The sequence below is a fragment of the Amaranthus tricolor genome, chromosome 13 (assembly GCF_026212465.1).
Source record: "Amaranthus tricolor cultivar Red isolate AtriRed21 chromosome 13, ASM2621246v1, whole genome shotgun sequence".
Lineage (NCBI taxonomy): Eukaryota > Viridiplantae > Streptophyta > Magnoliopsida > Caryophyllales > Amaranthaceae > Amaranthus > Amaranthus tricolor.
Window position 1 is genome coordinate 1,794,480 of NC_080059.1, and position 60,948 is coordinate 1,855,427.

Consider the following 60,948-nt stretch of genomic DNA (forward strand, 5'->3'; position numbering starts at 1 on the left):
TTGTTGGCTTACGTTAATGTTACGTTCAAACAAGTGAATAACGTACTAGTACTTCAGTTTAGTTTAAGTGACACTTCTCAAAGTTCTGAGAAACACAGGGGTAACTTGTTAAGCAAGTAATATACTATTTGTATGTACAAGCTAAGGCAGTGAATTGATGAAACAATAGAGTGAAAAATTATTGCATGAACAAGTAATAAAATTACAAGTCTTTTCACCTGCTTCTTTCTCTTTTTGACAAATTTCCAACAGTACTTCTGTATTTCACACTTCTAATTTTTATGGGTTTTCATCATTTTTCACTAAATTAACTTCAATGAACCAAGATGCTGATGCAATTTAGTTACTGATGATCAGCTAGACATTAGTGACCTTTATGGAAATGAAAAAATTAGGCAAGGATGATGCAATCTAGCTAGCACATTAAAGTATACGCCTAGATATATATGTCCCTTGTTCTGATTAGAATGTTACATATAGTGATATTTTACCTCATATGTTACTAACAATTAGTAAATTATTATAAGTAGAACTAAGTCGAATCAAATTGAAAACAAAATAAAATGAACATGTCAAGAGAAAGTACAGTCAAGAAGTAAAAATTACGAGCTACTCAATGTGTGTAAGCATACAAGTTAAGATCATATACTTTATAATGAACTACGCTCTTTGTTCCTTTGAAATTGTTATTATTTTTATAGTGTGTCTATTTTATGGAAATATCTTTTCTGGTCATTTCTTTAAATCTCATCTCCATATTCTTTTTCTCTTTTTTAATATCTTTCAAACAGTTCAAATGACACATGCCGTACCACGACTTCTTAATCGTTCTGTTTTTCAAACATTGCAATTTAATGGGGATTAAAGGGTAACAATCTACTTCTATCATTTGGCAAAATAATTTGTGGGTTAGTTTTAGCTTATTTAGTTAATACTCCTAAGTCCTAATAAATGGTTAGATTATTATAGATTTGATTTTCACTTAATCTTTCTCGTTTTTTCAGTCTATCCCATAATAAAAACAATTCAGTTCAACAAAAAATCACTTATGCTAAAAAATCAATAAATCGATAAATATTAATTTATTTTGGTATAAAAATAAATTTAGCCGAAGGAAATTACTTTTCCCCTTAATTAAACAGAAGTTTATGGACCAAAAATGATGGCAAATTTAAAAGTGATTTTCAACGCGTGCGAAATGTGTCAGGGACAGGAAGTATGTTCTCCAAGGCTAAATTAAACAAAAACCGAGGCCCAATAAACATGCAAATGCTCTTTCATTATGATTTTGCAGAAACACCCTAAAAAGCCCGTTACTTTGGCCCTTTAACTTTTCTCATTAATTACACTGACATTTTTTTTACTAACCTATATAGTCATTTTTACCCGTATCAAAAAAATTAATCCCACTGATTTTTATTTTTTTAATGATCCATGCCCTTTATTCAATTACTATTGGATATACTTTTTTGGTTCTGAAATATTTGCTACATTACAGTTACTGATATTACTTATTGTTCGTTTATCTTATATATTGAAGCTTATATGTAAAAATAATATAGTCAAGTGAAATCTTGTTTGAATCATTTAATCGCATACTTTCATAATATTAATAGTTTATAATTTTTAAATATACATAGTTCGATATATATATATATATATATATATATATATATATATATATATATATATATATATATATATATATATATAATTTAAATAACACATTAAATTTTGTAAAAAGTCATAAGTATAATAAAACAGAAGAATATTTAAATTATTTTTTCATCTTTTCTAAATTTTTTCACTTTTACAAAAAAATACAAAGGAATACAATTTTTTTTTTTTTTTAATTTTGTTGCCAAATACTACGATTGTGGGAGGGATTATTAAGGTCAGAGATGATGCTTCTGCACTTACCCTACAAAAAAATAAGTCTACTTATAGCAAAGTGGGGAATCAGAAATTAACCTCTTTAGCTATCCTTTATTTGTCAAATAATTGAAAAAGATATATCTACGTTATAGCTAGTATCTTGTTAATTGTCACTTTAAATTAATAATCAAACTTATAAAGTAAAGTTACATAAATATAGTAGATTATAAAAATATATGACTAAGTTTAAACTTTTGCTAACTATACACCAATGTGTATTTCTTCATTGGGAATCACCATATATCAAACATAGTAAAAAGAAGATTTTGTATGTAACTTGATATATAAATTCTAGGCGAGATTCTTTATCCTAAAACATCATTTTCTTCCTATTACGGTGCTTGAGAATATAAATCGGAAATATATTCTGAGATACAAAGAATTTCACTAAATTTCTAGCACAAGGAAATTAGAACGACATGAGAAAAAAACTTAAATGGAAGAAGAAACGTAAATTTACAATTGAGAATTGCAAGTTCTCTATGTAAAATGCTAGAGAGAAAAAGAAATTCAGAAATTACATGTATATTCCATGTATGTCTCATGTAAAAAATAACTTTTACATGCCTTCTATATTTATAGATGAGCATACAACTATTCATGAAGTAATCTGTCACTTCACCAACTGCAACATCGATTCACGAATCAATGTTGATCATGAATCAATCCATTCGAAAATATTCAATTAATATAACCATATTAACCGTACGTAGTTAGCATAACTAACAAAATCGAATAAAATGAACATTGCAAAAACCAACGCGAAACTCGCGACCAGTTAAAATCTTCATGACCCACGAACCCGCGACCAGTGACAAAAGCAACGACCCTCGAATTGTGTTTTTTCCATAACAAAAACTTTGCTTTGAAAACTCGCGACCCGCGAGCCTTTAGGCAATCCGTGAAAAACACTATCCACAAATATTTTGGGATATTTCTAATTAATTATCATTTTTGATAACCATAATACGCTTTAAATGATAACACAGTATACTGACATTCTAGTCTCCAAGGGTTACTAAATTCATGCTTGTTTAGTTGTTAGGCAAATATTAAAAAAAAATGAAGAAAGTAGCATTAAAAAATGAGTGTTTTTGCAAAATACAACTCATTATAATTACTAAGTTGTGCGTACAAAATTTAATTTTACTGATTAAAATTATTTCACATAAACTACAACTATTAGATGCAAATAATAATGTCTAATAGTTTTTTTTTTACTTGATTAGCTTATTTTTTTAGTCTAAACAATTGACGACTACCAAAAATTAAGCATACGATCAAATATGCAGATGTGACACTTTTAAATGATTATTTATAATTAATTGCTTCGTCTCTCTTATGAATTTGATCTATTAATCTTCAAAAAAATTTGAATAATTAGGTGTATTAGGAAATGTATTTTTATTAGCAAGACTAATTGTTGAGATGGATAAATATATATTAAACTATTCCTTTAGTTAATTTATTTAAAATATTTTGACCATAAATTGAATTTTTTAAAATCAAAACGAACAAATAATTATCATAAAGCGATTTTACAAAGTCCAAAGAGCATCATCACTAATGAATAATCACACATCACTCATCAGTAATCACCAATCAGTATAGTACAGTCCCCTTTTTTGGTTCATGACGTCACGTGGCAATCACGTGCATGATAATGAGGCTGAAAATGATCCCTACTCTCTAGCTCCTTATTAGTTATTACCACGTGAATGGTCACACTCATACATGCATGATGCATGCATAAGCACTAATTAAGTATCCACCTTAGCTAGTAGCTACTAATACTAATTACTTAAATTAGAAAATGATACTAGCTCCCATTATAATTTATAACCGGAGTATTATTGTTAATTTAATAAATTTTATGAATTTCTTTATACAAAGCGTACATTGTGATAGATAGTTAGTCTCTAAGTGAAATTACAGTTATTTGAGCGGGATTAAAAATTATTTTAGTAAAGTGTTGTAAAAATTATAATATGATGAAATAGAATATGTTTTTTTGATGTGGTCAAACGAGCACGCCAGTTGTGTGCTCGTTCTAGCTAGGATATAAGACAAAAGTTATAAATTGAAAAACTTAAATCAAAAACTGATTGTACACGCTCGTTTGAGCACAAGTAAGGGGTGCTCTTGAGCGTGCCATGCTCTTTTGAGCATAGGATCATGTACATAGTCTTAGGTCTCTTGTACTTGTGAGATTACCAAATAGCCAAATACTCTACTCGCTCATCCATCAAGACTTCTCAGAGCCATCGTGTCCTTCAACACATTATAAATCATGTATAAAACTGTTATTGAGCGATTAACGTACGACTCAAGGCGCTAATTATATATGTATTTTTAAATCAAAATAAAATAACCGAAATATTTTGATCCCTAATCTCTACCAATAATTATGTGGTATTTAATTGCATATGTAAACATGAACGATGATATCAAAATGATCAAAATAGCATTAGTTTTCATGCTATTTATTTAATAATTTGTACCATGATGTTGATTGGTAACACTAATTAAGTACGACATCTAGCTTGATAGGTAATTAATCGCACGCAAAAAGCTGTTGTAACTGTTGTCCTTATTATCCGATGTTCTCAAGCACTAAAAATAAGCTAATTTTCACTAATATTCTTATATTATATGATCAATTACAGTGAAATTTTACCATGCCTCAAAAATTAATAGGAGTACGTGCTTTTCTCTTAAGTTTTTGCTAACATTTTTAAAGGTTGTACATTAAATTATGCATACACACATAAAGTAATATTTCTAGTTGAGTTAGTTTTATATATATAAAAAGTAATTTATCAACCTATTTTATACCAATAAAAGTATTTAAAATTCAGTCAAAAATATTAAAAACTTCTTCCAGTCCTATTTAAATACAACATTAGAATTTTCACGTAATATATCTAATACTTTATTCTAATTATTAACATAGTTAATTACATAAAAAAAAAAAAAACTTTAAAAAATTGGTATATAAAATTACATCTTAAGACAAATTTTATATCATTTCACTTTATATAATTAGTAGGATAAAGTGAGGAATTGAAGGCCGCAATTTGCATATTGAAAAGATTATTTGAGCATTTTAATAATCCTAAGCCATGTCAAATCCTGGTGGAGCTTACCAGACATTGTAAATTGTTATAGACTCCTTTAGCCTGGAAAATGTCCATGTATGTCGGCTAAACTACTCTAAACCTACCTACGTCTGCCTTAATCTTTTAAGTGTTCTTCACTTTGGTATTTGCACTCTATAGTTTTCTAATTAAAGACACAAAAATGTGTTTTAGAAATTAAAGCTTGAATAAATAGTTATTAGAAAGAATCATAGATTAAATCTCTAAATGAGAATTTATTTTTTATCTTCATTATTGAAGTTTGATTTATATAATTTAATACTATAAAAGATTAACTTTTACCCTCTTTTTACCTTAAAATGATTTTTTATCCTAAAATTTTAAAAAAAAGCTAGTAGAAGTACTTTGTTACTTATAGTGTACCTCACTACCTATCTTTGTCATTCATATTAATTAGATTTGACTTAGTTATTACTTATATATACATTTCTTGATTATTGATTCGATTCGAATACTCAATTGAACAATCTCATTAATTTTTTATATAAGGTAATTTTAAGTCATATGTTGATATTTTTGAGTAATAACCTATTATATTTCTATTAAATATGTTTTAAAGAATTTTTTTTAATATTTGATCATTAAGGTTAATTTAAAATGTCCTTTTTATTTATATTATAAAAAATTAACATTTTAATTTATTTATAAAAAAAATATATTAATGTTTATAAAAAAATTCATAATAAAAATAAAACAATGGCAAAGAAAGTGGTGGTTCAAGTGCAAGACCGGTATGAATACCATGACATACTTTACATAGAATACCAAATCAAAAATACTCTATACTATATAGTATTTTCTCCGTTCCATAATATTTGCTATAGAATGTGATATGTTAATATGTTATATAGAAAAATGTCACTATCAATAGCAAGTATTATGAAACAGAGAAAGTAGCTTTAAGAGTACTAGTAATAGTATATTACATGAAGTACTGTCAACTTTACTTGTACAACTAGAGAGAGTAGGGACGATCTACAAGTGGGCGCTAGGGTGCCAGCTGGAATGGAAATGCGGAGGGCCTGTCAGCTTGTCACCAACAACAATCTTAGGACCCACCTAAATACCTGGTGAGAATGCCACGTGTAGCATCAACATGCTCTATTGATAGCAATAAGAAAATCTTGTAAGTCTTCTTGATCCACAGTCCACACTATTTCAAAATGCTCCAATGTTCAAAGGTACTTCTATAAATATAGAAGTAATACTCCGTCTAATTTAATTTAATTGTCTTATTTGATTTGGACATAAATATTAAAAAAATAATAGAATCACCTAAAATAATAAATTCATGTGTAATATTGAGTATATTTATTATTTAGAATTAGAGGAGACCACTTAAAATAGTAGACCAATGTGCAATATTGGGTACTTTTAATATTAAGAAAATGAGGGAATCACCTATAAATGTATGTCTTAAAATAAAAATGGGACAATTAAGCTGAACTACCCAAATAAGAAAATAAGACAACTAAAAAGAATTAGAAGGAGTATGTTTTCCAATTTATAAGTACAATTACGTACATTTATTAGAAATATTTGTTATTTCTAAGTTGGTACACTCTAAATAATGTAAATCAAGTTCATACAAGACTTATATAATTAGCCATTTGCAAAAAAAATACAACCCGTCTTGTATGAGACCGTCTCACCATGAGACGGGCCCGTATAATTAGCCATTTCTTTAATTGATTACTTTAAGGTCATAAGTAATCGTTTTAAGGTTATAAGTAATCACTTTAAGACTATAAAAAGTTATTATTTTAAAATTATAAGTGATCACTTTAATGTTATAAATGATCACTTTAAGACATAAAGTATATATTTGGATCAGTCAATAGAGATGGTTTCACCGTGAGACCGTCTCATTTAAGAATTAGTGAAAAAAATAATTAAATGTAAATTAAGAAAAGTGAGTAAAAAACAAAATGGTTGTATCATATTATACGAAAAATAGAGAAATTCGTAGATGAGATAAAAATATAATTTTAAAGTGTGCATAAATATTAAAGTAAATATAAATTTTGACTAAAAATAAAATTAAGTAAATTTATCATAATAAACTTAAAAAAATAAATTGTTGATGCAAAAGAAGTAATATCCATGGTGTGCATAGACACATTGGCATATCTTAAATGATTTTTATTGGGAGATCAACTCATATTTCAAATACTTCATTAAAATATAATATTAATTTGGAAAAAAATAGACTATTCGTGTGACATGGCGCTAATGTGAAAAAATACTTATATGACATATCATAATGATGTAGAATATGAATTGAAAAGTAGTATTATTATTTATGGTAATTAATTAAGTTAATTGAAAAGGACTAATGATTTAAATTCTCAAGAACACATAATTATTTTTGTTTCTAACTCTATTTTTATTTTATAATGAAAAAAGAGTAAAAGTTTTTTTTTTTCAATTGAATTTGATGAAGGTGTTAAGCTTTTTAAGTAAAATCACATTCTCACCACCATCTTCACCATGACTTTCCACTTTAACAATCACTTAAAAAGCAGAATTAATAAAACAATAATGAAAAGTATGAAGTTGAGATAAACCCCCAAAATTCATCAGCATCTGGAAACCGCCTCCCCTTCCCCTAAACATCATCACTATCTTTACCTTCACCATCACCATCTTAGTCAGTTTCCCATCCATAAATCAAATCGAATATACTTAAGAAACTAAAACTCAACCCAGAAAAATAAATTAAGGTTTACCCAGAAAAATAAAATTAAGAAAAATAAAAAAATCCCAAATCAATAAAATTAAGATTTACCCACAAAACTAGCCTTCAATTGCACACAAAACAAGTTTCCATGATATATAACATTAGAATCAAAAAATAATTAGGAACTCATTGAAAATCAAGTTCTCAAACAGTCATAAATGGCGGATAAAATCGTCAGCCAAAATAGCCAAATATCGCCGCCGCCACCACGACCAACCACAATCTCTGTGGGCCAAGTTCGGTGGTACTTTTACTTATATTAATGGTGGTCGGGAAGGGGAAGGGGAAAGGGAAGGGGAATGGGTTAATGGTATTGGGATGTGTAACGAGATTTTTAGTGTTTAATTTTAGTTTTTTTTTATTTTTAAATTCTAAATTAAAATAAAAATACAACTCTAAGAATTTGTGATTTTTAAAAGAAACTTGTTTATTACTCCTGATACATAATGTTGTCATATAGTTAATTTATCATATATTTACATTGAGAAAATATAACGAATGAAAATAAATGTTTTTTACAATTTCAATGACATATTCGATGAGGGGTAAAGTTGGCTTATTATTCAAGCGAAATGTTTGTAACTCTTCATCATTTGCTCGTTTTCCAATATGTTGAACAAAGTCTCTCAATGTGGTATTGATGATGAGGTGCACAAAAGCTTTGAAAAATTATTCATACTTTCACTACGTTGTGTGCTCGACATTCCAGCCCAAAAGTCATCCTTGAAATAAACTGGAACTCATCGATGCCTCAAATTAAACATATCATTAAACCAATTCACCTCCTTTTAACTTATATTTTTCACCAATATCTTCCCATCGTTTCTCAAATTCTTCAATATAATACTTAGAGAATCATGAAGAGCTTGTCGCATTTTTTTCGAACCTTATCATTATGAGGGTTGAAATTCAAATGCTTCTTTGCATTTCTCATGATATGCCAGATGCACCATCGATGCTTTGTCTTCGGAAAGACATCCTTAATTGCATTACCTACAAATTAGATTAACATTAAAATAGTTTTACAATGAAAAAATTGACGTTTATAAGTGAAATTAAATATAGTTATCGGTATCCTCACAAGAAATAAGAGCATTCCTAGCAAAGTCCATTGTCCATGCTGATTTACTCCTATGAATGGGCAAAAAGGCATTCTATACCTATTTTTCAAGTATGTGGTATTGAATGTAATTCCAGCCATTTCATTAGTCATGATAATCTCTTTGTAGTGGGGACTAATAATAAATCAGTAATTAGACATGAATTTTTAATTTAAGGGGTCTAAGGAATGATTATGCTCTAAAACCACAGTAGTAAGTTTTCATTGCCCACTTTTCTTATCGAGTGTCGCATTTATCTTAGCTTGACAACCAGCAATCTGAGACCGTGATGGTTTTGTTGGGTCCTTGCCTCTAGCCTCTAGCCTCTAGGAATAAACTTCCTTCTTTTGTACATGCTAGCCTCAACCTTGTGCATTCATTGTTATCTGCACTCTTAACTCCTTTAATTTACCACTCTCTCAACTTCTTATTTTCATTTGAAAGCCATTTTCCTTGGCGAAATTATGATAGAAATCAATCACCATCCCACACGATGCAAATAGCATTCCTTCTCGTGGAGGATTAGAAGGTTGTGACGTTGAATCATGCACACCAAATATGATTGATGGGGTAAAGAAATTATGCAGAGAAAGAAAAGAAGTTAGTAAAAGAGGAAAGAGAGAGAAACATATATAACCTGTATTACACCTACTGTCAATAATCTATTTCATCATGAATTTAATATTTTTCATAAATATACAACAATAATTAAAATTCTTATCATCTCTAATTATATATAAAAATGATAGATTGTGTACCTTTTGTAGATCAATAGCAAGCCGATAAAAGTCACTTTAGTTTGGAGCAGTAACATAAAATCAGAAATAACCAACAATGGAGCATGGAGTAGAAGGAAAAATTAGAATGAAAGTGTAGTTCATATTGGAAAAAAAATTAAAATTTCTGGGTTATTAATTATTATATTGTTATTTTAAATATATTTAAATAATTTAATTAGTTCCAAGACACTATTAATGTAGTTTTATTATTATGTATTTAATGTAGGTTGTTCGGATTAATGCTCTTAACATGGATAATACCAAAATTAGATTTCTACTTTATTGCCACCTATGCTGCCACTAGGTGCCACCTAGGCTGCCACCTCATGCGGGTAGGTAACTCGGTGGGTTGATCTAGCCATCTCCTATTAACGTATATTAAATAGGTCAAATTTAACTTTAGCCATTAAAAATTAGAGAATAGTTATCTTCAAGTTTTGATTATTTTCAAATGCAAAAAATTTTAATTCTTGCTTTGACCAAACTTGAAACCTAATTATGTGAAAATTCATGCTGCAATTAATTTTCTTGAAACTTCCACCCTTTTGTCACATTGTGAAATCTATGAGATATATACTTCATTCATATTTTGATTTACAAAGTAATTGGGTAAAAAAGATATTGTTTCACTATTTACCTTTAAAGTAATTCTTCTATGTCATATATGGATTTGGATAATATGAAAAAAAAAATAGTATATATCATGATGAAATTAAAAGATAATAATATAATATAATTTAAAAGAAGATCTATGATTAAAAATATAGCAAAATCAAAGTAGCATAGAAAATATAATTTTCACTATTATTGACAATTTTATGTTAATGATTAAAATAGGATGTAATAACTACTCACTTTTATCTCTTTGATTTTTCAATATTATACACTAAATTTTACTTTATTTGCATAGTGTTGAAAAGTCAAAGGGCAAAGGATGAAATGAATAATGGTTTTTTAAAAGTTTTTCGACCAAATAGGAGTAATCTCCTACATTTGTACGAATGTAGATAAGTTATTCTAATTCTCTTATTGACTCACATAAAGCCAAGAATTTTTTGCATTTAAGCTAATTAGTAATTTAGAAATAATATATTATCCAAAAAAAAAAAGAATTGATACATTTATTACTTAGTATTTTTCTTAAATACATTATAAAATTTCAGGTGTTTAGTATGGAGAATAATATCATTTGATAATTGTTTTTTTTTTTCCGTGTTTGATTTGACAAAATTTAATTTTTGAAAATGAAAAATTTGAAGTTAAAATATTCAGTTGGTCTTGGACGAAACGGCCTCATAATGAGACCGTCAATTTGGGCCCGCCCAAATCATACGTGTAACAACCTCATATGCTTTCTCTCGTTTAATCCATTTTCTGGGCATTTTTCAATATTAATCTTAAAGGTACCAATTTTGACCTTAAATGTATCAGTTTCAACTTAAAGTAAACTTTAAACAGATCAGCTCAAATAAAACAATTTTCAATTTTGACCTATAAGTGATCAATTTTGACGTTAAACTGATCAAGTTTTACCTAAATATGGTTCTATTTCACAATTTGAGAACGAAGTTAATAAATGGTATTATTTTATCACTCTATGGTTAAATTTCAAACAACAAATGAATGGTCAATAACACTATTATTAATAGTGTTAGAACATTGTACAATACATGTATTCTTATTCAATGCAACATGATGGTTTTAATGGAATATAAGAGTATCCGTACCCTTTAATCATCGATCAATAATATTGATATTACTCAATCCTCAATATGTTTATATATATATATATATATATATATATATATATATATATATATATATATATATATATATATATATATATATATATATATATATATATGTTTGTAAATGGTTCAAATTAAATATGTTAATGGTTAAATTATGACATATAAATTGATAATTGATGTTTTATGATTTAACTCAATTTTGAACGTATAAGCTTCAATTATCATTTTAAAAATAAGTATTCAAAGTCTATAAAGTTATTGTACAGGTTTTAGTTCAAATTACATATGTTAATAGTTAAATTATGACATATAATTTAACAACGGTGTTTTATAATCTAACTCAATTTTGAAGTTCTAACCTTCAATTATCATTTTAAAAATAAGTATTCAAATTGTATAGATATATTGTATAGAATTTAGTTCAAATTTAATATGATAATAGTTTTAACACTATTATTGATAGTTTTATTGACCATTCATTTGTTGTGCGAAATTCATCCATAAAATGATAGTATAATAGTACCATTTTATAAAACTTCGTTCTGAAATGTGAAATAGAATCATATTTAGGTAGAAATTGATCAGTTTAACGTCAAATTGATCACTTATAGGTCCAAATTGAAACCTTTTATTTTAATTGATCTGTTTAAGTATTAATTTACGTTGAAATTGATACATTTAAGATCAAAATTAAAAAAATGCATAGAAAATGAAAAAAACGAAGAAAAGTGTGTCATATTGTTACACGGGCGAATTGTGCCGACCCAAAATGACGGTCTCATAATGAGACTGTCTCGTCCAAGTTTTTGTGTAAAATATTTTCATTTTCTTATAAATATTTTTCCTTAAAATTTAAAAGAAACAATCATTTGTGTCATCTTTTCATCCCCAATATCTATATACTTGAGCATTTTTTAGGGATTTATAGCAAATTAAAAAAACATAATCATCATTTGTTTTTTCACTAAAAGCAAATTTGAAAACTACTTTCAAGAAAAACATTTTCAATTAAATTAATCATAGCTAAAAACTAGGATGTCAATACAATAATGATCCCTTCACAAAAAATTTTCGACTAGAAAAAAACAATAAATACGCAGACTCAACTCAATAAAACAATAATAATAATTAAACTAAATAATGCAACTAAATTAAAATAATTATCTTGTTTTTCGAGGGCAACTTGTGTTCCATTTTCAATTGCCCCTGTACTTTTCTCAAGCTATTCTATAACTAAAATATTTTGTAAATTCAAATCAAATAAAAGTCCTTTTCAAGATTCAAAATTGAAGTAGTACACTAAAGGGTGTCAACCAAAATGTATGAAATGTAGAGTATAAGCAAAGAACAATTTAATATAACCAATGTTGAGCTTTCCAATGAACAAATACAGATATTATCATGTTGCTAGGAGTAGTAATACTAATACAGTTTGAACAGTAACTCTCTTTAGAGACCGTCTTTGTGAGAGACGGTTTCTCAAGTCCAGACCCATTTATTTCTTATGAATTAATATAAAGCAAAAATAAAAATTAAAAAAACAATAGTTTCTGTAGCCAACAACAGTCTCTAAGAATACCTTACATATTTTAAGGCCATGATTACAAAACTTATTGGAAACTAAGGTAAGATAATTACTAACAAAACTTTTTTATTTTTTGATCCATTTAAAGTAAAAATATCAGATTCAAATGAGTATTCTCCCTCAATTTCGTTTTTCTTCATCTTCAAATACATGGATGATTTCATGCAAGAATTCGAAGATTTCGTGACACAGGCTCAATGAGATTCTTCTTTTAATGCCAACTTATGTTATTTATAATCCCAACTTACATCATATTATATGCCAATTTATATAATATATTATTCATATCGACTTTTTAAAGGCTTCTTTATGAATATCTGATAACACATTAAATTTAATAATAAATACCAACTTAAAGCATAATTAATCTCAACTTATATTATGGTCAGTGCAAACTTAAGTTAGACTTAGTGCCAAATTACATCAGAGTTAATTGACATTAGGTATAATGTAAGTTAGCATTAAGTTTGATGTAAGTAGGGCAATAAGTCTGATGTAAATTGACATTAGGTATGTTGTAAATTGGCATTAATTCTGATATAAGTAGATATTAAGTGTGCTGTAAGTTGACATTAAATCTGATGTAAGTTAGTATTCAGTTTAATGTAAGTAGGCAATAAGTGTGTTGTAAATTGGTATTAGATATGATATAAGTTGTATTAAGTATGAAACTTAAATATAATATAAATGTACATTGTGATGATATAAGTAGGTATTAGGTGTACTATAAGTTGGCATTAAGTATGATGTAAGTAGGCATTAAATGTGCTGTAAGTTGGAATTAAATATGATGTACGTGTCCATTAAGTCTGATGTAAGTAGGCAATAAATGTGTAGTAAGTTGACATTAAGTCTGATGTAAGTTGGCATTAAGTCTGATTAATTAGGCATTAAGTATAGTATAAGTAAGTATTAAGGATGATATAAGTATGCATTAAACCACAAAATCCTTAAAATGTAAAAGGATTTAAGATACACAAAATCTTTATCATAACATATACAAATAATAACAATAAACGATCTCTCATAATTTAATACATCATAAATTTTCTTTATATACACAATTAAATTGTTTTTTATTCAAGCCCCTACACACAACTTCTTTGAGATGCATTTTTTCGCTCTGATTTTCTTCGAACCATTAACAACCATTGAAGCCTATTCACAGCAACAATCTGAGCAGATGTAAGCTTGATCTCTTCTTTACCATTACACAAAAAGACATATGATTTGCAATTAGAATAGATGTTTTTGTCAACCCTGTGTATACAAAACAACGCCAATTTATTAGATATATTAAATCTCAATTTGTCAACCTTGTATTATACTAGATCTCAATTTATATTAAACTAATGCCAATTTATTAGTTATATATTGAGAATTTACATTGATCTAATGCCAACTTATATCACGCTAAACATGCATGTACAATATATTTGTAACAATATATATCATACAATTATAGGATACTTAACATGTATTTATAATACAATAAATATCAATTTACATCAAACTAATGCCAATTTATTTTGTATAAAATGCCGATCTAATGCCAACTTACAATAACCTAATCCCAACTTATAATAATGCAACAAAAACCTAATTCCAATAATCTAATGCCGTTTACACTGATAACCTAATCCCAATTTACAATAACTTAATTCCCACTTACAATAACCTAATCCCAACTTACGATAACCCAATTTCAATTTGCACAGATAAAAACATCACTTATAATAATCTAATCCCTACTTACACAGATTAAAACATCACTTAGAATAATATGATCTAATGCCAACTTATATCGTATTAAATGCCAAATAATACATATTAAATGCCAACTTATATAATATTAAGAGCAAACTTTTATCATATTATATTAAATTAAACGCCAACTTACAAACCATTAAAGCCAATTTCTAACATATTAAGTTTTAATTTATGGAAAAAAACAAAAACCCCCAATTTTACAAAATAAAATCCATCATCTTAAACTTCACCATGTATCCCAAAAGTTTTTTTTTTTTTCAGATCCACACAAAACCCCGAATTTTTTAAAAAAAAACTCATTTATAGTAGATCTAATGCCAATTTAGTCAGATCTAAAGTCGATTTAAATATAAAACAAAATTTTACTTACGATCCTTCATTTGTTTTCAATTTGACATAGCATAGTTTAGCCTTCTTCCTTTTTGGTTTTGGGCTGGAACCTTGAAGATCACCATTCGTTTCGGGATTTTTGTCTGGTCTTCTCAAATTTTCCATTGCAGATGCTAGGGTTTATGTCATCATCCATGTCTAAAATAAAAAAAATTTCGAATTTTAGTTCATTAAAGAATAGAATTTGGTTAGTAATGGAATAAAACACTCGAAAAATGGCGAAAAAAAAAATTAACAACAAAAAATAACTAAAAATTGCATGCGAAAAAAAAAGAAAAAAACTATAATTTAACCATACCTGGTTTTAGACGAAGGAACTAGATAATGTCTTTGCTTGAAAAAAATGGCGAAATGCACACAAGAGAAAGAAAACGAGAGGAAGAAAAGAAAGGGAAATGGCGAAGGGAAAATGATAGGTTTCTGAATGAGGAAAGTAGTGTGTGTGTTTTTTTTTTTTATTTTTTTTTAAATGATGTTATAGTTTTGGGTAAGGGAAATGGTGTGTATTACAAGGGACAAAATAATGATGGGTTGCAGTTTCCAATTACACATTATTTGACATAATTAACTCTTAACTGCCATAATTACATGTTTTTAATTTATTTTTTTTAAATGGGCCGGCACATAAAAGGTAGTCTTTCAAAAAGACTCTTTCATAAGAATTTTTAATACTAATATGTCTTGGAATCTATTCAAACAACTAATATTTTACACTTTGTCATACATATTTGTCTTGCAACTTTTGGTCAAGACCCAAGAGATTGGCTTAGTCTTGCATCCTAGTAAATCATATATAAATGTGACCCACTCATTTGTATTGACTCTTTTTATGAGGACTATCATTTTCTCTATGTCACAAATAGAAATAAAGGCAACACTATGAAACTAGCCAAATAAAAAAGAAATTATAGTCTCTAAAAGGGATTTGTCCCTAATTTTATCATAAATTTTTAGCTAACAATATTTTATGAAATGTATCGAATATACTTATAAGCCATAATCAACTTTTATTTATGTATTTAGCAAAATTAAGAGGCATATTTTTTTATTGTCTTAGCTTTGAGTTTATACATTGGACACAAATACTTTCCTCGACTTTAGTTTGATACTACAAATCCAAAATAATAGTGGAAGTAATAAACACCTTCAAATAAATAAACTTTGTGTTCTTTTAATGCTCTTGACTCCTAAGAGCTACAAATGATGTAAGAGCTACAAATAATAATATGCTTAATTAATAAGAGCATTTATAATACTAATATAAGGTGGACTAAACATTTATCTATATAAAAAACTCTTTAGACGGTCATTATTTTATTTTGTATTATATAGAATTCAACATTAATATAATTTTTAATCAAATGACTCGAGTCATAACCTAAATAGACTCACACCTAAATTTCATTTGTACTTGAAGACTTAAAGAAGCTGACATGTTGGTATTTGCATCATTGCATAGAGTATGATGAGTGTATAGATTCTTTTTACCATCAAGGTAACTTTAACACAACCAAAACCAAAAGTACAGTGTTAAAAAGGGTAAATTTACCTTTATTTTGCTTTGTAATTAGTAATAGTGATAAATTTGTTATTGGATTTGTACACAATAAGACCCGCATAAGAGCAGAGTTAGTTGCACTCAAACTCAATAAAGTTCCATCATAAAATGAATTGGTAATAAGATTAGTCTATCAAGCTTATATGTTAGCTAATATCTCTCTAATTTTCTGGTGTGTGATCACGTGTGATTATTTTTTAAAGAAATAATAAAGGTTAAAAATGTAAATAGTACATATAAAATAAAATCTATTCCTTTTGGTTATGTACCTTAACCAGTAAAATGATTAGGAATGGCAAAAAGAAGAAGAAACAGAACAAGTACTGAATAAAGAAGCTTATTGATCAATCAAAACTTGAATGTTTCTTCTTTGTTCTTTTACTTTGTATTACTGTCCAAAAAATGATTGTCATTACATATTGCCATCTCTTAGTCCTACATGTAAGTAGCTTTATACATGGATAGTACAACTCTTGAACAACCTGCAAAGATTATGTTCATCTTTTTGCTCCTTTGTACTTGCAATTGTAAAAATTGTCACCTTACATTCCTATATCTACTTCACATTCGGCTTATTGCCAAATAAGTACGCGATTATACGCAGCTTGGAGGAGGCAAAATCTCGGTGATTGAACACTATTGAGTCTAGCCTTGTATTTTGGGCATTTCACCCTAGTTAACAAATGAACATCTTCAAGTTTTTTACTAGGAAAAATGGTGAATATCTGTCGAAATCTGACTATTTGGCATGTTTGAAGTGTGATAATATTAACCTGCATTTATAAAAGGAACAACTTAGCATAAAAGTTGCACAAAAATGTGAGATTAAAGCTTTTAATTGAAGGACATATTAAAGTAGGACTTCTGTTAGGCCGTGACAATTCATCACATAATGACCCCGTGAGCCCACTCGTGTAGACACACCCAGAGGGCACCTGTGACTCTGTGAACTTCGGTCCACAAACGCACGGGTAATAATAATTGACTTGTATACACATTTGATGAGGTTCATTGTTCCCTAAAACCATATGGTATTTAGAGGATTACCCCCCAAACAATACATACAAGTCTGCAACCCACTATTTTAGTGATTTGGGATCTTCCTCATATGTAAAGTATTTCCAACAACTTCAACCATGACTAAGATATGTTACATACTCAATAAAAGGGGATAAGCAAATGGGAAACGCTTAATTTAGCGCGTTTTCTAACTTACTATTATGGGTTTTGTAGGATTCAAAGAGTCTAGGTTTCTCCAAGAGGTAGATAGAAGTTGAAAAAATGGTAAGTATCAGAGTTGTGGGGTTAGTAGCAAGGAATTGCTCAAGTTTGACCTATTTAGTAAGAGTACTTATTCTGAAGAAGATATAAGAGAAAACAGAGAATTAGCAAAGGGGAAGATTCATAAGGGAATGAAGAATAACAGCAATAACAGAAGGAGTAAAAGAACTAACCTTTTTTGGGGAAGGATGATGGTGGGATGTCACTTTCACCATTATACTCACTTGCATTGTAACAGTGCCACTACCTACATATTAGGGGGACCAAAAACTAAGTGTTACTTGCCTTTAGAAATTTGATGCAATTTGACTTATGGGCTTTGCATAAGATATATAATACAACAGGATGAAAAAATTATTAAATGAATTTGAATTTACTTTCTTTTTTATAGGAGTTTTCATCACAAATTTGACTCGGGAATGTATATGAAAAGAACAAGAAAACCGAAGATGACATGAAGGACATGACTGGAAAAGGGTATGAAGGATTTAGGCTTACATGTTGAGACGGTAGAAATCGTAATGAATGATGGGCAGCTACTAGATCTGATCTATTTGTTTATGTAGTCGATCCCGATATTTTGAGATTAAGGTTTTGGTATTGTTCTTGGACAATGAGATAACGGAGAAAAAGAGCAACTTGTCTTTTTTTTTTTTTTTTTTTTTTTTTTTTTTTTTTTGTAAATGTTGAGAAACAAAAAAAATTGGGTTCTTTGATTGGCACATACCCTCCTAAATTGATGCTAAAAATAAAGATGACCACTAAAACTGATCGAGTGGTTAGTGTATCCGACTCTGTCTTTTGAGATTAAAGCTTTGACATTGTTGTTAAAATGCAAGAGCACAAGGACGAAAACAAAATTAAAGCGCGTAACTAAAGATAAATATAATAGAAAAGTGATTGATTTATTGTTTTGGTAATTTACCTTCCAAAGGTTCTTTTGCAATGTGCACCTAAACAAGGAACATCTGGTCTTTTCTTGTGAATATTACCTGCACAGAAGTTCAGGAACTTCAAAATTTTTGAAAGTGATATTTAGATGCTTGGAAGAAAAGAGGAATAGTATTCTACCAAATTGTTTGATATGAAGAAAATCAATCCTTTTAGTAATAATTGAATCCACCATATCCATGAGCTTGAGGCAGTAGCTCCTCCACTTCAATCCGGGCACTTGAGCAGCTCATACTTTTCTTGATTCTGCCTCGGTTTATAGACTGTACCTCCGCTAAAAACACGCTATAAACTGGCCTATGATCGGAGAATCTGGATTCACCACGAACATAAGATAGTTGACGAAGGCCTTTCCCGAACCATAAAATACGATCACACCTTCATAAGCAACCGATAGCTAAATAAGAAGGTATAACTACTCAAGTATCCGAAGTTTCGATAAAATCGTGACAATTTCGAAAAGCATTAAAATGTGAAACATATACACAAGATTTACCATGCGGGAGTTCTTCGCTTTTCTTTCTGATGTGTATCGGCACCAGCATATCTGTCCGAGTTTTGGGAGTATTTGTACGTAGGAGGGAAGCATATTTTTCCTTCGTTCCATCCCTCGAAAACACGCCCCTGTCTCTGCTGTATGCTTAGCTGCATACAACACAAAACATCATTCAGACCAAGTATTGTTCTGCATAAACAAAAGGGTATAAAGATCAATATATCGGGATCAGATATAGTAGTTCATACGTCAGACGCGTACCTGATCATTCTCAAGCAGTGCTTTCCAGTTTCTCATCTCAACGAGAGCCTTGGCAGACCGGTAAGACAGTGCAATCCGGTAATTCAAATCCCCAAGCCAAATGATTTGACTGCAAAGAAATTTTATATATATCACAAAGTCTAGACAAAGAGCTGCAATTTGTCAACGTTATAAGGAAAAGATTTCTTACTCATGGTCCAAAATTTGCTGAGGAGAATGCTCATCACCGATGCCATGAACACGAGGAAATCTAGTCTTCTTAAGTATCTCCATGACATCGGAGTTCCTTCGTAGCTCATCGCCCTCTTTTTGCCCTGAAGTTAGATGACTACAAACGAAACAAAAACTCGTTTGATGCAAAGACATGCTTATAGAAATCGAACCCTGCAAAAAGAAACATATACCAAGTTCTTATATAAGTTTGAATTCATGCCTCATCGAAGGGTCTCAAAGCACAAAAGTCTATTTTCCTAAATATTCAAGTACCTTGTTTCCGAGATACCCCATTAATCCTCTTCCTACACATGATACTTTCATATTCTGAACATCATTTCTTAGATCACTTCTTACCCAAACAGTGAGAAATATCCCCACCATTTGCTTGCTTGCAACCATACAGTACTTTGACTGACCGCCTTGTCTTTCAGTCTCCTCCATGGGAAAACTTCCATTGTAATAGGACATAGGTGAACAATGTGGTACAACCGGTGATTCATTGGCGTTTTCATCATCCGAGGAGTAGTAATGATAATTAGGATCATAATCAAAAGCCCTTTGTCCCGACATAAAACGATCACAAATACTAAACCTTCTATCAAGCCGTGGTTGGGGCTCCAACATATCATTGTCTACCCTCATGCTCCGACTAAGGGAATGAAACGACCGTCTATGAAAAAACGAAGAGGCCTTTTGTCTTGTTGATCCCTCAAAGTCAGAATCTAATTCTACAATAGGATCAGGGACTGGCGAAGGTGTTCGATAATAATCACTTGAAACAGGAAGACTGTTTAGTGTTCTTCTAATTAGTGATAGCCATTTCTTAGCTGGTGCATTGTCTTCTGTACCCAAAACATTACCAGCATTCAGAGGAACAATTTCCTGAAAGCTGAAAACCAACAATAATCGGGCCAAATTACATTCATCGTCATCATCATCATCATCATTATTATCATACCCAGTATATCCCGCTCATAGAAGCTATGATAAAGCATTAGGGAGAGTTGGATGACAACAGACCCTACCCTTATCAGATGAGATAAGGAGGTTGCAGCCAACGAGACCCTAAGCTCACGGGCAAATTACATTATAAGAATTAAATGCAAACATTTAAAAAAACCTAAATTTGAAGTTTGAAGATCAAAACACACCCAAGAACATAAATGTCAGCAGGAGGTGATGTATGAAGCCAATCTTCAAGATTCAAATGACTAGGAGGAGATTTTCCAGCTACATTCCATGTTGCTACAAAGATCCTAAATGAATAACAATTAATTTTGTCAAAATTATATCTCTTTTCATTTAAATTTGTTAAAGAAATTTAGGCCTAACCTATAATTTTCTACATCAGTGACTTGAGTAGTATCTAAATCAATCTTAACGCGGCGAGGACGATCATAACTCCTTCTATATGGCCTTTCTGATTAACCCAAAAAGATTAGGATTAGGATAAGCATAACAAGATATGTAACAATGAGATTAAAGCACAAGAAAAAAAATGCAAAAAGTAATTCCTGGAAAAATAGCATTTGGTATGGAATTTAAGGAGTAGGGTGGTCCAAAAGCAATATAATGTGACTGATCTGAACCTGTTTTGCTTTTCTTGAGAGTGCATGCCCCTCTCTCAGACAAATTGTTTCTCCAATCTTCATCACAACCTGGAAATAAAACCATAGTAGGAAAAAAGTTGATGAAGCAAAAAAATCACGGGCAATTTCAAAATACTAGTAGAAGTTGGGATAAACTCGTGCATATGTGCTGAATAAACTCAATCTACCGTTCATCTGGATTATATGTTATACAATTCAATATAACGATTTATAGTCAAATGATTTGGCTTAGACAGACCTGAGACTAGATTCTATGTATAGAATTCTTGTACCCAACTCTAAAACTTCTTGAATTACACACCCCATTTCTTAACCCCAAAGGATAGGGAAAAGAAGGGTGTATAAAGAACATGGGATAAATCTTTTACTGTTAACACAAGTTCATATGACAATAAAAACCAAAATAAAGGTGAATAAAACAGTTTTGATCCAAATATTACCCCCCACATAAGGATGAATTTGCACATTTTACAAGAATCAGAAAGTCATCACAAGTTAAAATCACATCAAATATTTAACCAGTAAAAGGTCATGTAGCATAAATTTTGAATCTTGGGAGCTGAAAATTGGTCAGTCCAGAACCCTCATTATTGTTAGTATTGGATTTCTTCTCAATTTTATCGAGAAAGAAAAAAAAGAGAAAATCACCTTCAAAGAAGATATCATCTGCATGAAATTCTTCAGCTTTACTCTTGATATTTAACCATTTCTTCACCAATGTTTTGGGCCATGAAAGCTTCATTTATGCAAATCAACAATTATAAATCTGTCATCCCAAAATTAAAATAATAACAATATTTTATTACCCCAACGCCGTTAAATGGCATTTGTGGTCTGATGTACGCAACCTTACCAACCTTACCCTTGTTAGCGGTAACAAAGAGGTTATTTTTTTTTATAGATTTATGTGCATTTCTCATACAAACACACCTTGCTCTTTTTGTAGCTCCCATCTGTCATTGTTTTCAGTAATTCATATAGAACACTACCCACAAATTTGAGTTCTTTCTTTTTGGTATATACTTGGATTCAAGATCAATTTATACCACAAATTTGAAAAAAAAAAATAAAAAGTGGAGTTATCCCAACAAAAAAATGTTGAAGAGGATCAAGTTTCTCTCAAACCAATCATTAAAAGTTAGAATGAAAAGAAGAAACAAAAGATCCAATCTTTTCTTATATTTCTAATTTTCTCACAAGATGAAGAGAAAGAAATCAAGTTTAACAAAGAAAGAACATATTTTTAAGCAAATTTGGTTGATGGGTATTCGAAATAGTAGTTAAATAAGTAAAAGGAAGTTAGAAAACTTGGTTAACACAAGTCATAATAATACATTTGAAGTAAACAAAAGGATTGGTTGTGAAAAAAAACAGAGGAAAGAAGAGGGGAAAGGCAAATGAGAAGAAACATAGGAAGAGACAAAGGAAGGAGAGGAATTAGGAAAGAAAGGGATGGAGACAGTAAGAAGTATGACAATGAGATTCTGAAAGAAGAGGTAAGAGGAACAATACAATGTGGGGGACATAAAGAAAGAAGACTAATCTCTCTTCTTCTAATGCTGGTTAGTATTCAACATAACAAGGCTAAAGAATCTATATTTGAAGAGAATAAAGTGCAGGGGAAATTGGGTATTTAAATTGAGGTTTGAGACACTAATTTTAAATATATTTGAAATATGATTTGTAATAGTCTCTGAAATATTTTGAAAAATTTATTTATTTTGTAATTTAAATTTATGCACCACGTGTATAGGTTAGATTAACCATTTTTTTATTTGTAAGTTTTTCTTGAACCGAGAGATTCTTTGGTCGCACTCTCTTTTATAGATATAAGTTGCCGCCTTCCTTTCCTCCTCAAACTCTGATCATAGTTTTCTATGAGAGAGATATAATCGGTAAGATGATGATGATGTTTTTGTATGAGATGATTGTTACCGTAAGAAGCGGCTCATACATAACTTAAATGACTTTAACTAATATACATTATGGAAATATTAACTTATTGTTTAGAGGCCTTCCCACTGTGAAACGATATCTCATAAGATTAGCTGAAATTTTTTTCAAGTACTTTTTTTACACTAAATTAAAGGTCATTCTCCAATTATAATTTTCAGACCGACAATCATAAATTAATCCAGTGGATAAAAGGGTATAAATAAGGTCTAAAATCACTAATTATGTTTGATTATTATCACTAGTTATTTCATTCCCCTTTTCTATTACATGTTGGGAATCCTTTTTACCTTGAAATAAAACAAATTGTAGTTTTTGGGTTTATATTGTATTTCTCCTTTTCAAGATTTTTATAATTGAGGGGTGTATGATAAGGAAATTAATGAATTGTACGTTTATAGTACACATGTATTCATTGAATATAAATGGAATATAACTAAGGAATATTTATGTTGATTAGATATCAAATTACAAATTGATATGGTTGTGCTAACATTAAGTATGTGATCAATTAGCATCTATATTTATGGTAACAAATCACATTGTGTATATGTCAAAACTCAAAACAATCAATAGTATACAAAATAAAATTGAATCTAATTTATTAAAATTACTAAAAGGATAAAAAACTAAAAGAAATTGCTTAAATAAATTCTTTCGTTTGGACAAAAGTAAGATGAGAATATATTTAATTAATTTATTACATGTATTAAATATGATGAAAGTGTATTTTGTTTCACTAATGAATTAGGGTTTTATGTGGAGTTACAAAAAGAGTACAATTTCATCTATAGTTCATAGTTTACACTAAGAAGGTTGACTCTCATTGTTAATTAACAAATTGTCAACTTCTCTTAAAAAAAACTTAGCAATCAAAATGCAAACTTACATATGTTGCCAATAACATAATAATAATAAAAATGTTGAGCAACTTGTTATTACCGTATCGTATAGAGAAAATATAAAACGTATATAATGAAATAAAGATATATACTTCCACATTTAATAAAATATCAAAAACAAAAACACCCATAAAGATCAATAATTGTACAATGTAAATAGAAGGTCTATTTGCCTTATAAGTAAAGGGTAGATCATTAATAGCAAAAACATTTATTCTAGGAGTGTCTTCAATGACTCAAATTAGAGTTATCTTCTGGTCAACGAAAAGGAGACTGGGATATAGTAGAATTTGCTCTTAGTTTTCCTATCTATATAGCTACATCAATTTATTTTGACATTTCTGACTTAATCTCTCACATTTTTAACCCTTAATTATCTGATTAGAGTCTGATTATAAATTCCAAGTACCTTAGCACCAATATTCATGAGACGCAATTTTTCATGGCTAAATTTGTACCCCAATACATACTCTTCTATTTGTTTGAATTTATTACATTATGAATTTCTGTAAAATTTTTTCAATCCTAATCCAAAATCAAAGAAGCTGAACAGTAAGCAATACTTATTAGTTGTAATAGTTGTTATAACAAGTAAACATTAGAATAGAATAGTTGATTACTCTTAATTTTATGGATAATCATACTACTTTCCCGTTCCAATATCGTCGCAATGTTGGAAATACAAGCATTATTCACTTATCTTTCTTAATTTGTGATAAATTGTAATATATAAGTTAAAACATAGTCAAGTGAGGTTTTGTTTGATTCGTCTCGATACAAAGATTATTAATATTTATATAATTTTTATTATACATAATTATATATATTAAAAATTGAATTAATACATTGAACCGTGTGAAAAGCAAACGTTGCAAGCATTTTAAAACAGATGAAGTAGTAAGTATGGTTTGGATGCATCTAATTATAATATGCTCTTATTTGATAAATACGGATAAGTTACTAATAATTTACCAAATCTTCACCGGCCTAACCTATCCCACAATCATGAATTCACCAATAGTACACAATTGTACTCATCCTGGGCAGCTGGGTACTCTTATTCCTATCATCTTATGAACATCCTGGCACTGTCCCCCTTCATTTTTGCTTTCCTAATCATCACTTAAAAAGTCAAAAAGTCTATTAAACAAAGATAAAATTTAAATAATCAAAATTAAAAAAATGTTAACTAGCTCAGTTGGTAAGATTTTGTAGAGATAAATACTTTTTAAATCAAAAGTTATATACTTTATATAAAATTGAAATTTAATTAGTTAAAGTATATTCAGTGCAAGGTAGATGTAGGATAATTATTAGGCTTTTTTAATATTCGACTATTTGTTACTTTTGGTTAGTTGTAGCTATATAATTGTAGATGTTAAGATATTTAGATTTTTAATTAACTGTATATGTTGTAGTAAAGATAAAATTTAAAACAATATGTTTGATTTTGAAACAATATAAAATGTGGAAACAACTACAGCACCACTAAAGATTACCTAAACTTTTAATTCACCAAATATCGATATTTTTTTTTATCAATTATGATATTAATTCTGAGCAAAAAAAGAAATTAAAAAGATTTAGGAGAGGTTGGATTTTGATTTTCCACGTTCTTTTATTTGATGAAATTCAGTAAATTCTAACTTATGAATTTTAAGACAGTAAAATGTGATTAATAACTGCTAGTTGTGGTACAGCTTTTGACATATTTGGCCAAGATTTTATGAACCTTCTGTTGTCTTAATTAATTGGTTGGTACCCAATTCTTGAAACATGCCAAGTTTAGTTAAACAACCTTTTTCAACTGAATAAATGTAATTAAAATACTTAAATAAAAGTAAAGGCTTTAATAATTTATTACCTAATGGTTAATTTTTAGAGTATATTCTATTTAAGAATTTTAGAATAGCTTAGTGGTTGAACGCTTTTGTTTTTATTCTCGTGACATGAGTTTTATTTTCACTACCTAAAAAAAATTAATTTTCTCATTCTTCTTGAGTGCAAGAATTTTTCTGTTCAATAAACTGAATAAAAAAATTTCTTATACCAATCTATATAAAAATATATATCGAAATACCAAAATTTTGGTTGAAAAATAAGTATACCATAATTTTCTCATCAAATATAATGTATAAGTATATTTCATGAGCAATCAATTGTCACCCTATATTTCTATATCTTAAAAATGTTGTTACACTTTTTCTTATTTCTTTTACAACAAACATAAACGAAATCAAAATATTATACTCAGGGGTCAAACAGACAATAGACTAGCAAACAATAATATTAAAATGAGTTAAAATATTTCAAAATGGGAAATTTATATTTTAAGACAAAAAATTCATTATATTATTATTTTTAAAAGAAATTTAACAATAAACAATTATATAGCTTATATTAAGATTCAAACACAAAACTTCAATTTTGAATCTATTTTTTTGACCATTAAATTTTATTTAATATTGTGTTATTTAATCGGCCCTTACCTTGTAAATTAGTAAGAAAAGGAGTTAAAAATACATTGGATGATAATTGGAACAAAAGGTCGGGCCTCCCTCAGCCACGCGGCCCGTAGTGTAGCTTATACATTGATTGATTTAATACTATACTATCAATATAGTATTCTGCTATTCAACTACTATCTTCCCTACAAGGGTTTATCATTATTCATTCATAGAAGAGTGAATCATTCACATCATAGAAAGTAGAAACTCACCATTAATCTTGTGCATGTTCTCTATTTTCCCAAATCCATAAACCAAGAACTTCTTGTATTAAGCAAATGTTATAGTTCTGCGTTTAATTAGTTCGGTAATCAAGATGAAACAGTATCAATTTCCCATTTTTCCCTTAAATGTTAATTAAGAAACTCTCAATAAGAATTGAATGTTTGCCTTTTGGGAGTGCTAACAGGCACATTTACTTTTGCACTGGTTCCTTATTTCATCAACACTAATCACTTTCTACTTATATTTTGTGGGTGGGTCTTTAGATTATGTGGAAATTATTGGAGTATTTGGCAAGCGGCTGATAGTGGATAGCTGACCATCTGATTTTATTAATTGATTCGCCAATGTCATTTTGAACCTGCTACTATCACTACAAAAAACTATTAAAATGGCGACAGACGTTTTCGTCGCCATATGATAGCTAAATGGTCAAAAAGAAGGGTTGGCGACCGGCGGGCGACAGCTTACGTGGTCGTCGCTAATCTCTTCGTCGCTAACCCCTAGATGGACGCTCTTTCCTCGCTGATTTTTAAACGAAGACTCAGCGATAAGCGGGCGACGAAAGTTTCCATCGCCCAAAAGGTAATAAGCTAGCGACTAATGGGCGACGAAGTATGCCGTCGCCAATGCAGATCTGACATGGACTAATCTGACATGGACTGGCGACCAACGGGCGACCACCTCTGCCGTCGCCAACGCTGCGTGCATTGATAAGACTAATCTGTTTGACTTTACAGCTTAGCGACCACGTATCCGTCGCTATGCCGTCGCTTGCAATAATTACCTTTATACTGTGTAGGAAATTTTATTACCGTTTCATTATTATTATTACTATTATTATTATTAGTATTATCATTATTAGTATTATTATTATTTTTATTAATATTATTATTATTATTATTATTATTAATATTACTACTGTTATTGTTATAAATATTATTATTATATATATTTTATATTAGTTACAATTATAAAATATAAATATAAACACATAAAACAAATATATTAAAATGAAAAAACTGAAAATATTATATATAAATCTAAAGTTTATTTACAAAGTCACAAAAATTACAAATATTTTTAATCATTCATTGAGGAGGTGGAGGAGGGGGTTGATTTAAATTGAAATGCGACTCAAGGAATTTCATAAATTGTTCTCGTTCTCGTGCTAATTGTTCAGTCATCCTTTGATGATACTCATAGGCTGTCTGAGCATTTCCTCTTCGAATCGCTTCCCATAATTGATTATTAAACTCCATTTGCCGGGCTTCTAAGTCCGCAAACCTTTGTTGTATGATGGCGTCATAATCAGGTTGTGCAGGCTGAGAAGACGAAATTTCCGTTGGCTCGGGAGGATAAATAATCTGAGAGGCGGAACCAACCCCAAAAACCTCTTTGCTTTTTTTGTATTTTTTATTTGACCCGCTTTCTACGTTTTTTATTGCATCCAACCAAACTTTACTTGGGTCGCGAGTTGGATTCTCCTCCATCAAAGAACGATATTCATCCTACAATAAAAAAATAAATCAATTACCAATAAACTAAATATTAATTGATACTAAAAATAAATAAATAAACAAGTTTAATAATTATTACATTAACTTTTTGTGACTTGCTATTTGTCCATTTGCTATTTGTCCATTGGGAACAATCTCCTGTGTCATTGTCAAAGACCCCATGCGTTCGGGTAAATATTTCGTAGGCCGTGGGTCTTTGACCTTGTGATTGTTCCTGAAATAATTAAAAAAAATGACTTAAAACTAAGAAAAGATAAGAAAAAAATTCAATATAAGAATACTTAATTGACAAAATACTTACCAAATCCCGCATTGTTCTGGCGTGCGGGATTGAGCCACCTAAATGGGTGGCTTCAGCTCTGTCTTTTCCTCCACGTCGGTTGGAGGAATTTCTAGCCGAAACGACTTTATTATCTGGGCGTTCCCAATCTGCCTTCCATCGCGCCCAGGTCTCATTATCGATGGAAGGAGGTTTAAATTCGGGCTTGCTTTTCAACGTCTTACGCCATTTGAAAAGCATATCCGAATAGCGCTTTGCCGCTTTTTCTTCCCACGACCTTCGAACAAAATGTTTGAGACGAGGGTCCCATTTGTATTGTTTCTAAATAAATAAATATTCCATCAAATAAATTATTTTAAATAATTTATACATAACAAAGTCTAAAAATAAAGAACAAAATAATAATTTTACCTTAAATTCATTAAAATAAAAATCTTTGGTGTGTTTTGTCACACCCTTCCAAGTACTACCATCGACATCTTGCCTATGATTGAAGGTAGCCCTTATTTTGGATGCAATCGTATTTCCGGATATCGGATTAAATCTTACAATAATTAAGAAAATTAGTAAACATTGAAATTTTAATATTGAATAAATATTAATGATAATAAGATAATTAAAAGATTTACTTGTTTATGACGGGTAGCCATGGAAGATTCGAACGAGGATCGTCTCCATCGTTCTCATCCATATTTTGAACGGAATCACGAGGGAAAAAAGTGATGGTAATTGCCTGGAAACACACTTGCTGCTGCATCATGCACCATCTGTGCGTATGGATTTGGATTGTATGACGATTGCTCTCCGACTTCCGCTGCAACATCAGATGTTGTTCCTATCTCTGTGTTCTGATGATATTCCCACTCATAGTAATTTTCAACAAACCCCCTTCTCATTAGATGTTCCCTTATTTCATCTACTTCCTTAAAACAACAATTTTTACACTTTTTACAAGGACATCTAATCTCAGAACTCATGCTTTGTGTACGAGCAAAATCTAAAAACTCTTCCAACCCTCTAATAAATCTTAAACTAAACTTTTCATTTTTTTCGTCGGTTGTACATCCAACTTCTTTCTTGCCTAGAACTCATTTTTAACACCTAAATATAATATAATAACATAATCATTCAAGTTATCAATAAATTAAGTTAATGACAATAAAAATATATATATGATAATAATAATGTAATTATTCTAATAAAAACTAATAAAGCAAACTAATGTCAATTAAAATAAAATATAAAATAATAAAAAATATAAAAACTCAAGAAAATAACAAAGAAAATAAAATATGTACAAATTAAATAATAAAATTAATGACAATAGAAACAAAATATAAATAATAAAAATAAATAAAATTAACTCATATAAAAAAAAAACAAAAAACTCACTAACCTTTTTAAATTTTTTAGCTTCCAATGCTTCGAAAATATACTACAAATTTTTTAGCTTCCAAAGCTTCAAAAATATACTACGATGGACAACAATCAGTGGGCTATTTGTAGAATAACATAGCGACAAAACGGCGATGAAAAAGCGATAAACAAACCATCGCCATTGTTGAATTCAAATTCAAAAATATGGCGACCAAAGGGCTACGTAACATACCCGTCACCAAATTATTAAATAAAAAACAAACAAGAAAGAGAAAATAGGCGACGCCCAGGCGACCAGGGCACCCGTCGCCCAGAATCTGGAAAAAAATAAAAACCAAATGTTTTATTTGGCGACGGAAGGGCGACAGTGAAGTGCATCGCCATATTGTAAAAGTTTAAAAAAAATGAAAAATTCAGTTTGGCGACCAATGGGCGACGCGCCAAGTGCCGTCGCCATTGCTCTTTTTGCTTTGCGACCCACGTGTTCCTCGCTACGTCGTCGCCAACTTGCCTTTTGCTTTTGCGACCTCATTTTCCCTCGCCTAGTCGTCGCCGTTGGCGACCAGCTTTTCCTGTCGCCATTTTTCCATCGCTAAATCAAGAGTTTTTTGTAGTGTATGAGCAACTTGTTCAAAAACCGCTTGTTCATAATAATAAGTTATTTTAATTAGCTAATTTACCAAACATTAGTATTGTATGGTTTGATCATCTAACCTTCAAATGTATCAAATTAAGCTAAAAATTGCCCTATAAAATGTTTTGTTAAACACCTTTAATTAATTAATTTCATTTTGATGGTTATATAATGTCTTTGAATAGGTTTCAAAGCATAATTCGAATTTTAATATCTATAAATATGCTTCATAAAAAATTATAAAAAGTATGCATGCATTAAAATCATAAACCTAATAAAACTTTAAATCCACGAAAAAATCATATATAAATTTTTCCAAACATAATTAACCAACAAAGAGAAACGTGATGGATTAATTATACTTACAATATATATGTTGATTTTAAATTTTTTTTCATTTTCACATTTTTTAGATAATTATATCCCTTTATAATTGAAAATTTGAAATAATTAACTAGACCATAAACCCACATTTTTATCGGATGAAGAAGTTGAGATATGCATGGAAGTTTATAGGGTTCCCACCTTTTTTGATCATGCTTATCTAAAACCTTTCAATTGTTACTTTACACAAGAACAATATATATGTGCCTACTAATCAAGAATGTTTAGCATAATTTTGATCCTCTTTTGACTAAAATTTAGACTACAATGTCTAGTAAACCCTAAGCAAATCTCCAAACTTCAAGAATTTAGCTCTTTTGAGAGATTTTTAGCTCACTTTCTATAGGATAAATGACCATACATGTATGGATTAGTATAAATTAGTATCCTCTAAGAAGATGGAAATTATAGTTTAATTACATCCATATAGGATCTTGTTTAGCCCATAAAAGCATCCTTAAGCCTAGATTAGTAGCTAATAGGGTCTCCCACATCATCTACAAAACATGATCTCATGGAGTTTTGTGCAACTCATAAAAGTACTCTCTTTTTGAAATTTATTATGTTACTAAAGCAAGTTTAGATCTTGAAGTAAGCCATTAATAAACAAATGCTAATCACCCTTCAAATGTACTTAGAAGTAACAAAGTATATTGCATATATGGGCCCATCAAAGTGAGAAGTATAAGTATTCTATTAATGTGTAATTAAGGAAACCAAAGTGATTTATTGGACTAAGCAAACTAATTAATGGATTAATTGTATATCACATGGTGCTTGTTATTGGGGAATGTGTTCGTAATTTAATTATTCTAGGTTTATGGCAAATGACAATCCAGTATAACTCAGCTTGTGAGTTCTAGTTAGTTAAGCGCATTTATCAATCAAATTTCAGAACTAGCTTGTGATTAACATAGTAAATCTCACCTAATTAGTTAATAAAGTAAAAATGAAACCACCTCAAAATATATTAAAATGGAATTCATCTAAAAACACCATTTTCTCTTTTATAAATTTCAAAAAATTAAATATTAAAATAATATTTATTTTATTTATGGTAAAGATAATTCTCTATAGTCAAAAGGAAGAGAAAAAATAATATAAGTGGTCACTAGTAACTAATTACTAGTAGAGATCGAATTTTTATCCAAAGGATAAAAGAAAAATTACTCAACTAAAAAGCCCATAATTCTAGCGCACTCTTACTGTTACTCGTTCGAGTATCGGCAATCTAAACACTCTAAAATGCATGCAACCATATTACTTTTGTTCGATTGAACCGCCTTACTTGTTCGAGTGCACCCAATGCTCATTCAAACAGCTCCACTTTGCATCACGTGCCACATCTTAGACTTGTATGCTCGTTCAAGCTCCTATGTTTCTCCACTTCGCAACTCATCCCTCATCTCACCCTTTAAGCTACATGCTTATCCGAGCCATCAGACACGACTCAAAGCATCATATTAATTATATTTATGAATGTCAGAAAAACTATAGTCTTACTTAAAAAAAACCCAAATCAACCAATTTAATTTTATAATTTTTATAGGTTGACTTAAAATTCAAACTGATCATCTCCCCCAAATAACAATATCATCATCAATCCAATATATTCCACTCTAAAACAAGGTCCGAGTGACAGAAGATAACAGACAATCTATATCAGTACCCTCTCTAGAGAGAGCAAAGAAATGTAGTCAATTTTATCCATTTAACTGACAAAATAACAATAATTAAATAATAAATGACGGACTAAACTAGCTTTACAAGCAGTCATTTGCCCATCTAAACTCAAAATATTTTCCTCACGAAAGACACCTAACATTTGACCATAATATTCTTTAAAATAAAAGGATAATTTAATTGGCTTCTATTTCTGGAATATACAATGTAGTGCGAGGTACTTGTATTCAGTAGTTGTTCCTTTAATTAGAAGCAAATCACCTTAAACATCATTAGAAAAAAGAGCAACTAGATCTTTAATTGTAAGGGAATCTTATATATCTATTCTTGTTGACTTTTGAACGTAGTTTTGAGTTTTGACCTTTACATTATTCTTTATATGATTTTGAAATGTTCTTGTATTAAGTAGACTAATATTGATAGGGCCAAAATCATAGTGAAAAAAATTATTTGTTGCTTAATGTATGAGCCACATTTTTTATTGTCACCCAAATTTATTTTTCTTGTAATAATTGAAAAACAATTTATATTTATCTTAATAGAAAAAAAATAACAACTCAAGAGTATTAGTACAATTGGATTCAACAATTTCAAGTACAATCATGTGCGATTGGATTCAATGAAGAAGTTATGATGAATTTCGAAATATTCCCGTAAATTGAGTTACTTTATTTCTTTGAAATCAAAGTAAAATAAAAATAAAAATAACTTATTTTTATGAAAAAGTAAGAGAAATGTGTTTATGAGAAGAAAATTTCAGTTAAATGTGTGGATGAAAATTTTTTAAAATGTATAGATTATGATTAAAATAAAACTGAGAAAATATAATAAAAATAATTAAAAAGAAAAGTGAAATAAATTTCATTTTAAGAAAGGAGGTATAACATGACTTGTAGTAGGTTACCCTTGAAGATAGTTAGTTGATTGACACGCAAGAGAGGCATCATATCAAGAATATATTATTTTTGGGGAAGATGATGGAAGTTAGTCATCTCTTAAAGACTTCAACCATAAGAATTGTACCCAAAATGGAGAATTGCAAAACTTAAGTAAAGCAAAACCCATAAAACATGCATGCCCTCAAAATCAGTTCAAGTAAAAGTTTGAGTTCAAAAGTAGAATGAGGAATCATACCATCATAGGAGTAACTCCTTAATATGGGGTTATGTACTTGCTTTTAAATTTTGAATCACTCCAATTCTATGCCACCACTTATAAATTCATCTATGAGACAGTTTTATGTTAAATATGTTTTTTATTATATGCGTTTAATAGTCTAATTAATATAAATTATGAGAATAGAAATTTCTTATTTTGAAATTGTCTCACGTACAAGTTGTCTATTACGTACAAAAATAGCTATTAGTTATATAATTCCATTTATTAATGTAAAATTGTTGTTTGCCAATGCAATAGATTTAACAAGTAGAATTATGTGGTAGTAACAATAGTTTAAGGTTCAGATTTTTTGATTGTCCTTATATTATGTGTCGAAATAAAATGAAAAACATAAAGTTTTGAGTTATGTGGGTCAAATTTGAATTGAATTAACAGACTTGATTAATGTAGAATCAAATAACTTTTAAAATAGGTCAGTTTAAATATATTATATATCAAGTATAAATTGAACTGAGTTAATTTTGAATTTTCTGGGATTCGGATTAGATTCAGATTGAGTCGAACAAACTAGAATTATGTTTTCATTGTTTTTGAGCTAGTTTAGAATTTTGAATTATAAAATAATACATATTTTAGGTTTGACCAATTTAAATTTGGATCCACCAGCATGATTCATACTTTCTTCGTTCCAATTTACTTGCAACGCTAGTTTTTTTATGTAGTTCAATACACTAATTTAATCCTTAATATCTCTAATTATGTATAATAAAAAATTATAAAAATTAAAAATTAATAATTTTTGCAATGAGACGAATAAAACAAAATCTCACATGACTAAATTTTGACTATAGATTAAAAACTAATCACAAATTAAGAGTGATGATAAATAGTGTCATTTTTCTAATATTGAGACTAATTTGAAATGGTGGAGGAAATATAGGTTTGAAAAATGTAAAAAGTAAGGATAGCAGATATCCTGATGATGCCATACATGCGATTTCTAAGAATGTTAATGGTGAAAGCGAGTTGTAACATTCATGTTTGATAATTGTGTAATTTACGTACTATACTAGTAATTATTGAAACATAAAATTTTATATGCAACTATTGCATCTGTGTAATCCTACATTCGTAGGAATGGTCTAATAAAAAAGGAAAATTTCACGTGGTAACTCTGAGATATTGGGTTTTTCATGTGGTAACTAAAATTTTTAAAAAATTCACACGATAACCCTGAGGTTTTACCCAATTCAATCTCCATGACCTTTTTATCCAAAAAACTTTTAGAAACGTTAGTTTACTGCGGATAAATATAGGTGTACACATATTTAACCTTTGTATCAAATCTCATTGCATCAGAAGCTTATATTTCCCCCCAAAATATAAACTCTAACTTTCTCATCTTTCCCCCAAATCACATTTTAGGGTTTATGTTTTGGGGCAATATAAGCTTCTGATGCAACGGGATTTGATAAAAGGGTCAAATACGCGTATAACAATCATTATCATTACTAAATCAACGTTTCTTTTTGGGTAAAAAGGTCATGAAGGATGAATTGGGTAAACGTCAAGGTTACCGCGTGAATTTTTAAAAAACTTTGGTTACCACATGGAAAACCCAATACTTTAGAGTTACCACGTGGAGTTCTCCAAAAAAATTTAAAACTCATTGACTTCAAGCCTTAAAACGCTAATTTTAACACTTAAATGCCAATTTTAACACTTAAAACTGTTACAAATCTTTTTTTTTTTCTCTCCAAAGTCTTATCTTTATTTTTTCACTACCACTCCAACTTTAAAACATTTTTTCCAAGACTTAAAATGCAAATTCCAACTCTTAAAATTCCTACTTTAAAGTCTTAATCTTCATTTTCCAAAGACATAATATTATTTTTTACCTATCTAGTTCAATCATTAAAATGTTTATTCCAAGGTATAAAATATCTACTTCAAAATTTAAAGCCCTTACTTTAAGTCTTAATATTCCTTCACCAATGGTCAAAATAAGTACTAAACCAAGACTTGAATTATTTACTCCAAGGTTTTAAAGTTCTCAATTTTAAGACTTAAAATGTCTATTTTAAATTTTAAAATATTTATTCCAAACTTTAAAATATTCATTTCAAACTTTAAAATAACGACTCAAAAAATTTATATTTTCAAAAAATTATTTCCTAAAACAAAGTATTTTTCAGTTGCTGAATTTACAAAATGAGATGGGCCGCATGTATATGTAACTAGAGATTCAACACTATTGTTATGAATGTTCTATACAATGGTAATACTTGTGCAAAAAAAGTAAGGGCGAAAAATTTTAAAATATAGGTTTGAGATAATAAATAGGAGGTAAAGTTTGAGAAATATAGGTTAGTCTAATAACAGAGAGATTTTCATTCAATCCTAATGACCGTGATTTGATTCTCAAAAATATCTAGATGAGTAATTTTTAGCCTAACTACTCTTGTAAGAGACCGTCTCTCAAAGAAACGACCTTAAATAAAAAGTTCATATTTTTATTTTCTCTTTAATTTGTATAAATTGACTTATTTAGCCATTTATCTAATACGTCTCTCGAAAAAACTGTCTCTCACAATAATTTGTGTTTTTAGCCTACCCTCACACTAAAAAACAGGAAATCTATTATCTCTTCGCTTTTAAAATTTCTGTTGGTACAATTTAATAACGTAATGTTTGCATTCGTCTCAAATTATATTTTCCAATCGTAAAATTGATGTTGGTAAAAAATAATATTGGATTTCCACTAGGGTAGAGGAAGCAGTCAAAGCGATGATCCTTGATTATGTACTTTGCGCAAAGAATCTCCTGTAGTAACTTACTACTCCAGTCTTCATACATAAATCAGAATTTCTGTTTTACTCTTTACCTTTTCAGCTTTATAAAAACACCCTCTTCAGTCTTACCCTCTTGTCTACTTAAGCTCTAACCATCAATTTAAAGCTACTTGCCATTTGTCATTTTTGCCTCCCAGTTTTCTACATCTACTCCAAGCTCGGTTGAGTGGAGATGTAGTCCCAACACAAATCAAAGTAGCTCCAACTTAGACGAGCCACGAGAAATTCGATAAACGCACATTTTCTCTTATAGAGGTGTTTGGAAAAATAATTTATTGTACAATTTTAACTTATTTTGATTTTAAAAGAGAGTTGAGTAGTCAAATCAGTCAATGTTAATGTTTGATAAATTAGCTAGTTGAAATAAATTATTAATATGAATAAGCTGCTTATACCAACGAATTCAAAATCAAATAGTTAAATCTGTTAATAAAAAATTAAAGTCCAAATCTTAGGTTGCATTGTAAATATTAGCCTATAAATATATTAGAGGCATAGCGAACTTCTAGGATTTAATTAAATTTGAGCAGTCATGCTATATTAACAAGCAAGATCAACGTGCATTTAAAATTAAATTGTAAGACAAATATACATATTTTTTAGTACGGAAAATGACCAACTTTCACCCACTATTAGCTCCGCCACAGTCTATAATAAAAAAGAATTAAAAAAAAAAAAAAAAAAGCAAAATTTGCAGCTGCAAAACAAAATGTCTGAGAAATGGAACATTGATGTCTAATATTCTCCAACATGAGAGTTGGATGTATTAACCAATAGCATTTGTATAATGGAACAGAAACTGTCACGGTATGGGAAGAGAAGACAATGCTATCCTCTCAAGTTGAATCCCCTAAAGATTAAACATATGAATGACTAAAACATTCTGGAGATAATCATTAAATAATTTATGTATTGAGTTTATTGTTTGAAAATAATCGAATCAAATCTATGTCCTACAAATTTGCATATGTATCCCATGAACTTTCTGACTTGACATGATTTTTTCTTTTTTATTTTTTAACCAGAGCATCATGTTAGTGTTCCTTAGTTTAAAGATTAGTTTTACATCTAACTAATATTGGTCAATACTCGTTGATGCCTATTTGTCATTTGAGGGTTTTTTTTTTATTTTTTTTTTTTAACAGAATAGGACTCGATTCTACTTGTTTTTTAACAGAATAGGACTCAATTCTCAACATTTAATTTGAGGTTTTAATTGACAAGAAATTTGTTTAATTGTGTGGATTATGTACTTTAATCATAAAAAAATACCATAATTTCATGGACAGTCTACCTTAATCTTTTATTCACAAGTCTACACCCTTCACTCTCTACTCTATGTAATTACATTCTCAGCAAACTTACACTCTTTAAATATGCTTAGTATAAACTAAGTCTATACAAAACCAACTCTACATAATAACACATTAATATGTGAGTTGGAATGCACAACAAAAGCAAGTACGAACTAGTTTATGGAGGTACTACAAAATCAATTCACTTAGTTCCATTTAGATTATAACATTTGATTTTAATTGTTATATGTGACCTTTTAATACAAAATTTTTTTACAAATAAGTGTAACAATCTCGATAAAATAGGGAAGCATAACTTTTTTTTATGAGAATTGAAGTAGTTTTGACACATACTTCCATTATCGTATTCTATATAATGGGTTTTGGTAAAGTCGTTAAAATCAGATTAATATCATGGTATTAATATAGAGTACTATAAATAGGTATTAGCTCATCTAAACAGACTTTCTGTCACATTTATCAAAATTTGAATTCTATTAGATACTACTTCTAAGTTCTAATTATTTGGATTGAGGATTGAAACAATGATTAAGCTTTTACGTATAGTATCATCTAATGTACGTACATTACCCTATACGTCCAATTAATTCAATACTACCCTCTTTTCATTACCTAAATAACATGATTATAGTGTTAATTATTACTCCTATTATAATTCTAATCTCCTAATTCTTTGGTCTTACGATGTATTCAATTAAAAATCTCACAAGTCTTATTAGGTTCTTGGTACTAAAAGACGACAGTGGAAATGATTTATAGTGTAAATTTTTATGAAATATACTTTGTCATTTTCATGGTAATAGATCTTTGATCATAAAAAAAGTTTTTTTTCACAATTTTTCATTACTATTTAATACATTTTCAATTGGTGATGAATTGAAATGAATATTGTAGAGAAAATGAGATGATAAAAAGAGAACAAATATAAATATTAACTTTGTCTAGAGATTTTTCTGTTAAAATTAAACTAACTTTTCATTATTATTCTCACCATTCAATATTTATTAATTATCAAATAGGGAGTTAGAATCAAACTTGTCTATGAATACTGAATAGTAAAAATAATTAAAATGAACTAATAAAAAATATGGATCGAGTACTTTCTTGTGGGTAAAATTCATAATTTATGGTCCTAGTGTAGTGCCCAAGTGGACTTGGGATGACCCTACAAAGCATGTTAGAAAATTGGGAGACTTTTCACAAAATATTGACAGGATTTTCCGCACATTCTCTAAGGGATGCATAGCTTTCACCAGGGTCAATCGCTGTTAGTACAATAAATGATATCTGAGTAATTTGGCTTATGATTTTGTATGTTATCGTTAATTTTCGTGAAAATTGCGAAAGTTTTTTGGTTAAAATGTAACAAATAAATTAAAATATATGTAGTAAAACATCTAGAGTAGAAATGGACTTGGCACACAAGCAAGGCAATACGAGGACGACACACTCATGTCCTGGCACGACACATTCTGCCAACAATCACAATGGGGCATGGATGTGCCGCAATCACTATTTTGTAGGATTGGCACAATACAACATAGACTCACATAGACCATGTGCTCGTGTTACGTGATATTGTTTGAGCGTGACTGGTTGTATAGTGATTTGTCGGGCATGTGATGACCCGCTATAACGCAGTCTAGCACGACCCGTGTTGCAAGTCTATCTATGAGAGTGACTTCAATCTAACATAGATAATCACCCTCTAATATCCCAAAATAACCCCAACTCACATTTTTCAAGATCTTACCAAAATACCATTGAAAACACCCTTAAAATGACTAAAATCACATTCAAGCACTAGGACATGAACCTATAAACAACAATCATCTCAAAGCAGCATATAATAACCAAAAAACAAATAGAAGAAATAAAAAATAACCTGCCAAAGTTGATGCTTATGACACTTGTAAAGTGCAGAATTGGATAGCAGAAGAAAAAAACACTTAATAAAAGTGATCCCAAAAATCTGTATTTAAACCCCAATAAGAGTCAGATAGTACTAATTTGAGAGACCTAGATATATTTGTCTAATTCTAATTACACTATAAGCCAAACCTTCAAAATTGAAACCCAAATGATGCTATCAGTTAGTAAAGCTGAAATCCCTCTTTTATCATAGAGAATTGGCCTACACTCTACAGCATAAAATGTCACAATCTTTCTCCGATAATGTGATTGCATCATAATCCCAAACATATTGTAATTGGAGTTAGGCGTATATTCCATTATCAAACAAAAAACCCAAAGATTTTATGACATCTTATTATGCCAAAGATGGATTGTGGAATCTTACATAAACCATAACAAAGGACCACTAATAGAACATTGCATTAAGCCAATAATAATAATTCTTTTTGTTACATGATTATATAAGGACTTCATCTAGTAACTTAATTTTTTTTTTATAAAATCCATAGAAGATATAAAATTCTAAACATGATATTTTTTCAATCATTGGAAAGAATAACCTAAAAAGTGTTGGTGAATTTTAAAATGAAATGATGATTCGTAATTAATTATATCGATACTGCTCACGAAGAATGGGTAAGGAGTAAAATATTTTGAGTGATAATTATAACATATACTTTTTCTTTGTGTATATTGAGAGCCACGAGGATATAAATATAAACAAAAATCGAATTAGTATCACTTTACATAATAAATATAAAGCGCAGCCTAGTGCACAAAACATCCTTACACTTAGAGAAAGAGTCCTATCAATCTAGTAATTACAAACTAACACAAAAATTGGTGCATCAAGACTCCCTTTGCATATTTTATTATGAAAATAAATTGAGATAGAGATGTGTTAATTTTTGACATAGACAAACCTTGATGTTTAATCAACATAAAACCACCTCAAACCCATTGGATTGGACTCAAGTCTAATTTAATGGTCCAATGAAGGTGGAGATACTTAGGACATCTTCAATCAATCATGTAAAATTCTTATCTTATGCAAGCCAAAATTCCTCAAACGACATTATTGCATTATATCTATTTCCCAACAATGTTTCAAGATAACTTAGAGTAACAAGTACAAAATCATTTTATGCATAATTTAATGCTAGCCATAAAATTGTGATGCGATGCAAGTAATAAGTCCAAAGGGTTGGGATAAATCGCAAGGTTGCGCATAAATCGCACGAAGATAGAATATTTGCGATGTAATTTTAGTGGGACAGATTCGATTGGAAGCCAAAGATGACCATCGATGAAGGAGTTATTGCATGTACGACCAAATTTAGATATTTGGGATCGATTATTCAAAGTAATGGGGAGATCGATGGAAATGTTACCCATTGAATACAAGCGGATTGGCTCAAGTGGCGAGCAGGCACAAGAGTGATATGTGATAGAAAGTTTCCAAGTAGGTTAAAAGGTAAATTCTACAGAGTTGCAATCAGGCCTGCTTTGTTGTATGGGATAAAATGTTGGCCCGTAAAAAAGACTTTTGAACATAAGATGGAAGTCACAGAAATGCTGATGTTGAGGTGGATGTGTGGTCACACAATGATGGATAGAATTAAGAACCAAGAGTTTAGAGGGAAACTAGAAATTGCGCCTATTTCTTCAAAGATGCGTGAACATAAATTGAGATAGTTTGGTCATGTGCAGAAGAAAACTTTAAACGCCTCCGTGAAGAGAATCAAAAGTATCATAGTGGAGGGTAAGAGAAGTCGAAGAAGACCTAGGAGAACATAGGAAGAGCAATAAAAAATGACTTGCATGACTTAAACCCCTCCAAAGACTTGACTAGGATAGAGGTAGTTGGAAACGCCTTATTCATGTCTTAGACTACTGACACTCTCGTTTACTGGAATTCTTGTTCTTGGCCTTTGTCTTATCATGCTTTTACTCGTATTTTTACCTAGCCTTTTCAGTTATATGCTTTATCTTTTTTATATTTTGTACCTAAGGGTCAAGAATGTGGGCTTGCGATTCTGACTTCAACGAGCAATTTTCATGCAAGAACGTATCTTTTAAGTTTAGAGTCGAAGGACTCTTTGGCCGCATTCTCCTTCAGGGGTATGGGTTGCCGCCTCCCTTTTTTACTCGGACCTTGATAATAGCTTTCTATGAGCGGGATACACTGGGTATGACGATGATGATAATGACGACGACGACGACGACATAAAATTGTGATTTCAATACCAACATATATATGAATTATTCTTGAGAGATATCGTCTCTCGGTGAGATGACTTCAAAACAAGGAGTCCATATGCTAATAAATAATATTAATTGGGCTACCCAACCTATATATGAGGAATATCTTACAATAAGACCATCTCACACAAGAATTTGTGCATAAAAATATCTTTTCAATACCGTGTGTTCTCGAAATTTGGTATACTAATCCATATTGCATGTTTTGAAGAATTTGCTACACTTTTATTTTAAAAAATGAAATTCGCCCATTTATGAAAGACGAAAATAGTAAAAAAAAAATAAAAATAATAAAAAATTGGTTGACATGATACATTCAATAACAAAAGATAAAGTGAACAAAATGTAACATAACAAATGCACAGGTATATTTAGAGAATAAATGCATAACTTTGCAACTATCATTTAGAAATTAGAAAATAATAAGTGTAGTTGTACATATAATTTGTGGTTTGGGTTTCTCATGAGATCCATGTGGAAAAAGAGGTGAGCTTTCATGTACCTATTGCCTATTGGGCCCTGCCATGGTTGTAGGAAGTACTTCTATTACCGAATGTTAATAACACTAACCAAATCTCGGTTGCTCATATTCTTCACTTTAATTAAAGTATTTGTGTTATTTTTAGTCGGGTATAGATGGGACGTTGAACACTTCAATTCGGATTAAAATATTTGGAATCTTTTCATAAAACCAAGTCAGATGCTTAAACATATACCCAAGTTCGAGTAATATGATATCAATGTTGTTGTGGATGCGAAACTATCTCGATCTAACTACAAATGACTAATGACCTAACCCAAAATGATGTGACCCATAATAACTCAATTGTAGAGAATCCCATCCAAAACCAATTTAGCCCATCGTTTTGACTGATCTATTAAAATGATATGAATCTTGGAGAATAAAACATTGGGAATTACTGTAACACCTCGGCCCCTCGAACCGCTGGTGACTATTCATGGAGACTGTAGACTGGCCCCACAAACCAACATAAGTCTTTCCAGCGCACTTTGGCCTCACTCGTGCGTGCCCTAAAAAAGATTGCTCCACACCATGCACGTTTAACTGTGGAGTTCTTAGCAAATGAGCTCCCATGAAAAGAAGATGCACCTTGTTGATATGAATATTCTATCAATTCTTTTTAAGCTAAATACGAGTTATTACAATTACGAGGAGTGATAATTTGGTACAAATTATATCTCTTTATCCTTGCAAGAAAATACTAGCTGAAGATATGTTTAGATCACTATCTTTAGTAAGAAGAAAAGAATATATTGATGAAACTAATATAAAGCAAAAATTCAAATGGAAGGATGTAAATCCTAATTATTGTCTTCAAAATCCAAAACTTTACATATAGAAAAGTTTAAATGTGAATCAATTAATGGCTTTACGTACAGAAAAATTTAAATGCAAATCACTTAATGACATTAGTGTAAAGGAATGTATATATAACCTACACACTTGAGAGTAAGATGAGGACTGGGGAAGAAGATAAGGTATAGAATGAACAACTTGACCAATATTGTTAATTTAATTGCACTTGACCTACCCATACAATACATATATGGAATGCCTATTCATGAAATCATTGACATTAAGCATTTCCTCCATCCCTTCCCAAAAAGGGCCATTCAAACAACTCATTAATGAACAGTAAACCCAATCTGAATAACTAATTTATGTGCACATTGGAGACTGAAAGTAGGGGACATAACCAAATAATTTTTCTGCCAACAAATTTAAAATATTGTCCTTTGTGCTTCAAAAAAGGGTACAAGTTGCAGTAGCAGTATGTCTACCCTCTACTCCTATATCTCCCAAGGCCTACCTGTTGGAATTACACTCATAAATTACTTCTACTCTAATTTACTGCATGAGGGTACTAACAACAACAATGTCAAAGTCTTGGCTACTCATAAAATACGACAAGGTTTTGATCCCCATAAACCTACCATTCACCCTCTTATCCCAAAAGATTCGAGTCGACTACTCATGAGATGTAAATAGGTTAAACTAGATTGACCCCCAGAAACCTATTGGCCCACCCTAACTATTCATCCGGACTCGAATGTTGGAACCGATAATGAGCGACAAACACTCATTGGTGGAGTTTGTATGAGGTTATTACAAGTAGCTCAAAAGAAGTGTAGAAGGGATGGGGTCCCAAAGAATTAAATCCATGACAAAGGAGGAAAACCCGGAAGAATTCAATTACACAACTTGGTTTATCAGCTATTCTGCTAAAGAGCTATAGTATTTTTCATGCAGAACAAGACAAGGAGAAAAACAAGGCCCATTGCGCTCTAAACAATTTATAGCTCTTAGGCTGCAGTCTATATCATTTTTTGTAAATAGTGAATATTGCTATCCTGAGTTAACATTTGCAACTAAGAACTTTTGTAGGCTGTAAAAAAATTTTTTAGAAACGATCATAACTAACCTGTCCGTTATGACTTCCAAGCTACTTCTTCAATCAAAATCATATACTTGCATCTTGATCAGCGCAACAACATTCCAAAGCATGTTCATTGGAATTTAGAAGAATGTATGTTCATTGACGAAGCTGTAAACAAGATGTGCATCAAGTGGAAAAAAAATCATTAACTTGATGATAAGTTATTCAAAAAGCTTATTATGTCCCTTCATAGAATACTAACGAAGCTTAAATCTTAGATCAATTTAAAGCTTGAAAGTAATACACTTTACACATAAATATACCATAATCTTACTCTCCATTTTCAAGCCCATTCTTCCTCATAATACTATTCCGAATTACATATTTAGAGGTCCTAACATGCTATTATCAAATGATAGAACAAAAGGTTCAGTACATAAAAAACAGATACTCATAAACAAACAGATACGCAAAACATAAACCCATCTACTAATGAGTGCAATTTCTATCAGAATTCCAATTCAAATTACTGGACGACTGTGATAGGTGAGCTGTGAGTAGGGCTTATACATCCCTAGCAAAGCTAGTTAGTTCATATGAAGACCCAATATTGGTTATAATTAGGTGTAAATTAAAAAGTTTGTGCTCATTTTTAGCTAAAATACTTATCCCTCTTCATATTAACCCTTGACAAGAAGCACAAAATGCCTCTCTCGGAACTCTGGAGGATCCCACAGCACTTGACAAAACTGTAGATAATTGATTTTCTAGTCAGTCCCTAAATTAATGAAGTCCACACTAACAGTATCTTGTTTTGAATTGGGTCAAAGGTTCTAAGGGCTTTATCAACATTTTACTATTAGTAAGTCTTTTAGTTTTATTAGTGAGGGATGATCATTACAATAGAGTACCCTCAACTATATATATACAAGACTCTTAAGAATAACACCCCCACCACCACCACAAAACTGAAATAACTAATTATGCCAGCTCATCCTAACTTGTAAAACTGAAAGATAAAATGTCGATAATGCCCTTAGACCCTTTGACCCAATTCATAACATATCTCTAGTGTGCTACAGGAAAGGATGCAAATATATCATGTGGGTTGATAGTATGAATAATAAAATATTCAATCCTAATTTTTAGGGTGGTTTATATCTGTCATTTAGAGACTGAACAGCTGCAGCACATATGGTAATGACCATGGCAGCTATGACAATCAAAGAGGAAGAGAAGTCTATGTTCTCACATCTATAAGGCTGCGTTGGAGCCATAGAACAAACTAATGGCTTGAATGTAATTCGCAATGTGGCATGTTTGATATCACAGCTCACCCAATCCCTAAACCTTCTTGAAGCAAGTTCTTCCAACAACTTCCTGATGAACACCCATTTATAATCTATCAAAATATTATCATCAACTTTGACTATGAAAATCTGGCACCCCCATTTGAGTCTCCTTGAACTTTCCATGTGCTAAATGACATGGTTTCTTTACACTTTTAAACGGTGATCCCAAGTGAACAAGGCCCTAGGATGTCACAACTTTGCCTTTAAGGTTCTCAAAAAGAAGGCTTTTGCAATGTAATATAGCTGCACATGTCCATTTATATTTTGAGTTGTCGCCACATCTTTTTAGGAGATTTCAAATTGTTGAATTGATCTTGCTGATAGAGTCGTTAAACCTACCAGTTTACCACCCAGCACATCATATCAATTATTTGTTAAACTTCAATAGAGGTTTGTCTTGTGTGAAAAATCAGATATCCCCAATAAGTTAATGTGACTCCATGACCCTTAAGGAGATGAAACTCTCAATTTTGCTTTGTTAAAAAAGATACAAGGTCTCCATCTTACAAGTTTGAGATTCGCATTGAACTTTAGGTGCTACTACCTCAACGCTATAGCCCTCAAAAAATACAAATGAATTTAGGCTTGCCTTAGAGAGTACATATAGCATTGAATATCACTAAGTTTCGCAGATTTTAAAATATTAATAGTTAATTTTAAAAAAAAGTTCTATTTTACAGTCCTGGCTTTAGAACAGTTAGCTCCTCAACTTCTCGCCAATGGTACTTCCTTTGATGTCTACTTAGATTCCTTCACTCCATGAAGCACCAAGGTTTGAGGCTCGAAGGGATACTAACCTTCTCAAACATGTTATTGTAGACAATAGTTGATTGCTTCTCACTAGATGCAATGCTCAATCTTTGCGTGTTATGAATTATGATGATATAGCCACTAAGGTCCACACTTTGGTTTCATTTTCAAACTTGTTTGGAATTTGTTGAATCCTTATGTATCAATATTAAAGTTCTATGGGCAGTTCATCCATAGAGGACAACAATTGAGGAATCTATGATAATTTTAAGGGGTTTTATCCCTTTGTATTTTGGAAATCCCACAGGCCTCTTAGCTCATACATATTTCAAATTGGCTCTTTATAGCCAAAAGGCCTACTTCCAGGTTTCTCATAGAAAGCACCATACAATGAGCATGAACAATAAAATTATACCCACCAAATTTCCCTGCAGGCACTTGCCTATAAACTTGTTTGACATTTCTCTATATCACTCAGATGGCATTTGCATTAGGATCTTAAAGTTGCAATCAACTTGAACTGGTCTTGTTGCTTATAGTGATAGTGAAGCATCAAGTGCATGTTAGAATCATTGTAGTTAATTGTTTAGTTACTTGCTAAGATGTTACCTACAGCTTAAGTGAAAGCCTTTTTTAAAACATGTGAGATTTTGCCTATGATCCTCATCAAACTTACCAAGTATTTAGTTCAGGTATTCAAGTAGGAAGTCTTCATGTGTAATGTTAAGGATACAACTAAAGGTGTCGTTAACTATTCATCCACAACTTTCTTCTATTGCTTTTAGGATTTAGCCTTTGGCATGATTTCTCTCTGAGAAGCATCAAACAAGACTACCCTGATTTAATCTCAGAACAGTTAAGAATCATCACTCGTACCATAGAAATTTCAAGAAAACTTTTTTCAGGATAATTCCCTAAATCATTGTTTTAAGGTACAGACAGACAAATGCTACTTCAATTTAACGACTCTTGAGAACCTCTATGAAAGTTTTATGAAGCAGAAGTATGAGACCCTATTCTTTTCTTCTTTTCACTTTACACCCAAGTTCAATTCACAAGTACAATAGTTTTAATTGATGTCACTAACTTCAATCAAAGCGTATTAATAAGAGATTCTAATCAAAAGACCTCAAATCTGACAATTGATTCCATCCACATGCTAGATTGATTCGTATTGATGAACTTGTCTGCTCTCAGTAGCCTCATATTAGAAAAGGTTTCACCATTTTCGGATTTCCCCAACACAATTTATAAGGCTCGAGTTATTTGGCATTGCTCGTTTTCCCCCAAGCACATGAATACTTTCATCATTTCATGCACTAACATGCTGTAAGGAGCATAATTTCATTAAGTTAACATTAATGCGAAAAAGCACAAAGAACGAATAGTCTATAGCATAAGTTAACTAATTAAGCATAATGGAATAGCAATTCAACTCCTAAACAATACTAACAATTCCAAATTTTTCCTCTTGACATCCAATAATGATCAAACTTCCGATGTACCCTTAAATTACAAACTCAACAATTTACCATATTCTATAATCATAATGTGACAATCACAAACAACCCAATTACACAAACAAGCCAATCATCAATTGAATCCAACAAACATTAAAAATTGTGAGTAAGAGAAGAAACATTAGTCAATTACCCTCATCTCTTGCAAGAAGGCATAGCATTATACAGCTTTCGAGCCAAGTTAATACAATCCAGCCAATGCAGAACATCATAATTAGGATCTCTCTCCACCACTACATCATCCACAGTAATCTGGAGCAAACCGTGAAAACTCGAAACCCTACCACGAACCCTACAACTAAATCCAATCTGAACCCGACTACAATGAATACTTGCCATTTGGGCAATTGCGTGAACATCTGGTGTGCGTCTCCTAAAAAAGTACGGTGATGTCAATTGATTTAGCCAAAGAATACATTGTACACAACCAGTACCATCATCAATGGAAAACCTTAAGAATTTGTCGGGTTTAAGTTCCCGGGTTACAACAATTCCGAATACTTCGACCAGTGAAATGGGTATTCCTTTGCGAGAGAAGATAATCGGATTGGAGGAAGAAGAAGTGGAAAAAGAGTGGGATTTTGTTAAAGAGTTGAAGTCAAATGCAAGAAGTTTGACGTTGATGTTGTGGAGTCGAATTGGGTCGATCGAGGTGGTTGTATTTTTGTTGTCTGATGTTTTTTGGTTTGACATCGTGGTAGTTTTTGAGATTGGTTATGGCGGGAAAGCTATGGTGGGAGGAAACTATATATATCAATTGTAGATTAACATAACAATAACAATTTATAATAATTATAGAGATTATGAAACACAAGTAAAGTTTGCCAATGGACTATTTTATAATTTAGGATGTCAGTTTACTGTGTTAATATTTATACTTTTAGAATGAGTGTTTGGCGTGAAAATTAAGTATTTATTATTGTTAGTTTATAAAAATATCATTATTTTCTTAAGTAGCACTTTAAATAGGATTAGTGGTGCATATAGCTATTACGATAATGTTACAACTTGCAACTTTTCAAAACTAAAATCAAGGTAGTACTTTTAGATTTTTTATACATTTTTATCAATAAATTATTCTTCAATATCTATCATAACTACTACTTAACCAAATAAAATTTACAAACAGTTAAACATCTAACAACTATAATTATACAACTACTGCTACTATTACTTAAAAAAGTAACATATACCCTTCTTGATGTGGTTTTGTTTTGTATCATGACATGGTTTCCTCTACAAATCAAGTTTGAATCGTTGTTTATTGTTACAACCATATTTTGATCGTAGGGGCAAATTGGTGAAAGGACTAATCATTGTTTTTAGACTTTGTGCACTGTTGTATAGTAAATACTCGAAGGAAATGTGAATCATCTTGAATTCATCTTCTTAAAGTTAAGATTATGATTTAGGTATGAATATAATTTTCCTTATGTTTTCATCAGAGCATACTATATAGAAGAGGAAAGGTCTACTATTTATATTTTCTAAAACAATGTATAATCCACCGACGTAAGTGCATTGATACGGTGCAAACTAAATCTCAAACATGAGAAAACTATTGAATAATACTCCTATTGAACAAAAAAGTTGGAAGCTTGATGCATAAATAAGAAACCCCATTTATGAATAAGAATTACATGATCTATTTGAAAAATCTTCAGCAGATCATCCAACCATGCTGCGTTTTCGACCCCTTTGTCTCACTGCAAGAATACAAGCAAAACAAGTGAACATAGTGTTCAAGTCGGAAGGAAATGGAAATGAAAGCATCTTGCAGTACCTTGAGCAAGCTTGTTCAGTGTGGAGCACCATTGCTTCGAGGATTTTCTGTATGCGGCCAGCAATTTTTCCATCTACATACACATAAATGTTTGTCCGTAAACAAAAACGACAACCGTTCCTTTAAATAGCCTGAAATAATTCTTATGGACTAAAACAAACCCATTCCACCACAAATCCATTACTGTCGAGTTATCAGAATAACAAAGATAACTTATGAAATAAAAAACAAGGTACAATTATCGTTTAGCATGAAGAAACAAGTAGCGGTTTGTGCAACTATATGACACAAAGAGGAACACGAATGACTTACCACGTCTCCACACGAGGAATGCATAGAGATCAATGCCCTTTCCAGCACATACAAGTCTACTGCTTTGTCTTCTGGTAAAGTAGATATAAAACTCAGACCAAAATCAATGAGCACCTAAAAAATATTACATATATTAGTATCACCAAGTAGTTTGCTTCTGATGGAATTCTCAATTCATCAAAAATATGTATTTTTCTTCTGAACTAGAGAATAAAGTGTGCTAGTATTTCACCAGTTGATTGGTTTCCTTGTTAATCAACATGTTTGAGGTTGTCAAATCTCCATGTATAAGTCCACCATCGTGAAGTTTCGCAATAGAGTCTCCTATCTGTGTTGCAATTTCCTGTAGGCGTTCTTCGACAATTCCATTCGTACCAAAACCAAGGAATATCTCCTTCACCATCGGACCTTCCACATACTCAAATGTCAGAGTATGCAACATTGGGTCCACTGCGAATAGAACTGGAGTTGAAACTCCTAGTTTTCTGGCTTTTGTCATGCACCTTGCTTCCTGTTCCGAACAAAAATCTTACTAGCTTGTGATTTGATTCGAGCAAAGATTAAAGTGAGGAACTGAAAAAACTACCCTTTGCACAACTTACAGCATTTAAACGCTTAAGTGTAAGCTTGGAATCCAACGCTGGATGTCTATACTTTTTTGAAAACCGTTCCTTTACAATTGACCGCCTTCCAACAAAGGTTGACTCAAAAACTCTCTGAAAATGAACGAAATAAGATAATGTTAAGCGGACATTTAATGCAAGCTGTGGATAACACTTTTTTACTAGTTAGTTATTACTCAGATGGAACAGGAATTGAGATCCACATATTAGTTGGCTCCATGAAAACTTATGAAAGAATTTAGTTGCTATTCTGTGAGAAAAATCATACTCTCATTTCATAGATACACATTTAAAATCACGAGCAGGAGAAGATATTAGATGTTGGGTGCTAACTTTATTTCTGATGAAGGTGTAGATGCAATCAGAGTGAATCTCGACTCTAATGGGCCGGGTCATATTGAAAACCCTATTAATATTGGATTGTATGATATATAACACGGAAGAACGACAATCAAATTGATTCAGCACACATCTAGAGATGAGTGTTCGGACCACCTTATACTACCTTCATGGATTTTCCCTTCGTGCAATTTCAACCACCAAAAATGATTTCAAGATAATAATGGTAAATGAACAAATAACTCACAGCTTCAGCGCCTTGCTTCAGCAAAATGAGACCCGCGTCTTTTCTATCAGCTTCAGTGTCCATTCTGCAAACCTGACAGAAACAAAAACAATCTTTTGAAGTGCAATAGCCATGATATTATACATATACAACAACGAAATTCCACTACCCCATTGCCATTAAGGAGCTCCCACGTAAGGTGGGGTATGGGAAATCGGATGTACTCAACCTTACACTTGTTAGTGATAACATTAACAAAGAGGTTGTTTCCGGTTGACCCTTGATAGCAACGTCATGTGCAACTTCACTCCAATAAGAAGTGCACAAGATTTAATTATTCATTTTAGTATAGTACATTATAATCAGAAACCAAATAACTATAAATCTTTAACCTCATCGAAATACGGGACATAATAATTTATACTTATACTTTATATAAACATTACAAACAATTCAATTTTCCTTTCCAACTAATCAGATTCTCTATATAATCCAAAACCATAATTCATGTATGCATCACAAATAAACAATTAATAAATCAAAATGCACAGATAAAATGAAGAAGTCGCTTAAGAAATCAAAAGTTCATAGCACAAACAATGAAAATGACGGCGTAGATTATTTTAATTTTGTGTTTGCCTTGTATCACTACAATAAAGCCCTACGCAAGGCACGTCCTTACAAAGCTACAAGGTCCACACAAAGGGAGGAACAGAAAGTTCAAGAAAACATGCATCATAAAGTGATTCCACGGGTAATGAGCAAATCTATCAAATTACAGCTCCCATGTTTAATTCAGAAAACCTGCAGTGTCAACAAATTCTTTTTGGAGGGAAGACAACTAACATGAAGTAAACATAATGCATAATTATAATTAATATTCTCATTAGAATTTTATGTAAGAAATCAGCCTAAAGATTCACAACTGTGGACATTCAGCGCATATATTTTCTTTGCTACTTAGTGTAAGATGATTCATTAACCAAGTCGCTTCTTAAATAAGCGGTTCGCTCAAAATAGCTCAAAAATAGGTAATTGTCCAAAAAACGACATGATTCACTTTTTTGGATTTGCAATTCGCAAGGAAATTAGCGACAAGTCAAGAGTAGATTCACCATTTAGTTAGTACTACAAAAATAGATTAACAATGGAGAGAAAAGTTCAGTGGAGTATGTGTTCTTCGGCTGTTCCTGAGCTGCTAATATTTGGAATGACATAAATTTAATTGGTATGAACAGGACTGTTAAAGAAACTGAAATATGAAATCTCTGAACCTATTGATACTGCCAGGAATAAATCTGATATGTCCAAGCTACATATAGATTGGTTACCCATATAGAAGTACTAAATTCAGTTAACCAGAAATGCATTGATATACAGGAAAGTACATGTTTCTACTTGTAGTGTCATCAAACAAATATTATTCATGGCTGCCTGCAGGGTTGCTGGGTTGGTGATGCAATGAGGAACTTAATGTTGTAGTCAGACTGAGCTGTTTTGGAGCTTAATTTGTATCCTTAGAACTGATTGTTCTACATAAATTATGTTTGCTTAGGCTTTTGCATGTGATGGGTGATGTAAAAGTAGGTATTCTTGTTTGTGGTCTATGGAGTTCACCAGGTTATCAGTTTTGATGTATATGTAACAAATCTCTTTTTGCCCATCCCTTAAAATTTACATTTCTTTGGAAAACCTCTTCGTCAAAGCACCTAAAGTCACCACCTAAAAATGAGAATCTTGGGTAGGGGCGAATCCAAAGTTCAAACTCCTTGGGGGAACCAGCATATAGAGAAAAATTTAAGAAAATTTTGCAGAGTAGAGTTTCGTTTGTAAAATAAAAAACTACGTTTTTTCATTCCTCCAAAGTGATATGTACAAGCACAATAAACTCAAGTCAAGACTAACGTAATATAAAAAGGTCAATGAACGCTAACAAACACAATCACAAACTCATTCAAAACTCATTACCATACACATTTACAAATAAGAATCATATTTTGGATTCCACAAATTCATTGATAAATAAATCAAATAAAAATAAATAAATGATAAATAAAAAGAAAACACATGAAATTGAAGGAAAATGAATTTAAATAAAAACAAATAGTTAAATTTATTTAAAAATAAACAATATGTAAATTTATTTTCAGCCAATCAATATTGATTTATCATCAACAATTTCCTTTATTTTTATTTCCCTCTAATTTTTGTATTTTTATTTTAATTTAAAAAACCCCCCTTTCTTTTTGCATCATTGCTTAGAGTTATAGACACACAATTTATTTTGTAGCATTTCTACTTCTCAAGCCAAAATAAACCTCCCAGTTGATTTGCAGTCTGAATCGAAGTCTTAAATCTGAACTCTCTGCTCTCTACTCTGTTACCTTCTCCCGCTCTTTAAAACCCAATTCGTGAACTCCTTTTCCATCAACTCACTCCCTTGTATTTTTTATGCTACTGCTCCAAATCTCTAAGCAATTCATTCATCCCTTTGGTTATACCTCTAAGGTTAGTTCTTTTTATAAATTTTCACTGCAAATAGTGATTTTTATTCTTTGATTTTGTGTATTTTAATTATAGGGTATTTTCTGTTTAATTTTCTCTTCTGGATATTTTCATCATTTTTCCCTAAATTTTGTTAATCTGTATGCTTATTTGTAGTGTATTTGTAACTGAATATATTTTTGAATCGTGGAAACAAAATAGCATAAGATGTGTTGTATTTTATTTTGTCATTTAGAGCGTATAATGGTCATCGAAAATTATAATTAATTAAATTAAATAATTAAGTTGAATAAATTAATTTGAAAATATCCCAAGGTTGCAAAGTTTATGTTTTGAGAAAAAGTAGTGTTCACCGTGAAATAACTCACGGCTCGCGAGAAAGGAAAGAAATTTACTGTTTGTGGAAATTGTACGTCGCGACCCGCGAGTTGCGCACTGTTTTGCGGGTTTTTCTTGCAAAGTTAGTTTATCCGTTTGGTTGGTTTTAATATAACTACCAACGGTTAAATATGGTTATATTAACCAGATAAATTGGATGGATTGATTGAAACACGACATTAGTTCGTGAATCAATCTTGTGTTTCATGAAGTGACATATTACTTCATGAATGCTTGTATGCTTTTCTATAAATATAGAAGGCATGTGTAAGTCATTTCTTACATGAAATATACATGTAATTTATGATTTTTCTTTTCTTCTCTAGTACTTTACATGGAGAACTTGCAATCCTCGATTGTAAATTTTCATTTCTTATTCCACTTAAGTTTTCTCATGTCGTTCTAAGTTCCTTATGCTAGGAATTTAGTGTAATTCTTTGTATGTCAGAACATATTTTCGGTTTACACCATAGTAGGGAGGAAATGATGTTTTAGGAAAGAGCATATCGCCTAGAATTAATATCAGGTCACATACAAAATTTTCTTGTTACTATGTTCGATATATGGTGTTCCCGATGATGAAATTCACATTTGGTGTTTGTAAAGCAATGATTTGAACTTGTCATATGTTTTTGTAACCTACTAAATTTGTGTAACTTTATTTTATATGTTTGATTAATAAAATTAAAGTCACATATACAACATTTTATGAATCTTATTTGATTCATAGATAATTGAAGTTGGGTAATGGGTTTTGGAAACAAAATTAGTATAAGATGTGTATTGTTTTTTGGGTTGTATATGTGATTCATGAATAGAATACTTAAGTGAACAAGAAGGGAGAAAAATAAGTAAGTCAGTCGTCCAGGACATCTCTAATCAGTGTATAATTTGAATACTAACACTTGAATGTCCTTGTTTAGGTGAAGGAATTATTAGGGTCGTACCAATTGTTAAGGTTGGTCGCTTGGTTTAGTTTGGGATGTTTTTTCGATTCAGAAGTACCCCCGATCACCACGTCTTCCACTACGGCAGTTAAGAATTATGATTTTGAGTTCTCAATTATTAGGGTTTCCATTTTATTTTGATTTTTGAGTTCTTAGTTTTGACTTTGAGTTTGATCTTCTTAATTGTGTCCCATAGAAGCAAAAACATTTACGTTAGTATATTCAGATCCAATATGCACCATGTTTGATATGGTGCAGGTCTTAACAGAACCAAATACGCTTAGTTCAAATTTGAATGAATATGCTTGAGATCAATCCTGTGTTGAGCAACCAATTATGATCACAATGTGTGCATTGGTGCATTCTGAAGTCACCAAGCATCAATTCAGATTGGTTATTCAATTTGTTTGTTTCAATTCATCAGCATAGTCAAGTACATACAGATTAGGAGTTGCAGCTATTAACTAGTATCAGTAGATGTGGGCTGAATGAGCAACCTCGAAAGAGCAAGAGTCAGTAGCAGCTCAGCAGGTTTGTGCAGCAACAACAAACAATGTTTGTTCATTACAGTATTGTAGGACTCAACTTATTACACAGAAAAGGTATGTGACCAAAATATTTCAACCAAGCTATAATAATATGGAAAAAGTAAGTTCATGTAAATGGAAGAAGCTTGCAATGTTATTCATAACTAGCAACACAAATTTCAACTTGTCTTACAATTTACTAATAAGATGGTCTTATAATCTACTACAGTTTGATGAAGTATTATATAGGCGGTACTTCCGGTGATCTAAATAACTAATACATTATACATCTAATGTTGCACAAGTTTGGTACTCTTCTTCAATTACACGATGGAGCAAATAAAAGGAAGAACACAAGTTCAATACAGAAGAGATTGCATACAGAAGAGAACTGCATACAGAAAGTAAATCTTCATAAATACAGACTTCAAGTACACGATGGGGCTCCTTCCAAAGCAGATAAGGTTGCATACAGAAGAGAACTGAACTAAATCTTCATAAATACAGACTTCAAGCATGCCAAGAAAGTAAAAACTGACCCCAATGAATATAACTTTCAAAGACAACAGCATCAGCCCTTACCTTCCTTCACCAAATTTAATCAAGTTCACAGCCCCCTCATCAATGCCTGTGTATAACTCCCTTTCACAAGCATACATGGAAGATCAATCCTATCCAAAAGTACCTGGTACAAATTTTATGAAAAGTCTATCGTCAAATCTCAAAGCAATTTACTCAAAGCAAAACTCAAAATTCAAAGCAATTTACTCAAAGCAAAACTCAATCAGTGTGTGCGGCTATGACGGTGAAGGCGAAGAAACTAGGGTTTCTTCGACTGCCTTAAGATTGTTGGGTACTTGGGCCGCGAGAGTGTAAACTGAAAAAAAACAAGAACTTCATACCTACAGGCTACGGTACTACAGGCTGCCGGAGATGAACGTGTTCTACCGGTCGGATTGGAGGAGAACAGATGGGATTGTAACAGGGCCGCCAGTTACAGTGAGGGGATGAAGAAGAGAGAGTTGGGTTAGGGTTTATTAGAGCGGGATTTGGGAAGTTGTTAGGGTAGTTTGGTTCGGCGTAAAGCGTAATAATCAAAGGAACTTTGTTGTTGTTTGTTGCCACTTTTTATCATTTTTTCCCTTTTTATTTTTGTGTTTATTTAATAGTATTTCACACTCATTTTCAACCTTTTTCAAGACTTTTCTATTCTCATTTTTCATTTTATTACCCATCACTTAAAATTTGAACTTTGATTTATGGCTATTGTTATCATTCACCGCTCTTTTCATTTTATCGTCCCCTTAATTAAATTACGAATTTACCCCTGAACTTTAAAAAATTACGAATTTGCCATTGGACTTAATAACACTATTATCAACTAAATTAATAAAAAAAATATTAATAAAAAATTAAAAATTAATTAACAACTAAATTTTAATCAATATATTAGTATTATATTAAAAAATAATTAAACATTCAAATAAATTATTTAAATTCAAAACTAATTATTATAATAACATTATCATAATATAATATTATATTAAAATAAAATAATTTATTACAACATTTATTTAAATAACAACAACTTAAAAAATTAATTAATTAAACAAAAAAATTTCATAATTCGAAATTTAAATAAATAAAATTAAAAAAAAAATCCAGTCGCACAAAAAGTGCGACAGTACTTAGGTCGAGTCACACAAAAAGTGACGTGGTTGAAGAAGCCAATGAAGTTCCTTTTTTTTCGATTGAGAGTGATGTGGCAATTTCTTGACCGTTGATCTGATATTAGCATTATAAATCCAACGCCTAAAACACCTTATCCGTGTGCTATCTTAATAACCAATAACATTATGTGCAAGTACAACTCATAGATTGCAAAGATGGTAAGATCTCACACGTCTATATACAAAGATCAACGACTTAGAATAAATAATTGTAACACCCCGTAATTTATCGGGTTTAAAAATAAATAAAATATAATAAAATAAAGTATAATAAAATAAAATAAATAAGTAATATTAAATTATATTATTTTACATAGTTAATTATAAGAAATAAAGTGAGTTAAATTTTAACGGTAACGAGTTTTATCGCATGACGTTTCTTTCTGTTTTAACAATAATATAATAATTACTTAATTAATTAATTAAAAAAAAATAATAATAATAATAATAAATGGGGAAAATGGAGGGTTGTGGCCGGTTGTATCTTGTATGCATGGGAGGAGTGTAACTCCTCTCATAAATTATAGCAATTATGGTCTTGTGGTAATTGATCTATTAATTTATAAACCTTCTTGATCTTCATAACTCCTCCCAATTGTCTCAAGAGCCACAAAAGAAAAGTTCTGAAATTTCAATCCTTTTCCCTTGTTCCTTGTTTCGACATTCAAAAAAAAAAAATTCTTGTGTTCCATCCAATCTTTTGATCAAAGGGTAAGTTTAATTGAATTGTTAATTATAGATTTTATATACAAGATTTATAAAATGAATTATATTTTATGTATGATGATATCCTATAACTTGTAGGAGGATTGAATATTTTTCTTTATATATAAAAAAAAATTTCTCTAATAATCCTTTAATAAACTATAATTTGTTAAAAGGGATTAAGAAAAGAACTTCATGATCAATATTCTTTAACAAAATTTAAATTTGTTATAAGAATTAAGAATTTAAAGTTATATTGATATTTAAATAAATTTCTTATGGTCTATTTTTTCTAACAAAATTTCAATTTGTTAGATGAAATTTAAGTTGGTATGGATTAAGTTATGTAGTCATCTAAGGGTTTAATAATCCTTTAGCAAAATTTAACTTGTTAGAAGGATTGTGTTATATTTATATATATATGTGTCTTGATATTTTTTTTAAAAGGGGTGATTTGGTTTTATAATTTTCTACAAAATTTAATTTGTTAAGAGAATTAGGCATTTAATAATTTATGAAATTTCAAGTCTCTTGAAGGATTTTGTGAATGTGACCTTGCAAGAGTTATTTTGGTCATGAGATTTAAAAAGGGTTGATAATGAATATATAAACTAATAATAATAATGAATTAAAAAAAAATAATAATAATATATAAATGTAGACAGCAGCTGCTGCCTCGGTAGCGCCCGGATCCGAGTGTTGGGTGTGTTTCGTTGTTGTTTTATTTAACCGATGCGTTTTAAAACTCGTTAAAACGCTTAAAATAATTAAAAATAGTAATTGGATGCTAGAAATTATGAAATTCGGTACACAAGGTAATTGATGCGTTCCGGACGCAGCGGTGAAGTCGGATTTTTAATTTGAATTTTCTAAACTGTCCGAAATGGTCATAAAAGTTTCTGGTCAGAATGTAAAATTTGGAACTATTGGGAGTTGGATGAAAACATTTGAAATTATCAAGTCTTAGTGATATCTTAATGGTATTGAGTTGATTAAATGTTTAAACACGATCTAATACGTGATCGTTTTGTGTGTGTGTGTTATTTAGGACCTCGTTTCATAAGAGGGCGAAATTCTTATTGTGCTTGAACAACGTGTGTTGCAGTGTTCGAAGGTACACGCTTAGACCATACTGTTTATATGGTTGTGCAAGTAATGCTGTTTTATTTCTAATTGAGGCTTTGTAAATCACATAAGGATTAGACACCTCAAATAATATGAAATAATTAAGTGAAACTGAGAATTTATGTGTTAGTCACCCTAAGGGATTGACGTTTGGTTATGTTACCCAAAGAGGGTTAATAAATGGTTTGGAATATTATAAATTATTGTTCCCATGGCAGTTTTGGATCATTACGGTCACCATGAGGGTATGCATACTTTAGCCTTTGGCGACCCGAACAGGACGGGCAACGTCTTAGGTCGGTGGTTGCCTTGGGATTAGCTCTCCCAAGTGTATTCCACCAAAAATATTTGAAATTATACTTGGACGACCCGAACAGGACGGGCAACGTTACAAGTTGGAATTATCTAAAAATAAATTGTTTATACTTGAACGACCCGAACAGGACGGGCAACGTTTCAAGATTGGAAATATTGAATAAAGAATATGTATTAGAGCCTTTGCATGCTAGGGTAAACACAATGCTTGTATTCAACCTGTTTGATATATGTATGAAGTCTCTGACGTGTATTGGTCGTTCTTTGGAACCTGCTACGTGTTGTCATACGACGTGCAGTAGGTTGATTGCAGGTGGGGGCTGGAGTGAGGACTCAGCTTAGAACCCGTAACCATCAAGTCTAAGACATACTTTGTAATAAGTTTATGAGTCGAAATAACTCAGTTTATGTAACGAAAGTTTAAGACGTTTTTCTTTTTACCTCGTACAACTTTTTAGCTAGTCTAGAGGCCGGTAGGCTCTCGAGTTGTATGTAAAGACTTCCGCTGACTTGTTTTATTTTGTTTGGCGTTGTTTCCTGCGTTGACCGTATTCCTTTACCGTTGGAACGTTGACGATCCGAGTGGAAAATGAATTTTCTTGTGTCCGTTTGTGAACCGAAATCATGTTTTCACATGATTTTCCGGGTCACTTAAACCGGGCTGTTACAATAATGTATCAATTGAGTAATATATTCATCAAATTGGACAATTAGTTATCTAAAATAATTTATTTGAGTAATATAAATATTGTATATCAAATATTAAATATTTTTGTTATTGATTTTGGTCAAATTGCATAATTTAGACTATTTAATTCAAAGTATAAAAAAAGGTAGAGTATTAGTTTCATTTACTATAATAGATCGAATTACGATAAGTGAATTTTGAATTACGATCGATTATTA

At 30.7% G+C, this 60,948-nt stretch overlaps 4 protein-coding genes across 8 annotated transcripts; all 4 read right to left on the reverse strand.

Annotated features, from left to right (window-relative positions):
• Nucleotides 1-17,087: 17,087 nt before the first annotated feature.
• Nucleotides 17,088-23,153, reverse strand: LOC130798518 (type I inositol polyphosphate 5-phosphatase 4-like). 2 transcript variants are annotated; one of them, XM_057661541.1, is made up of 14 exons: nucleotides 22,512-23,137; nucleotides 22,230-22,317; nucleotides 21,561-21,629; nucleotides 21,304-21,391; nucleotides 21,123-21,227; nucleotides 20,242-20,860; nucleotides 19,946-20,139; nucleotides 19,756-19,864; nucleotides 19,495-19,643; nucleotides 19,119-19,376; nucleotides 18,973-19,039; nucleotides 18,221-18,294; nucleotides 17,983-18,122; nucleotides 17,088-17,539 (listed from the first exon to the last, which is right to left on the reverse strand). In XM_057661541.1, the coding sequence occupies exons 1-10, from the start codon at nucleotides 22,539-22,541 to the stop codon at nucleotides 19,151-19,153; spliced, it is 1,677 nt and encodes a 558-aa protein (XP_057517524.1). In that variant the 5' UTR covers nucleotides 22,542-23,137; the 3' UTR covers nucleotides 17,088-17,539; nucleotides 17,983-18,122; nucleotides 18,221-18,294; nucleotides 18,973-19,039; nucleotides 19,119-19,150. The 2 variants fall into 2 exon arrangements, with proteins under 2 accessions (XP_057517524.1, XP_057517523.1); XM_057661540.1 differs by lacking the exon at nucleotides 17,983-18,122 and having other exon boundaries at nucleotides 17,089-17,539; nucleotides 22,512-23,153.
• Nucleotides 23,154-27,709: 4,556 nt separating this feature from the next.
• On the reverse strand, nucleotides 27,710-29,964 carry LOC130798229 (uncharacterized). Its single transcript, XM_057661131.1, has 5 exons — nucleotides 29,377-29,964; nucleotides 28,987-29,286; nucleotides 28,765-28,899; nucleotides 28,300-28,676; nucleotides 27,710-27,959 (listed from the first exon to the last, which is right to left on the reverse strand). Exons 2-5 carry the CDS (start codon nucleotides 29,203-29,205, stop codon nucleotides 27,710-27,712), a joined length of 981 nt encoding a protein of 326 aa, XP_057517114.1. The 5' UTR covers nucleotides 29,206-29,286; nucleotides 29,377-29,964.
• A 6,412-nt stretch (nucleotides 29,965-36,376) lies between these two features.
• Nucleotides 36,377-49,836, reverse strand: LOC130798520 (CST complex subunit STN1). Of its 4 annotated transcripts, none has more exons than XR_009039067.1 (3): nucleotides 48,661-49,836; nucleotides 44,951-45,073; nucleotides 36,377-43,572 (listed from the first exon to the last, which is right to left on the reverse strand). XR_009039067.1 is itself a non-coding variant. In XM_057661543.1 (2 exons), the coding sequence occupies exon 1, from the start codon at nucleotides 49,218-49,220 to the stop codon at nucleotides 48,663-48,665; it is 558 nt and encodes a 185-aa protein (XP_057517526.1). In that variant the 5' UTR covers nucleotides 49,221-49,836; the 3' UTR covers nucleotides 44,696-45,073; nucleotides 48,661-48,662. The 4 variants fall into 4 exon arrangements, 2 of the variants coding, with proteins under 2 accessions (XP_057517526.1, XP_057517527.1); XR_009039066.1 differs by having other exon boundaries at nucleotides 36,377-43,617; XM_057661543.1 differs by lacking the exon at nucleotides 36,377-43,572 and having other exon boundaries at nucleotides 44,696-45,073.
• A 149-nt stretch (nucleotides 49,837-49,985) lies between these two features.
• Nucleotides 49,986-57,299, reverse strand: LOC130798519 (uncharacterized). Its single transcript, XM_057661542.1, has 8 exons — nucleotides 57,070-57,299; nucleotides 56,750-56,852; nucleotides 51,832-51,903; nucleotides 51,225-51,338; nucleotides 50,855-51,133; nucleotides 50,623-50,736; nucleotides 50,311-50,383; nucleotides 49,986-50,233 (listed from the first exon to the last, which is right to left on the reverse strand). Exons 3-8 carry the CDS (start codon nucleotides 51,892-51,894, stop codon nucleotides 50,196-50,198), a joined length of 681 nt encoding a protein of 226 aa, XP_057517525.1. The 5' UTR covers nucleotides 51,895-51,903; nucleotides 56,750-56,852; nucleotides 57,070-57,299; the 3' UTR covers nucleotides 49,986-50,195.
• Between the last annotated feature and the right edge of the window lie 3,649 nt (nucleotides 57,300-60,948).

What these genes read in the sequence shown, in the direction of transcription:
- LOC130798229 (XM_057661131.1), bottom strand. Translation starts at nt 29,205, where the DNA reads ATGCTTTTCAAATGGCGTAAGACGTTGAAAAGCAAGCCCGAATTTAAA. An exon ending in CCAGAACAATGCGGGATTTG is followed by an intron (nt 28,900 to 28,986) that starts GTAAGTATTTTG and finishes TAATTATTTCAG; the next exon opens with GAACAATCACAAGGTCAAAG. An exon ending in TTTATGAAATTCCTTGAGTC is followed by an intron (nt 27,960 to 28,299) that starts GCATTTCAATTT and finishes TTTCCTACACAG; the next exon opens with TATAAAGGTAATTATTGCAA.
- LOC130798518 (XM_057661541.1), bottom strand. Translation starts at nt 22,541, where the DNA reads ATGACAGATGGGAGCTACAAAAAGAGCAAG. An exon ending in AGATGATATCTTCTTTGAAG is followed by an intron (nt 21,630 to 22,229) that starts GTGATTTTCTCT and finishes TTTTATTTCCAG; the next exon opens with GTTGTGATGAAGATTGGAGA. An exon ending in TGGGGTATCTCGGAAACAAG is followed by an intron (nt 20,140 to 20,241) that starts GTACTTGAATAT and finishes TTCTTTTTGCAG; the next exon opens with GGTTCGATTTCTATAAGCAT.
- LOC130798519 (XM_057661542.1), bottom strand. Translation starts at nt 51,894, where the DNA reads ATGGACACTGAAGCTGATAGAAAAGACGCGGGTCTCATTTTGCTGAAG. An exon ending in TGAAGCAAGGCGCTGAAGCT is followed by an intron (nt 51,339 to 51,831) that starts GTGAGTTATTTG and finishes GTTCATTTTCAG; the next exon opens with AGAGTTTTTGAGTCAACCTT. An exon ending in ACAAGGAAACCAATCAACTG is followed by an intron (nt 50,737 to 50,854) that starts GTGAAATACTAG and finishes AATATTTTTTAG; the next exon opens with GTGCTCATTGATTTTGGTCT.
- LOC130798520 (XM_057661543.1), bottom strand. Translation starts at nt 49,220, where the DNA reads ATGTCAAACCAAAAAACATCAGACAACAAAAATACAACCACCTCGATC.